At 48.4% G+C, this 67,500-nt stretch overlaps 1 protein-coding gene across 3 annotated transcripts; it reads left to right on the forward strand.

Moving 5' to 3' along the window:
* The first annotated feature begins 4,699 nt into the window (after positions 1–4,699).
* si:ch211-67e16.11 (uncharacterized) lies at positions 4,700–51,146 on the forward strand. 3 transcript variants are annotated; one of them, XR_008140407.1, is made up of 8 exons: positions 4,700–5,454; positions 26,154–26,387; positions 26,660–26,830; positions 30,335–30,466; positions 30,550–30,710; positions 44,634–44,852; positions 49,092–50,530; positions 50,571–51,146. XR_008140407.1 is itself a non-coding variant. In XM_052523162.1 (7 exons), exons 1-7 carry the CDS (start codon positions 4,944–4,946, stop codon positions 49,296–49,298), a joined length of 1,635 nt encoding a protein of 544 aa, XP_052379122.1. In that variant the 5' UTR covers positions 4,700–4,943; the 3' UTR covers positions 49,299–51,146. The 3 variants fall into 3 exon arrangements, 1 of the variants encoding a protein (XP_052379122.1); XR_008140408.1 differs by having other exon boundaries at positions 49,092–50,430; positions 50,531–51,146; XM_052523162.1 differs by having other exon boundaries at positions 49,092–51,146.
* The last annotated feature ends 16,354 nt before the right edge of the window (positions 51,147–67,500 follow it).

Below are 67,500 nucleotides of genomic sequence, written 5' to 3' on the forward strand. Positions count from 1 at the left end.
AACACTCACGTCTGTAGCCATGAAATGCTTTGAAAGGCTGGTAATGGTTCATATCAACACCATCATCCCAAAAACTCTAGACCCACTCCAATTTCCATACCGCAATCTCTATTGTACTCCACACTGCCCTTTCCCACCTGGACAAAAGGAACACCTATGTGAGAATGCTATTCATTGAGTACAGCTCAGCATTCAACACCATAGTGCCCTCAAAGCTCATCACTGAGCTAAGGACCCTGGGACTAAACACCTCCCTCTGCAACTGGATCCTGGACTTCCTGACGGGCCGCCCCCAGGTGGTGAGGGAAGGTAACAACACATCTGCCACGCTGATCCTCAACACGGGGGCCCCTCAGGGGTGCGTGCTCAGTCCCCTCCTGTACTCCCTGTTCACTTGTGACTGCATGGCCAGGCACGACTCTAACACCATCATTAAGTTTGCTGACGACACTGATCACCGACAACGATGAGACAGCCTATAGGGAGGAGGTCAGAGACCTGAGGTTGACAACAACCTCTCCCTCAACATGATCAAGACAAAGGAGATGATTGTGGACTACAGGAAAAGGAGGACCGAGCACACCCCCATTCTCATCGATGGGACTGTAGTGGAGCAGGTTTAGAGCTTCAAGTTCCTTGGCGTCCACATCACCAACAAACTAACATGGTCCAAGCACACCAAGACAGTCGTGAAGAGGGTACGACAAAAACCAATTCCCCCTCAGGTGACTGAAAATATGTGGCATTGGTCCTCAGATCCTCAAAAGGTTTTACAGCTGCACCATCGAGAGCATCCTGACGGGTTGCATCACTGCCTGGTATGGCGACTGCTCGGCCTCCGACCGTAAGCTACTACAGAGGGTAGTGCGTATGGCCCAGTACATCATGGCCAAGCTTCCTGCCATCCAGGACCTCTATACCAGGTGGTGTCAGAGGAAGGCCCTAAAAATTGTCTAAGGCTCCAGCCACCCTAGTCGTACACTGTTCTCTCTGCTACCGCACGGAAAGCGGTACCGGAGTGTCAAGTCTAGGTCCAATAGGCTTCTAAACAGCTTCTACCCGCAATCCATAAGACTGCTGAACATCTAATCAAATGACTACCTAAACTATTTGCATTGCCCCCCCATGCTCCTGCTACTCTCTGTGTTCATCTATGCATACCCACTTTAATAATTTGACCTACATGTACATAATTACCTCAATTACCTCGACACAGGTGCCCCCCGCACATTGACACATTGATTTTGTACCGGTACCCCCTGTATATAGCCTCCACATTGACACATTGACTCTGTACCGGTACCCCCTGTATATAGCCTCCACATTGACTCTGTACCAGTACCCCCTGTATATAGCCTCCACATTGACTCTGTACCAGTACCCCCTGTATATAGCCTCCACATTGACACATTGACTCTGTACCGGTACCCCCTGTATATAGCCTCCACATTGACTCTGTACCAGTACCCCCTGTATATAGCCTCCACATTGACACATTGACTCTGTACCAGTACCCCCTGTATATAGCCTCCACATTGACACATTGACTCTGTACCAGTACCCCCTGTATATAGCCTCCACATTGACACATTGACTCTGTACCGGTACCCCCTGTATATAGCCTCCACATTGACATTGACTCTGTACCAGTACCCCCTGTATATAGCCTCCACATTGACACATTGACTCTGTACCAGTACCCCCTGTATATAGCCTCCACATTGACTCTGTACCAGTACCCCCTGTATATAGCCTCCACATTGACACATTGACTCTGTACCGGTACCCCCTGTATATAGCCTCCACATTGACTCTGTACCAGTACATTGACTCTGTACCGGTACCCCCTGTATATAGCCTCCACATTGACACATTGACTCTGTACCGGTACCCCCTGTATATAGCCTCCACATTGACTCTTGACTCTGTACCGGTACTCCCTGTATATAGCCTCCACATTGACACATTGACTCTGTACCGGTACCCCCTGTATATAGCCTCCACATTGACACATTGACTCTGTACCGGTACCCCCTGTATATAGCCTCCACATTGACTCTGTACCGGTACCCCCTGTATATAGCCTCCACATTGACACATTGACTCTGTACCGGTACCCCCTGTATATAGCCTCCACATTGACTCTGTACCGGTACCCCCTGTATATAGCCTCCACATTGACACATTGACTCTGTACCGGTACCCCCTGTATATAGCCTCCACATTGACACATTGACTCTGTACCGGTACCCCCTGTATATAGCCTCCACATTGACACATTGACTCTGTACCGGTACCCCCTGTATATAGCCTCCACATTGACACATTGACTCTGTACCGGTACCCCCTGTATATAGCCTCCACATTGACTCTGTACCAGTACCCCCTGTATATAGCCTCCACATTGACACATTGACTCTGTACCGGTACCCCCTGTATATAGCCTCCACATTGACACATTGACTCTGTACCGGTACCCCCTGTATATAGCCTCCACATTGACACATTGACTCTGTACCGGTACCCCCTGTATATAGCCTCCACATTGACACATTGACTCTGTACCGGTACCCCTGTATATAGCCTCCACATTGACACATTGACTCTGTACCGGTACCCCCTGTATATAGCCTCCACATTGACACATTGACTCTGTACCGGTACCCCCTGTATATAGCCTCCACATTGACTCTGTACCAGTACCCCCTGTATATAGCCTCCACATTGACTCTGTACCGGTACCCCCTGTATATAGCCTCCACATTGACTCTGTACCAGTACCCCCTGTATATAGCCTCCACATTGACACATTGACTCTGTACCGGTACCCCCTGTATATAGCCTCCACATTGACACATTGACTCTGTACCGGTACCCCCTGTATATAGCCTCCACATTGACACATTGACTCTGTACCAGTACCCCCTGTATATAGCCTCCACATTGACACATTGACTCTGTACCAGTACCCCCTGTATATAGCCTCCACATTGACTCTGTACCAGTACCCCCTGTATATAGCCTCCACATTGACTCTGTACCGGTACCCCCTGTATATAGCCTCCACATTGACTCTGTACCAGTACCCCCTGTATATAGCCTCCACATTGACACATTGACTCTGTACCGGTACCCCCTGTATATAGCCTCCACATTGACTCTGTACCTGTATATAGCCTACCCCTGTATATAGCCTCCACATTGACTCTGTACCAGTACCCCCTGTATATAGCCTCCACATTGACTCTGTACCAGTACCCCCTGTATATAGCCTCCACATTGACTCTGTACTGTAATACCCTGTATATAGTCTCCACATTGACTCTGTACCGGTACCCCCTGTATATAGCCTCCACATTGCCTCTGTACCGGTACCCCCTGTATATAGTCTCCACATTGACTCTGTACCGGTACCCCCTGTATATAGCCTCCACATTGACTCTGTACCAGTACCCCTGTATATAGCCTCCACATTGACTCTGTACCGGTACCCCCTGTATATAGCCTCCACATTGACTCTGTACTGTAATACCCCCTGTATATAGTCTCCACATTGACTCTGTACCGGTACCCCCTGTATATAGCCTCCACATTGACTCTGTATCGGTACCCCCTGTATATAGCCTCCACATTGACACATTGACTCTGTATCGGTACCCCCTGTATATAGCCTCCACATTGACTCTGTACCAGTACCCCCTGTATATAGCCTCCACATTGACTCTGTACCAGTACCCCCTGTATATAGCCGCCCCTCACTTTAATTATTACTTATTCTTATCTCTTACTTTTTTAGGGATTTTCTTAAAACATTATTGGTTAAGGGCTTGTAAGTAACCATTTCACTGTAAGGTCTACCTACACCTGTTGTATTCAGCATTTCACTGTGAGGTCTACCTACACCTGTTGTATTCAGCATTTCACCGTAAGTTCTACTACACCTGTTGTATTCAGCATTTCACTGTGAGGTCTACTACACCTGTTGTATTCAGCATTTCACTGTAAGGTCTACTACACCTGTTGTATTCAGCATTTCACTGTGAGGTCTACTACACCTGTTGTATTCAGCATTTCACTGTAAGGTCTACTACACCTGTTGTATTCAGCATTTCACTGTAAGGTCTACTACACCTGTTGTATTCAGCATTTCACTGTGAGGTCTACTACACCTGTTGTATTCAGCATTTCACTGTGAGGTCTACTACACCTGTTGTATTCAGCATTTCACTGTGAGGTCTACTACACCTGTTGTATTCAGCATTTCACTGTGAGGTCTACTACACCTGATGTATTCAGCATTTCACTGTGAGGTCTACTACACCTGTTGTATTCGGGGCATGTGACTAATAACATGTTATTTGACGATGTCTTCCCAGTGAACAACCTGTGGAAAACATACAACGTTTTTTTTTAAGATAGAGTAGATATTGTTTAAAAGCATATTGGTTTATTTCATAATCAATAGGACTATATTTTTTATGCGAATCACCCTTTTCAGTATTGACTCCTGCTCAGCATTCTTTGGAACAAAAGTGGACGCGCCGTGCGTCTATGATGCGCTCTTCCTGCCGTTGACAGCCAGATAGCCTCTTATCCCCATCCTCATGCTGCACCGGGTTCCTTAAGAGCCCCCCACCCCTCTAACTCCCACTCTCCCCCTTTGTTTACCAGCGTGTCAGAGCCTGTGGGATGGAGTTACTGTTGCACAGTACTCTCCATCAGGCCGCCGCTCTGAGCCCTTTGATGTCCCCATTTAATGTAGAGAGCTGCATCTCTCACATTTGATAAGACAGTTGGGAGCCGTCGAGTAAGCGTCTACAGAGAGTTAATATTCCAAAATAAACATTACATTAAAGTTTTGGAAAGTGGTAGCCTATAATTGAGAGAGTTTATAAAAATATATATATAATAATAAGTGGAATAAATAAATAGGCACGCGCGTAATGGCAAATCTTTTTTCCAACAAAACCATGAGGCTCAAGTGGATGCGCCTGTCTCTTTTGATCTTGGTTCTATTCCTGGGTGACTCCCGCGGCTCCCAGGTGAAGTTTGGCCGCTTGGACCGGTGGGTTAAGACCGGGTTTCAGTACCTGAAGTTAAACCTGTGCCGCAGGGTATCTCTGTCTGAGGGCGAATGCAAGCGTCTGTCCCATCTTCAGCTCAGCGGGGTGGCCGTGTACGTTTCCGAGCCAAACTCCGAGAAAGTACTCGCCATTCTCCCAGATTCCTATTCTTCAGGGATGCTACCGCCGAAGCAGGGCGGTTACGGTATGAGTTCGGTACTGGAGGACAGTAGAAGACATCACGATTTCTTTCCGGGATCGACTGCGCATGATGCCGTATTGGTGTTGGATCCCAGTCCCGGAGAGAGTTTCGGACATCCCGTGGTTCTCTTTTATGTGGACCTAAACACGACCAAGAAAAAATGTGCACATATGGATGGAATTTATTTAGGTAAGAACAAATTAACATAAAATGTATACTTTGAAAAATACACTTTTAATATGATATCTCAATTTATAACTTATTTCTTCCCACTGGGCACAGACATCAATTCAATGTCTATTCCTCGTTGGGTGGAAACAACGTTGATTCAACCAGTGTCTACCCGGTCGGAGGGTAAAATGTCTTAATTTTATTCTACAATAACGGCTTGAAAAGCTATCCCATTTAAATATGAAGTAGCCTAAATGTCAAATGTCAAATGTCCCTTCTTGAAAAACATGTTTAATTTTTTTGTATAAATCGTATTACTAACAATGCAAATAAGAACCCCCCCTGAAAAAAAATGTTTAAACTTGATGTTTATTTAGGAAATAACAGAGCTCTACCACACAGTTAAGAATTCACAACAGGTTCATATCAGCACTGCCTTAGTCGATAGGCAATTTGTATCGGCCAAGCATTTTTTACTCCTCTCAAACATGTTTTCAGGTCTGCTTCAATGATTTATATAGGGTAGGTAAGTATTGGTACAAATAATCGTACTTTTGTATGTCCGAACATGAATATTCAATTCCATTGAAATGAATGCGTTTTCAGCTGATGTATATATAGTGCAATGTCCCTTGTTCTATGACTATTATAGGCATTATATTATAGGTGACTTTAAGTCGGGAATATTGATTAATTGATCCCGTGGGTCATGAAATGTGGTTAAACCACTTTTTATTGCACGTTGTCATAGTCACCCGACGGCATTTTATGTTTGTGTCACTGACATATCATAACAGCCCATAATGTTTACTTTTGAGCTATTTTCATATTCCTGAAATATGAGTCCCCCCAAAAAAGGACTCAAATTATGTTATTTGCTGCAGGAGGGGGCGGGGCGGGGGGGGGGTGACCAAGTAAATATTTATTTCATATCCACCTCTAAATCCATTGTGATAGTATGCTCCACCACCCGGTTGAGAATTTCATTAATAAAGGAGTTTTATTAGGTACTGATATTCCAGATTGGTTTGTTATAGAATATTTCTAAGGCTTTGGTTTGATTTTAAAATATGACTCGGGACAGTTGTACGGGAGACCTCTCTTTAAAAACAAATGGTTAGAAGTTACACAGCTTAACTCCTATAAGAGGGAGACCTTTTTCTAATGAGGCTGTAAGGGGAAATCATCAGAGTCTTCTCCTGCAGAGACAGGAAGCGGAAGGGTTGAGAGCACTGTGAGAGAATCGGAACAGGACAGTGTGTGTGTGTGTGTGTGTGTGTGTGTGTGTGTGTGTGTGTGTGTGTGTGTGTGTGTGTGTGTGTGTGTGTGTGTGTGTGTGTACCGTGTGTGTGTGTGTGTACCGTGTGTGTGTGTGTGTGTGTGTACCGTGTGTGTGTGTGTGTGTGTGTGTGTGTGTGTGTGTGTGTGTGTGTGTGTGTGTGTGTGTGTGTGTGTGTGTGTGTGTGTGTGTGTGTGTGTGTGTGTGTGTGTGTGTGTGTGTGTGTGTGTGTGTGTGTGTACCGTGTGTGTACCGTGTGTGTGTGTGTGTGTGTGTGTGTGTGTGTGTGTGTGTACCGTGTGTGTGTGTGTGTGTGTGTGTGTGTGTGTGTGTGTGTGTGTGTGTGTGTGTGTGTGTGTGTGTGTGTGTGTGTGTGTGTGTGTGTGTGTGTGTGTGTGTGTGTGTGTGTGTGTGTGTGTGTGTGTGTGTGTGTGTGTACCGTGTGTGTACCGTGTGTGTACCGTGTGTGCACCTGTGCCTGCGTGAGAGAGAGAGAGAGAGTTTGTAAGCAGTAAGCAACTTGAGAGAAGAGAGCTCTCAGGCGATGCCAGGTGGTAGACACCCTGCTGGGGTAGTAGAGGACCCAGATGCATGGCTGAACCCATCCACAGTCACCAGTCATGTATTCACAATAACATCTCTCCATTATTCATCTTGAGTGGATGCTGTCCTTAGCACCACCCACCACCCTCTGCCCAGACATTTCAGCCTCTCCACCCTGCTGCACTGGGACAGGAGGTAGGAGTTCCACAACTCTCAACTGTGTCTCTCTACTGACCCTTTTAACTTCTCAGCCCAGCCCTGCCCTGCCCCTCACACTCCAGTCTAGTACATGACAGCCCTGCCCCTCACACTCCAGTCTAGTACATGACAGCCCTGCCCCTCACACTCCAGTCTAGTACATGACAGCCCTGCCCCTCACACTCCAGTCTAGTACAGCCCAGCCCTGCCCCTCACACTCCAGTCTAGTACATGACAGCCCAGCCCTGCCCCTCACACTACAGTCTAGTACAGCCCTGCCCTGCCCCTCACACTACAGTCTAGTACAGCCCTGCCCTGCCCCTCACACTACAGTCTAGTACAGCCCTGCCCTGCCCCTCACACTACAGTCTAGTACATGACAGCCCTGCCCCTCACACTCCAGTCTAGTACATGACAGCCCTGCCCCTCACACTCCAGTCTAGTACATGACAGCCCTGCCCCTCACACTCCAGTCTAGTACATGACAGCCCTGCCCTGCCCCTCACACTCCAGTCTAGTACATGACAGCCCTGCCCTGCCCCTCACACTCCAGTCTAGTACATGACAGCCCTGCCCCTCACACTACAGTCTAGTACATGACAGCCCTGCCCCTCACACTCCAGTCTAGTACATGACAGCCCTGCCCCTCACACTCCAGTCTAGTACATGACAGCCCTGCCCTGCCCCTCACACTACAGTCTAGTACAGCCATGCCCTGCCCTGCCCTGCCCCTCACACTACAGTCTAGTACATGACAGCCCTGCCCCTCACACTCCAGTCTAGTACATGACAGCCCTGCCCCTCACACTCCAGTCTAGTACAGCCCTGCCCTGCCCCTCACACTCCAGTCTAGTACATGACAGCCCAGCCCTGCCCCTCACACTCCAGTCTAGTACATGACGGCCCTGCCCTGCCCCTCACACTACAGTCTAGTACAGCCCTGCCCTGCCCCTCACACTACAGTCTAGTACAGCCCTGCCCTGCCCCTCACACTACAGTCTAGTACATGACAGCCCTGCCCCTCACACTCCAGTCTAGTACATGACAGCCCTGCCCCTCACACTCCAGTCTAGTACATGACAGCCCTGCCCCTCACACTCCAGTCTAGTACATGACAGCCCTGCCCTGCCCCTCACACTCCAGTCTAGTACATGACAGCCCTGCCCTGCCCCTCACACTCCAGTCTAGTACATGACAGCCCTGCCCTGCCCCTCACACTCCAGTCTAGTACATGACAGCCCTGCCCCTCACACTACAGTCTAGTACATGACAGCCCTGCCCCTCACACTCCAGTCTAGTACATGACAGCCCTGCCCCTCACACTCCAGTCTAGTACATGACAGCCCTGCCCTGCCCCTCACACTACAGTCTAGTACAGCCCTGCCCTGCCCTGCCCCTCACACTACAGTCTAGTACAGCCCTGCCCTGCCCCTCACACTACAGTCCAGTACAGCCCTGCCCTGCCCTGCCCCTCACACTACAGTCTAGTACAGCCCTGCCCTGCCCCTCACACTACAGTCTAGTACAGCCCTGCCCTGCCCTGCCCCTCACACTACAGTCTAGTACAGCCCTGCCCTGCCCCTCACACTACAGTCTAGTACAGCCCTGCCCTGCCCTCACAATACAGTCTAGTACAGCCCTGCCCTGCCCCTCACACTACAGTCTAGTACAGCCCTGCCCTGCCCCTCACACTCCAGTCTAGTACATGACAGCCCTGCCCTGCCCCTCACACTCCAGTCTAGTACATGACAGCCCTGCCCTGCCCCTCACACTACAGTCTAGTACATGACAGCCCTGCCCTGCCCCTCACACTCCAGTCTAGTACATGACGGCCCTGCCCTGCCCCTCACACTCCAGTCTAGTACATGACAGCCCTGCCCTGCCCCTCACACTACAGTCTAGTACATGACAGCCCTGCCCTGCCCTGCCCCTCACACTACAGTCTAGTACAGCCCTGCCCTGCCCCTCACACTACAGTCTAGTACAGCCCTGCCCTGCCCTGCCCCTCACACTACAGTCTAGTACATGACGGCCCTGCCCTGCCCCTCACACTCCAGTCTAGTACAGCCCTGCCCTGCCCCTCACACTACAGTCTAGTACATGACGGCCCTGCCCTGCCCCTCACACTACAGTCTAGTACAGCCCTGCCCTGCCCCTCACACTACAGTCTAGTACAGCCCTGCCCTGCCCTGCCCCTCACACTACAGTCTAGTACATGACAGCCCTGCCCTGCCCCTCACACTACAGTCTAGTACATGACAGCCCTGCCCTGCCCTGCCCCTCACACTACAGTCTAGTACAGCCCTGCCCTGCCCCTCACACTACAGTCTAGTACATGACAGTGGACAGAGAGAGACCAACGGCAGGAAATGGGACTGTGAACACCGTTAACAACAGGAAATGGATTAGTCACCACCGTTAAACCTGGAAATGGGTTAGTCACCACAGTTAACAACAGGAAATGGATTAGTCACCACCGTTAACAACAGGAAATGGGTTAGTCACCACCGTTAACAACAGGAAATGGGTTAGTCACCACAGTTAACAACAGGAAATGGGTTAGTCACCACAGTTAACAACAGGAAATGGATTACTCACCACCGTTAACAACAGGAAATGGGTTAGTCACCACCGTTAACAACAGGAAATGGGTTAGTCACCACAGTTAACAACAGGAAATGGGTTAGTCACCACAGTTAACAACAGGAAATGGGTTAGTGAACACAGTGAGCAATATGAAATGGGTTAGTCACCACAGTTAACAACAGGAAATGGGTTAGTCACCACAGTTAACAACAGGAAATGGGTTAGTCACCACAGTTAACAACAGGAAATGGGTTAGTCACCACAGTTAACAACAGGAAATGGGTTAGTCACCACAGTTAACAACAGGAAATGGGTTAGTCACCACAGTTAACAACAGGAAATGGGTTAGTCACCACAGTTAACAACAGGAAATGGATTAGTCACCACAGTTAACAACAGGAAATGGGTTAGTCACCACCATTAACAACAGGAAATGGGTTAGTCACCACAGTTAACAACAGGAAATGGATTAGTGAACACAGTTAACAACAGGAAATGGATTAGTGAACACAGTGAGCAATATGAATTGGGTTGGTGACCATAGTTAAAACCTCTTAAGGCTAGGGGGCACTATTTTCATTTTTTGAAAAATTAAGTTCCCAAAGTAAAAGGGCTATTTCTCAGGACCAGATGCTAGAATATGCATATAATTGAGAGCTTAGGATAGAAAACAATCTAAAGTTTCCAAAACTGTAAAAATATTGTCTGTGAGTATAACAGAACTGATATTGCAGGCGAAAGCCTGAGAAAAATCCAATCAGGAAGTGACTCTTATTTTGAAACCCCTGTCTTTCTATGCATCCCTATTGACCCTTGAAAGGGATATCAACCCAATTCCTTTTTCTATGGCTTCCCCAATGTTCCACTAGACATAGTTTCAGGCTTTTATTTTGAAAAATGAGCGTGAACGACAACATTGCGTCAGTGGTCAGGTGGTGGCTCTCAGAGTGATTTGTGCATAATAGACAAAGGCGGCCATTGTTCCTCTCGCTCCTACTGAAAAACCAACTGTCCCGGTTGATATATTATCGAATAGATATTTGAAAAACACCTTGAGGATTGATTATAAAAAACATTTGCCATGTTTCTGTCGATATGGTGATGACACGTGTCATTCAGGTTGAGTGGAAATGTTGAGTTGTCTTGTCTGTTTGTCTATGTATGTTTTTATTGTCACACAAAAAAAAGTTATATATTAAAATGTGTGTTTATATATTTTAGACGAAAGTTGAGATAGAGCTCATTGGACCAGTCATGCAAGATGAACACTAACTAAGAGAGAAAGTGTGTTAACAGTGGTAACTAACCCATTCCATGTTGTTAACAGTGGTAACTAACCCATTCCATGTTGTTAACTGTGTTCACTAACCCATTCCATGTTGTTAACTGTGTTCACTAACCCGTTCCATGTTGTTAACAGTGGTAACTAACCCATTCCATGTTGTTAACAGTGGTAACTAACCCATTCCATGTTGTTAACTGTGTTCACTAACCCGTTCCATGTTGTTAACAGTGGTAACTAACCCATTCCATGTTGTTAATTCCATGTTGTTAACTGTGTTAACTAACCCATTCCATGTTGTTAACTGTGTTCACTAACCCATTCCATGTTGTTAACTGTGTTCACTAACCCGTTCCATGTTGTTAACTGTGGTAACTAACCCATTCCATGTTGTTAACAGTGGTAACTAACCCGTTCCATGTTGTTAACTGTGTTCACTAACCCATTCCATGTTGTTAACAGTGGTAACTAACCCATTCCATGTTGTTAACAGTGGTAACTAACCCGTTCCATGTTGTTAACTGTGTTCACTAACCCGTTCCATGTTGTTAACAGTGGTAACTAACCCATTCCATGTTGTTAACAGTGTTCACTAACCCGTTCCATGTTGTTAACTGTGTTCACTAACCCGTTCCATGTTGTTAACTGTGTTCACTAACCCATTCCATGTTGTTAACTGTGTTCACTAACCCGTTCCATGTTGTTAACTGTGGTAACTAACCCATTCCATGTTGTTAACAGTGGTAACTAACCCGTTCCATGTTGTTAACTGTGTTCACTAACCCGTTCCATGTTGTTAACTGTGGTAACTAACCCGTTCCATGTTGTTAACAGTGGTAACTAACCCATTCCATGTTGTTAACTGTGTTCACTAACCCGTTCCATGTTGTTAACAGTGGTAACTAACCCGTTCCATGTTGTTAACTGTGTTCACTAACCCATTCCATGTTGTTAACTGTGGTAACTAACCCGTTCCATGTTGTTAACTGTGGTAACTAACCCATTCCATGTTGTTAACAGTGGTAACTAACCCATTCCATGTTGTTAACTGTGTTCACTAACCCGTTCCATGTTGTTAACTGTGGTAACTAACCCGTTCCATGTTGTTAACTGTGTTCACTAACCCGTTCCATGTTGTTAACAGTGGTAACTAACCCATTCCATGTTGTTAACAGTGGTAACTAACCCATTCCATGTTGTTAACTGTGTTCACTAACCCGTTCCATGTTGTTAACTGTGGTAACTAACCCGTTCCATGTTGTTAACTGTGTTCACTAACCCATTCCATGTTGTTAACAGTGGTAACTAACCCATTCCATGTTGTTAACAGTGGTAACTAACCCGTTCCATGTTGTTAACTGTGTTCACTAACCCGTTCCATGTTGTTAACTGTGGTAACTAACCCGTTCCATGTTGTTAACTGTGTTCACTAACCCATTCCATGTTGTTAACAGTGGTAACTAACCCATTCCATGTTGTTAACTGTGTTCACTAACCCGTTCCATGTTGTTAACTGTGGTAACTAACCCGTTCCATGTTGTTAACTGTGTTCACTAACCCGTTCCATGTTGTTAACTGTGGTAACTAACCCGTTCCATGTTGTTAACTGTGTTCACTAACCCGTTCCATGTTGTTAACTGTGTTCACTAACCCATTCCATGTTGTTAACTGTGTTCACTAACCCATTCCATGTTGTTAACTGTGTTCACTAACCCATTCCATGTTGTTAACTGTGTTCACTAACCCGTTCCATGTTGTTAACAGTGGTCACTAACCCGTTCCATGTTGTTAACTGTGTTCACTAACCCATTCCATGTTGTTAACAGTGGTCACTAACCCATTCCATGTTGTTAACAGTGGTAACTAACCCATTCCATGTTGTTAACTGTGGTAACTAACCCATTCCATGTTGTTAACTGTGTTCACTAACCCATTCCATGTTGTTAACTGTGTTCACTAACCCATTCCATGTTGTTAACTGTGTTCACTAACCCATTCCATGTTGTTAACTGTGTTCACTAACCCATTCCATGTTGTTAACAGTGGTAACTAACCCGTTCCATGTTGTTAACAGTGGTAACTAACCCATTCCATGTTGTTAACTGTGTTCACTAACCCGTTCCATGTTGTTAACAGTGGTAACTAACCCATTCCATGTTGTTAACTGTGTTCACTAACCCGTTCCATGTTGTTAACTGTGGTAACTAACCCGTTCCATGTTGTTAACTGTGTTCACTAACCCATTCCATGTTGTTAACTGTGTTCACTAACCCATTCCATGTTGTTAACTGTGTTCACTAACCCATTCCATGTTGTTAACTGTGTTCACTAACCCATTCCATGTTGTTAACAGTGGTAACTAACCCGTTCCATGTTGTTAACTGTGGTAACTAACCCATTCCATGTTGTTAACTGTGTTCACTAACCCGTTCCATGTTGTTAACTGTGTTCACTAACCCATTCCATGTTGTTAACTGTGTTCACTAACCCGTTCCATGTTGTTAACAGTGGTAACTAACCCATTCCATGTTGTTAACTGTGTTCACTAACCCATTCCATGTTGTTAACTGTGGTAACTAACCCGTTCCATGTTGTTAACAGTGGTAACTAACCCATTCCATGTTGTTAACTGTGGTAACTAACCCGTTCCATGTTGTTAACAGTGGTAACTAACCCATTCCATGTTGTTAACTGTGTTCACTAACCCGTTCCATGTTGTTAACAGTGGTAACTAACCCTTTCCATGTTGTTAACTGTGTTCACTAACCCATTCCATGTTGTTAACTGTGTTCACTAACCCATTCCATGTTGTTAACTGTGTTCACTAACCCATTCCATGTTGTTAACTGTGTTCACTAACCCGTTCCATGTTGTTAACAGTGGTAACTAACCCATTCCATGTTGTTAACAGTGGTAACTAACCCATTCCATGTTGTTAACAGTGGTAACTAACCCATTCCATGTTGTTAACTGTGTTCACTAACCCATTCCATGTTGTTAACAGTGGTAACTAACCCATTCCATGTTGTTAACTGTGTTCACTAACCCATTCCATGTTGTTAACTGTGTTCACTAACCCGTTCCATGTTGTTAACAGTGGTAACTAACCCATTCCATGTTGTTAACAGTGGTAACTAACCCATTCCATGTTGTTAACTGTGTTCACTAACCCATTCCATGTTGTTAACTGTGTTCACTAACCCGTTCCATGTTGTTAACAGTGGTAACTAACCCGTTCCATGTTGTTAACTGTGTTCACTAACCCATTCCATGTTGTTAACTGTGTTCACTAACCCATTCCATGTTGTTAACTGTGGTAACTAACCCATTCCATGTTGTTAACTGTGTTCACTAACCCGTTCCATGTTGTTAACTGTGTTCACTAACCCGTTCCATGTTGTTAACAGTGGTAACTAACCCGTTCCATGTTGTTAACTGTGTTCACTAACCCATTCCATGTTGTTAACTGTGGTAACTAACCCATTCCATGTTGTTAACTGTGTTCACTAACCCATTCCATGTTGTTAACAGTGGTAACTAACCCATTCCATGTTGTTAACTGTGTTCACTAACCCATTCCATGTTGTTAACTGTGTTCACTAACCCATTCCATGTTGTTAACAGTGGTAACTAACCCGTTCCATGTTGTTAACAGTGGTAACTAACCCATTCCATGTTGTTAACTGTGTTCACTAACCCATTCCATGTTGTTAACAGTGTTCACTAACCCATTCCATGTTGTTAACTGTGGTAACTAACCCGTTCCATGTTGTTAACAGTGGTAACTAACCCGTTCCATGTTGTTAACAGTGGTAACTAACCCATTCCATGTTGTTAACTGTGTTCACTAACCCGTTCCATGTTGTTAACAGTGGTAACTAACCCGTTCCATGTTGTTAACTGTGTTCACTAACCCATTCCATGTTGTTAACAGTGGTAACTAACCCGTTCCATGTTGTTAACAGTGGTAACTAACCCATTCCATGTTGTTAACAGTGGTAACTAACCCGTTCCATGTTGTTAACAGTGGTAACTAACCCATTCCATGTTGTTAACTGTGGTAACTAACCCGTTCCATGTTGTTAACTGTGTTCACTAACCCGTTCCATGTTGTTAACAGTGGTAACTAACCCATTCCATGTTGTTAACTGTGTTCACTAACCCGTTCCATGTTGTTAACTGTGTTCACTAACCCATTCCATGTTGTTAACTGTGTTCACTAACCCGTTCCATGTTGTTAACTGTGTTCACTAACCCGTTCCATGTTGTTAACAGTGGTAACTAACCCATTCCATGTTGTTAACAGTGGTAACTAACCCATTCCATGTTGTTAACTGTGTTCACTAACCCATTCCATGTTGTTAACTGTGTTCACTAACCCGTTCCATGTTGTTAACTGTGTTCACTAACCCATTCCATGTTGTTAACTGTGGTCACTAACCCATTCCATGTTGTTAACTGTGTTCACTAACCCATTCCATGTTGTTAACTGTGTTCACTAACCCGTTCCATGTTGTTAACAGTGGTAACTAACCCATTCCATGTTGTTAACTGTGGTCACTAACCCATTCCATGTTGTTAACTGTGTTCACTAACCCATTCCATGTTGTTAACTGTGTTCACTAACCCGTTCCATGTTGTTAACAGTGGTAACTAACCCATTCCATGTTGTTAACTGTGTTCACTAACCCATTCCATGTTGTTAACTGTGTTCACTAACCCGTTCCATGTTGTTAACTGTGGTAACTAACCCGTTCCATGTTGTTAACTGTGTTCACTAACCCGTTCCATGTTGTTAACTGTGGTAACTAACCCGTTCCATGTTGTTAACAGTGGTAACTAACCCGTTCCATGTTGTTAACAGTGGTAACTAACCCGTTCCATGTTGTTAACTGTGTTCACTAACCCATTCCATGTTGTTAACAGTGGTAACTAACCCATTCCATGTTGTTAACAGTGGTAACTAACCCGTTCCATGTTGTTAACTGTGTTCACTAACCCATTCCATGTTGTTAACAGTGGTAACTAACCCGTTCCATGTTGTTAACTGTGTTCACTAACCCATTCCATGTTGTTAACTGTGTTAACTAACCCATTCCATGTTGTTAACTGTGGTAACTAACCCGTTCCATGTTGTTAACTGTAGACATGGGGGCCCTGGGCTGTGGACTTGGGGGCCCTGGGCTGTGGACTTGGGGGCCCTGGGCTGTGGACATGGGGGCTGTGGACATGGGGGCCCTGGGCTGTGGACACGGGGGCCCTGGGCTGTGGACACGGGGGCCCTGGGCTGTAGACATGAGGGGCTGTAGACATGGGGGCTGTAGACATGGGGGCTGTAGACATGGGGGCTGTAGACATGGGGGCTGTGGACATGGGGGCTGTGGACATGGGGGGCTGGACTGTGAACATGAGGGGCTGTAGACATGGGGGCTGTGAACATGGGGGCTGTGAACATGGGGGCTGTGAACATGAGGGCTGTAGACATGGGGGCTGTAGACATGGGGGCTGTAGACATGGGGGCTGTGAACATGAGGGCTGTAGACATGAGGGCTGTAGACATGGGGGCTGTAGACATGGGGGCTGTGGACATGGGGGCTGTGAACATGGGGGCTGTAGACATGGGTGGCTGTGAACATGAGGGGCTGTGAACATGAGGGGCTGTGGACATGGGGGCTGTGGACATGGGAGGCTGTAGACATGGGGGCTGACAGACATGGGGGCTGTAGACATGAGGGGCTGTAGACATGGGGGCTGTAGACATGGGGGGCTGTGGACATGGGGGCTGTGAACATGAGGGCTGTGAACATGGGGGCTGTAGACATGGGGGCTGTAGACATGGGGGCTGTGAACATGAGGGCTGTGAACATGAGGGGCTGTGGACATGGGGGCTGTAGACATGGGGGGCTGTAGAGGCATGGGGGCTGTAGACATGGGGGCTGTAGACATGGGAGGGGCTGTAGACATGGGAGGCTGTAGACATGGGGGCTGTAGACATGGGGGCTGTAGACATGGGGGCTGTGGACATGGGGGCTGTAGACATGGGGGCTGTGGACATGGGGGCTGTAGACATGGGAGGCTGTAGACATGGGGGCTGTAGACATGGGGGCTGTAGACATGGGGGCTGTAGACATGGGGGCTGTAGACATGGGGGCTGTGGACATGGGGGCTGTGGACATGGGAGGCTGTGAACATGAGGGGCTGTAGACATGGGAGGCTGTAGACATGGGGGCTGTAGACATGGGAGGCTGTAGACATCGGAGGCTGTAGACATGGGAGGCTGTAGACATGGGGGCTGTAGACATGGGGGCTGTGGACATGGGGGGCTGTAGACATGAGGGGCTGTAGACATGGGGGGCTGTAGACATGGGAGGCTGTAGACATGGGGGCTGTGGACATGGGGGCTGTGGACATGGGGGCTGTGGACATGGGGGCTGTGGACATGGGGGCTGTAGACATGGGGGGCTGTGGACATGGGGGCTGGGCTGTGAACATGGGGGGCTGTGGACATGGGGGCTGTGGACATGGGGGCTGTAGACATGGGGGCTGTAGACATGGGGGGCTGTAGACATGGGGGGCTGTGGACATGGGGGGCTGGGCTGTGAACATGAGGGGCTGTGGACATGGGAGGCTGTAGACATGGGGGGCTGTAGACATGGGGGGCTGTGGACATGGGGGGCTGTGGACATGGGAGGCTGTAGACATGGGGGCTGTAGACATGGGGGCTGTGGACATGGGGGCTGTAGACATGGGAGGCTGTGGACATGGGGGCTGGGCTGTGAACATGAGGGGCTGTGGACATGGGAGGCTGTAGACATGGGGGGCTGTGGACATGGGGGCTGTAGACATGGGGGCTATGGACATGGGAGGCTGTAGACATGGGGGCTGTAGACATGGGGGATGTGGACATGGGGGCTGTAGACATGAGGGCTGTAGACATGAGGGGCTGTGGACATGGGGGCTGTAGACATGGGGGCTGTGGACATGGGGGCTGTAGACATGAGGGGCTGTAGACATGAGGGGCTGTAGACATGGGGGGCTGTGGACATGGGAGGCTGTAGACATGGGAGGCTGTAGACATGGGAGGCTGTGGAAATGGGGGCTGTGGACATGGGGGCTGTAGACCTGGGGGCTGTAGACCTGTGGACATGGGGGGCTGTAGACATGGGGGCTGTAGACATGGGGGGCTGTGGACATGGGGGGCTGTGGACATGGGAGGCTGTAGACATGGGGGGCTGTAGACATGGGGGGCTGTGGACATGGGGGGCTGTAGACATGGGAGGCTGTGGACATGGGGGGCTGGGCTGTGAACATGAGGGGCTGTGGACATGGGAGGCTGTAGACATGGGGGGCTGTGGACATGGGGGCTGTAGACATGGGGGGCTATGGACATGGGAGGCTGTAGACATGGGGGGCTGTAGACATGGGGGCTGTGGACATGGGGGCTGTAGACATGGGGGGCTGTAGACATGGGGGGCTGTGGACATGGGGGCTGTAGACATGGGGGGCTGTGGACATGGGGGGCTGTAGACATGAGGGGCTGTAGACATGAGGGCTGTAGACATGGGGGCTGTGGACATGGGAGGCTGTAGACATGGGAGGCTGTGGAAATGGGGGCTGTGGACATGGGGGCTGTAGACCTGGGGGCTGTAGACATGGGGGCTGTAGACATGGGGGCTGTGGACATGGGGGCTGTAGTCCTGGGGGCTGTAGACATGAGGGGCTGTGGACATGGGGGCTGTGGACATGAGGGCTGTAGACTTGGGGGCTGTGGACATGGGGGCTGTAGACCTGGGGGCTGTAGACATGAGGGGCTGTGGACATGGGGGCTGTAGACATGAGGGGCTGTAGACATGGGGGCTGTGGACATGGGGGGCTGTGGACATGGGAGGCTGTAGACATGGGAGGCTGTGGAAATGGGGGCTGTGGACATGGGGGCTGTAGACATGGGAGGCTGTAGACATGGGGGCTGTGGACATGGGGGCTGTAGACATGGGGGCTGTAGACATGGGGGCTGTAGACATGGGGGCTGTAGACATGAGGGGCTGTGGACATGGGAGGCTGTAGACATGAGGGCTGTGGACATGGGGGCTGTAGACATGGGGGCTGTAGACATGGGAGGCTGTAGACATGGGAGGCTGTGGAAATGGGGGGCTGTAGACATGGGAGGCTGTGGACATGGGGGGCTGTAGACATGGGAGGCTGTAGACATGGGGGGCTGTGGACATGGGGGGCTGTAGACATGGGAGGCTGTAGACATGGGGGGCTGTGGACATGGGAGGCTGTAGACATGGGGGGCTGTGGACATGGGAGGCTGTAGACATGGGGGGCTGTAGACATGGGGGGCTGTAGACATGGGAGGCTGTAGACATGGGGGGCTGTAGACATGGGAGGCTGTAGACATGGGGGCTGTAGACATGGGGGGCTGTAGACATGGGAGGCTGTAGACATGGGGGCTGTGGACATGGGGGGCTGTAGACATGGGGGGCTGTGGACATGGGAGGCTGTAGACATGGGGGCTGTAGACATGGGAGGCTGTAGACATGGGGGGCTGTAGACATGGGAGGCTGTAGACATGGGAGGCTGTAGACATGGGGGCTGTGGACATGGGGGGCTGTAGACATGGGGGCTGTGGACATGGGAGGCTGTATACATGGGGGGCTGTAGACATGGGAGGCTGTAGACATGGGGGCTGTGGACATGGGGGGCTGTGGACATGGGGGGCTGTAGACATGGGGGCTGTAGACATGGGGGCTGTAGACATGGGGGCTGTGGACATGGGGGCTGTGGACATGGGGGCTGGGCTGTGAACATGGGGGCTGTAGACATGAGGGGCTGTAGACATGGGGGCTGTAGACATGGGGGCTGTGGACATGGGGGCTGTGGACATGGGAGGCTGTAGACATGGGGGCTGTAGACATGGGGGCTGTGGACATGGGGGCTGTAGACATGGGAGGCTGTGGACATGGGGGGCTGGGCTGTGAACATGAGGGCTGTGGACATGGGAGGCTGTAGACATGGGGGCTGTAGCATGGGGGCTGTGGACATGGGGGCTGTAGACATGGGGGCTATGGACATGGGAGGCTGTAGACATGGGGGCTGTAGACATGGGGGCTATGGACATGGGAGGCTGTAGACATGGGGGCTGTAGACATGGGGGCTGTGGACATGGGGGCTGTAGACATGAGGGGCTGTAGACATGAGGGCTGTGGACATGGGGGCTGTAGACATGGGGGCTGTGGACATGGGGGCTGTAGACATGAGGGGCTGTAGACATGAGGGCTGTAGACATGGGGGCTGTGGACATGGGAGGCTGTAGACATGGGAGGCTGTGGAAATGAGGGGCTGTGGACATGGGGGCTGTAGACCTGGGGGCTGTAGACATGGGGGCTGTAGACATGGGGGCTGTGGACATGGGGGCTGTAGACCTGGGGGCTGTAGACATGAGGGGCTGTGGACATGGGGGCTGTAGACATGAGGGCTGTAGACATGGGGGCTGTGGACATGGGGGCTGTAGACATGGGGGCTGTAGACATGGGAGGCTGTAGACATGGGGGCTGTGGACATGGGGGGCTGTAGACATGGGGGCTGTAGACATGGGGGCTGTAGACATGAGGGGCTGTGGACATGGGAGGCTGTAGACATGAGGGGCTGTGGACATGGGGGCTGTAGACATGGGGGCTGTAGACATGGGGGCTGTAGACATGGGGGCTGTGGACATGGGGGCTGTAGACATGGGAGGCTGTAGACATGGGGGCTATGGACATGGGAGGCTGTAGACATGGGGGCTATGGACATGGGAGGCTGTAGACATGGGGGCTGTAGACATGGGGGCTGTAGACATGGGAGGCTGTAGACATGGGGGGCTGTAGACATGGGGGCTGTAGACATGGGGGCTGTAGACATGAGGGGCTGTGGACATGGGAGGCTGTAGACCTGGGGGCTGTAGACATGGGGGCTGTAGACATGGGGGGCTGTAGACATGAGGGCTGTGGACATGGGAGGCTGTAGACATGAGGGGCTGTGGACATGGGGGCTGTAGACATGGGGGCTGTAGACATGGGAGGCTGTAGACATGGGAGGCTGTGGAAATGGGGGCTGTAGACATGGGAGGCTGTGGACATGGGGGCTGTAGACATGGGAGGCTGTAGACATGGGGGCTGTGGACATGGGGGCTGTAGACCTGGGGGGCTGTAGACATGAGGGGCTGTGGACATGGGGGCTGTAGACATGAGGGGCTGTAGACATGGGGGCTGTGGACATGGGGGCTGTAGACATGGGGGCTGTAGACATGGGGGGCTGTAGACATGGGAGGCTGTGGAAATGGGGGGCTGTGGACATGGGGGCTGTAGACATGGGAGGCTGTAGACATGGGGGCTGTGGACATGGGGGCTGTAGACATGGGGGCTGTAGACATGGGGGCTGTAGACATGGGGGCTGTAGACATGAGGGGCTGTGGACATGGGAGGCTGTAGACATGAGGGGCTGTGGACATGGGGGCTGTAGACATGGGGGCTGTAGACATGGGAGGCTGTAGACATGGGAGGCTGTGGAAATGGGGGGCTGTAGACATGGGAGGCTGTGGACATGGGGGCTGTAGACATGGGAGGCTGTAGACATGGGGGCTGTGGACATGGGGGCTGTAGACATGGGAGGCTGTAGACATGGGGGCTATGGACATGGGAGGCTGTAGACATGGGGGCTATGGACATGGGAGGCTGTAGACATGGGGGCTGTAGACATGGGGGGCTGTAGACATGGGGAGGCTGTAGACATGGGGGCTGTAGACATGGGGGGCTGTAGACATGGGAGGCTGTAGACATGGGAGGCTGTAGACATGGGGGCTGTGGACATGGGGGCTGTAGACATGGGGGCTGTGGACATGGGAGGCTGTAGACATGGGGGCTGTAGACATGGGAGGCTGTAGACATGGGGGCTGTAGACATGGGAGGCTGTAGACATGGGAGGCTGTAGACATGGGGGCTGTGGACATGGGGGCTGTAGACATGGGGGCTGTGGACATGGGAGGCTGTATACATGAGGGGCTGTAGACATGGGAGGCTGTAGACATGGGGGCTGTGGACATGGGGGCTGTGGACATGGGGGCTGTAGACATGGGGGCTGTAGACATGGGGGCTGTAGACATGGGGGCTGTGGACATGGGGGCTGTGGACATGGGGGGCTGGGCTGTGAACATGGGGGCTGTAGACATGAGGGGCTGTAGACATGGGGGCTGTAGACATGGGGGCTGTGGACATGGGGGCTGTGGACATGGGAGGCTGTAGACATGGGGGCTGTAGACATGGGGGCTGTGGACATGGGGGCTGTAGACATGGGAGGCTGTGGACATGGGGGCTGGGCTGTGAACATGAGGGCTGTGGACATGGGAGGCTGTAGACATGGGGGCTGTAGACATGGGGGCTGTGGACATGGGGGCTGTAGACATGGGGGCTATGGACATGGGAGGCTGTAGACATGGGGGCTGTAGACATGGGGGCTATGGACATGGGAGGCTGTAGACATGGGGGCTGTAGACATGGGGGCTGTGGACATGGGGGCTGTAGACATGAGGGGCTGTAGACATGAGGGGCTGTGGACATGGGGGCTGTAGACATGGGGGCTGTGGACATGGGGGCTGTAGACATGAGGGCTGTAGACATGAGGGGCTGTAGACATGGGGGCTGTGGACATGGGAGGCTGTAGACATGGGAGGCTGTGGAAATGAGGGGCTGTGGACATGGGGGCTGTAGACCTGGGGGCTGTAGACATGGGGGCTGTAGACATGGGGGCTGTGGACATGGGGGCTGTAGACCTGGGGGCTGTAGACATGAGGGCTGTAGACATGGGGGGCTGTGGACATGGGGGGCTGTAGACATGGGGGCTGTAGACATGAGGGGCTGTAGACATGGGGGGCTGTAGACATGGGAGGCTGTGGAAATGGGGGCTGTAGACATGGGAGGCTGTGGACATGGGGGGCTGTAGACATGGGAGGCTGTAGACATGGGGGCTGTGGACATGGGGGCTGTAGACATGGGGGCTGTAGACATGGGGGCTGTAGACATGAGGGGCTGTGGACATGGGGGGCTGTAGACATGGGGGGCTGTGGACATGGGGGGCTGTAGACATGGGGGGCTGTAGACATGGGGGCTGTAGACATGGGGGGCTGTGGACATGGGGGGCTGTAGACATGGGGGGCTGTAGACATGGGGGGCTATGGACATGGGGGGCTGTAGACATGGGGGCTATGGACATGGGAGGCTGTAGACATGGGGGCTGTAGACATGGGGGCTGTAGACATGGGAGGCTGTAGACATGGGGGCTGTAGACATGGGGGCTGTAGACATGGGGGGCTGTAGACATGAGGGGCTGTGGACATGGGAGGCTGTAGACATGAGGGGCTATGGACATGGGAGGCTGTAGACATGAGGGGCTGTGGTCATGGGGGGCTGTAGACATGGGAGGCTGTAGACATGGGAGGCTGTAGACATGGGGGGCTGTAGACATGAGGGGCTGTAGACATGGGGGGCTGTAGACATGGGGGCTGTAGACATGGGGGCTGTGGACATGGGGGCTGTAGACATGGGGGGCTGTAGACATGGGAGGCTGTAGACATGGGGGGCTGTAGACATGGGAGGCTGTAGACATGAGGGGCTGTAGACATGGGAGGCTGTAGACATGAGGGGCTGTGGTCATGAGGGGCTGTAGACATGGGGGGCTATGGACATGGGGGGCTGTAGACATGGGAGGCTGTAGACATGAGGGCTGTAGACATGGGGGCTGTAGACATGGGGGCTATGGACATGGGGGGCTGTAGACATGGGGGGCTGGGCTGTAGACATGAGGGGCTGTAGACATGAGGGGCTGTGGACATGGGGGGCTGTAGACATGGGGGGCTGTAGACATGGTGGGCTGTGGACATGAGGGGCTGTAGACATGGGGGGCTGTGGACATGAGGGGCTGTGGACATGGGAGGCTGTAGACATGGGGGCTGTAGACATGGGGGCTGTGGACATGGGAGGCTGTAGACATGGGGGGCTGTAGACATGGGAGGCTGTAGACATGGGAGGCTGTAGACATGGGGGGCTGTAGACATGGGAGGCTGTAGACATGGGGGGCTGTAGACATGGGAGGCTGTAGACATGGGAGGCTGTAGACATGGGGGGCTGTAGACATGGGAGGCTGTAGACATGGGAGGCTGTAGACATGGGGGCTGTAGACATGGGGGCTGTAGACATGTGGGGCTGTAGACATGGGAGGCTGTAGACATGGGGGCTGTAGACATGGGGGCTGTGGACATGGGGGCTGTAGACATGGGGGCTGTAGACATGGGAGGCTGTAGACATGGGGGCTGTAGACATGGGGGGCTGTAGACATGGGAGGCTGTAGACATGAGGGGCTGTAGACATGGGAGGCTGTAGACATGGGAGAATGTAGACATGGGGGCTGTAGACATGGGAGGCTGTAGACATGGGAGGCTGTAGACATGGGAGGCTGTAGACATGGGGGGGGGCTGTAGACATGGGAGGCTGTAGACATGGGGGGCTGTAGACATGGGGGGCTGTAGACATGGGGGGCTGTAGACATGGGAGGCTGTAGACATGGGAGGGGAGGCTGTAGACATGGGGGCTGTAGACATGGGAGGCTGTAGACATGGGAGGCTGGAGGCTGTAGACATGGGAGGCTGTAGACATGGGGGCTGTAGACATGGGGGCTGTAGACATGGGAGGCTGTAGACATGGGGGGCTGTAGACATGGGAGGCTGTAGACATGGGAGGCTGTAGACATGGGAGGCTGTAGACATGGGAGGCTGTGGACATGGGAGGCTGTAGACATGGGAGGCTGTAGACATGGGAGGCTGTAGACATGGGAGGCTGTGGACATGGGAGGCTGTGGACATGGGAGGCTGTAGACATGGGAGGCTGTAGACATGGGAGGCTGTGGACATGGGAGGCTGTAGACATGGGAGGCTGTGGACATGGGAGGCTGTAGACATGGGAGGCTGTAGACATGGGAGGCTGTGGACGTGGGAGGCTGTGGACATGGGAGGCTGTGGGGAGGCTGTAGACATGGGAGGCTGTAGACATGGGAGGCTGTGGACATGGGAGGCTGTGGACATGGGAGGCTGTGGACGTGGGAGGCTGTGGACGTGGGAGGCTGTGGACATGGGAGGCTGTGGACATGGGAGGCTGTAGACATGGGAGGCTGTGGACATGGGAGGCTGTAGACATGGGAGGCTGTAGACATGGGAGGCTGTAGACATGGGAGGCTGTGGACATGGGAGGCTGTAGACATGGGAGGCTGTAGACATGGGAGGCTGTAGACATGGGAGGCTGTAGACATGGGGGCTGTAGACATGGGAGGCTGTAGACATGGGGGCTGTAGACATGGGAGGCTGTAGACATGGGGGGCTGTAGACATGGGAGGCTGTAGACATGGGGGGCTGTAGACATGGGAGGCTGTAGACATGGGGGCTGTAGACATGGGAGGCTGTAGACATGGGGGCTGTAGACATGGGGGCTGTAGACATGGGGGCTGTAGACATGGGAGGCTGTAGACATGGGAGGCTGTAGACATGGGAGGCTGTAGACATGGGGGCTGTAGACATGGGGGGCTGTAGACATGGGAGGCTGTAGACATGGGAGGCTGTAGACATGGGAGGCTGTGGGAGGACATGGGGGCTGTAGACATGGGAGGCTGTGGACATGGGAGGCTGTAGACATGGGAGGCTGTGGACATGGGAGGCTGTAGACATGGGAGTGTGATGTGTTGTGTCTCAACTGACCTGTGTTGTTGTTGTTGTTGTTGTTGTTGTTGTTGTTGTTGTGTCTCCAGGAGAGGAGTGTCTGACCCTGGCCCTAAAGAGTCGCTGTCAGAACCAGCTGAAGCGCCGTCAGAGCGGCAGTGAGAGGCCGGTGGGGAGCGGCCGCGCCCGCAGGGCTACCGTGTCGAGGCCCAGGAGCAGCCCGGGGAGGATGGAGCGCAGCGGGGCTCTCTGTGAGATACATTTCCTTCCCATGGTGGTCGGGGTCAGGGACAACAACCGGACGCAGAGGCTACGATGCGTGGGTGAGTTGGTGCCCACCTACCAGGCTTACAAGTAGCCTGGTTGTCCGGTCTTTCGTGTTGACGAGACAGCACAAGCAGATCTGGGGACCAGGCTAGGAGTACACAATATTAGCCAACATGGAGACACAATGCTTTAGTGCTGTTAGCCTGATGCAGCTCTGCAGAGAAATCTGTCTGATCCATACACCACTAAGGCACCAAGAGAGTGACTACGTCAACTGCAGTCTCGACCTCTACACCATGTGATGTGATGATATTGTGTGAGTTTACAGACCACCCAGACTTTGCCCAGTGCCCCCAGCCTCTGCCCCTCACCAGCCCCAACATGCCCGTGTCCAGCTGTGAGCTCAACAAGAACACCAGGCGATGCCACCAGCAGCCCCTGGCTACACACCTGTCCTGTCGTCTCTACCAGACCTGTGACCACGCTATACTGCTCTCAGGTAGGCTACACCTGGCAGCTCAGACCTGTGATCATGCTATACTGCTCTCAGGTAGGTTACAACACAAAACAACACCTCCTCTTTACAGACCACCACCTCCTCTTTACAGACCAATACCTCCTCTTTACAGACCACCACCTCCTCTTTACAGACCTACACCACCACCTCCTCTTTACAGACCACCACCTCCTCTTTACAGACCAACACCTCCTCTTTACAGACCACCACCTCCTCTTTACAGACCTACACCACCACCTCCTCTTTACAGACCAACACCTCCTCTTTACAGACCACCACCTCCTCTTTACAGACCAACACCTCCTCTTTACAGACCACCACCTCCTCTTTACAGACCTACACCAACACCTCCTCTTTACAGACCTACACCACCACCTCCTCTTTACAGACCAATACCTCCTCTTTACAGACCACCACCTCCTCTTTACAGACCAACACCTCCTCTTTACAGACCAATACCTCCTCTTTGCAGACCTACACCTCCTCTTTGCAGACCTACACCTCCTCTTTACAGACCTACACCACCACCTCCTCTTTACAGACCACCACCTCCTCTTTACAGACCAACACCTCCTCTTTACAGACCAACACCTCCTCTTTACAGACCAATACCTCCTCTTTACAGACCAACACCTCCTCTTTACAGACCAACACCTCCTCTTTACAGACCAACACCTCCTCTTTACAGACAACACCTCCTCTTTACAGACAACACCTCCTCTTTACAGACAACACCTCCTCTTTACAGACCAACACCTCCTCTTTACAGACAACATCTCCTCTTTACAGACCAACACCTCCTCTTTACAGACAACACCTCCTCTTTACAGACAACACCTCTTTACAGACAACACCTCCTCTTTACAGACAACACCTCCTATTTACAGACAACACCTCCTCTTCACAGACAACACCTCCTCTTCACAGACAACACCTCCTCTTTACAGACAACACCTCCTCTTTACAGACAACACCTCTTTACAGACAACACCTCCTCTTTACAGACAACACCTCTTTACAGACAACACCTCCTCTTTACAGACAACACCTCCTCTTTACAGACAACACCTCCTCTTTACAGACAACACCTCCTATTTACAAACAACACCTCCTCTTCACAGACAACACCTCCTCTTTACAGACAACACCTCCTCTTTACAGACAACACCTCCTATTTACAAACAACACCTCCTCTTTACAGACCAACACCTCTTTACAGACAACACCTCCTCTTCACAGACAACACCTCCTCTTTACAGACAACACTTCCTTTTTACAGACAACACCTCTTTACAGACAACACCTCCTATTTACAAACAACACCTCCTCTTACAAACAACACCTCCTCTTTACAGACAACACCTCCTATTTACAAACAACACCTCCTCTTCACAGACAACACCTCCTCTTTACAGACAACACCTCCTCTTTACAGACAACACCTCCTATTTACAAACAACACCTCCTCTTTACAGACCAACACCTCTTCACAGACAACACCTCCTCTTTACAGACAACACCTCCTCTTTACAGACAACACCTCTTTACAGACAACACCTCCTCTTTACAGACAACACCTCCTCTTTACAGACAACACCTCCTCTTTACAGACAACACCTCCTATTTACAGACAACACCTCTTTACAGACAACACCTCTTTACAGACAACACCTCCTCTTTACAGACAACACCTCCTCTTTACAGACAACACCTCCTCTTTACAGACAACACCTCTTTACAGACAACACCTCCTCTTTACAGACAACACCTCCTCTTTACAGACAACACCTCCTCTTTACAGACAACACCTCTTTACAGACAACACCTCCTCTTTACAGACAACACCTCTTTACAGACAACACCTCTTTACAGACAACACCTCTTTACAGACCATCACAACAGCAGACACCCTTAATCAATATGTATGTGTGGGTGTGTGGTATGTGTGTGTGTGTGTTTGTGTGTGGGTGTGTGGTATGTGTGGGTGTGTGGTATGTGTGTGTGTGTGTGTGGGTGTGTGTTTGTGTGTGTGTGTGTGGTATGTGTGGGTGCGTGGTATGTGTGTGTGGTATGTGTGTGTTTGTGTGTGTGTGTGGTATGTGTGTGTTTGTGTGTGTGTGGTATGTTGTGTGTGTGTGTGGTATGTTTGTGTGTGTGTGTGTATGTGTGGGTGTGTGGTATGTGTGGGTGTGTGGTATGTGTGGGTGTGTGGTATGTGTGGGTGTGTGGTATGTGTGGGTGTGTGGTATGTGTGGGTGTGTGGTATGTGTGTGTGTGTGTGTGGTATGTGTGTGTGTGTGGTATGTGTGTGTGTGTGTGGTATGTGTGGGTGTGTGGTATGTGTGGGTGTGTGGTATGTGTGTGTGTGTGTGGGTGTGTGGGTGTGTGGGTGTGGTATGTGTGGGTGTGTGTGGTGTGTGTGTGTGTGTGTGTGTGTGTGTGTGTGTGTGGGTGTGGGTGTGGGTGTGTGGTATGTGTGGGTGTGTGGTATGTGTGGGTGTGTGTGGGTGTGTGGTATGTGTGTGCGTGTGTGGTATGTGTGGGTGTGTGGTATGTGTGGGTGTGTATGTGTGTGGTATGTGTGGTGTGTGTGTGTGTGTGGTATGTGTGGTATGTGTGGTATGTGTGGTATGTGTGGTATGTGTGGGTGTGTGGTATGTGTGGGTGTGTGGTGTGTGTGGGTGTGTGGTATGTGTGGGTGTGTGGTATGTGTGGGTGTGTGGTATGTGTGGGTGTGTGGTATGTGTGGGTGTGTGGTATGTGTGGGTGTGTGGTATGTGTCATGTGTGTGTGTGTGGTATGTGTGGGTGTGTGGTGTGTGTGTGTGTGTGTGTGTGGTATGTGTGGGTGTGTGGTATGTGTGGGTGTGTGGTGTGTGTGTGTGTGTGGTATGTGTGGGTGTGTGGTATGTGTGTGTGTGGTATGTGTGGGTGTGTGGTGTGTGTGTGTGTGGTATGTGTGGGTGTGTGGTGTGTGTGTGTGTGTGGTATGTGTGGGTGTGTGGTATGTGTGTGTGTGTGGTATGTGTGGGTGTGTGGTGTGTGTGTGTGTGTGGTATGTGTGGGTGTGTGGTGTGTGTGTGTGTGGTATGTGTGGGTGTGTGTGTGTGTGTGGTATGTGTGGGTGTGTGGTGTGTGTGTGTGTGGTATGTGTGGGTGTGTGGTGTGTGTGTGTGTGGTATGTGTGGGTGTGTGTGTGTGTGTGTGGTATGTGTGTGTGTGTGGTATGTGTGGGTGTGTGGTATGTGTGTGTGTGTGGTATGTGTGGGTGTGTGGTGTGTGTGTGTGTGTGGTATGTGTGGGTGTGTGTGTGTGTGTGTGTGGTATGTGTGGGTGTGTGTGTGTGTGTGTGTGTGTGTGTGTGTGTGTGTGTGTGTGTGTGTGTGTGTGTGTGTGTGTGTGTGTGTGTGTGTGTGTGTGTGTGTGTGTGTGTGTGTGTGTGTGTGTGTGTGTGTGTGTGTGTGTGTGTGTGTGTGTGTGTGTGCAGGCGGATGGCAGCAACAGATCACGTACCAGCGTCACGTTCAGAACCTGCAGCTCTTCTACAGGATGCTGAGGAACAATGGTTTCCACAGAGATCACATCAAGACCTTCTTCGCTGGGAACGGACAGCTCTCAGGTGGGAGAGGACGGAACCAGGACACAGACACACACAGAGCCTGATACACCCTCTCTAACCTCTCGATCCCTGTCTCTCTACAGAGGAGTGGGTATACCCAGCTACAGAGAAACGAGTGATAAGGAACCACATCTCTTATATCTGTGGGAAGCAGCACTGCGCCGACTCCCTGGTCCTCTACCTCAACAGCCCCACCAGGAACGACGGGACCATGCTGCTCTGGGACGGCAACTACAATGGCATAGTGAGTATAGATAGATTACTATAGATGGATAAATAGTTCATCCAATCAGTCCTTTACTTCCCTATGCATCAACACAATGGCATAGTGAGTATAGATAGATTACTATAGATGGATAAATAGTTCATCCAATCAGTCCTTTACTTCACTATGCATCAACACAATGGCATAGTGAGTATAGATAGATTACTATAGATGGATAAATAGTTCATCCAATCAGTCCTTTACTTCACTATGCATCAACACAATGGCATAGTGAGTATAGATAGATTACTATAGATGGATAAATAGTTCATCCAATCAGTCCTTTACTTCCCTATGCATCAACACAACGAGGGACTGGATTATGTTAGTTAGAAGTGTTGTTACCTATAAAGTCCAATACCTAATTCTATAGTACTATAACACATTAAGAGTAACTATGCCTCCTGTAGTCACTAACTGACTCCCATCCTGTAGTCACTAACTGACTCCCATCCTGTAGTCACTAACTGATTCCATCCTGTAGTCACTAACTGACTCCATCCTGTAGTCACTAACTGACTCCATCCTGTAGTCACTAACTGATTCCATCCTGTAGTCACTAACTGACTCCATCCTGTAGTCACTAACTGACTCCATCCTGTAGTCACTAACTGACTCCATCCTGTAGTCACTAACTGACTCCATCCTGTAGTCACTAACTGATCCCATCCTGTAGTCACTAACTGACTCCATCCTGTAGTCACTAACTGACTCCATCCTGTAGTCACTAACTGACTCCCATCCTGTAGTCACTAACTGATTCCATCCTGTAGTCACTAACTGATTCCATCCTGTAGTCACTAACTGATCCCATCCTGTAGTCACTAACTGATCCCATCCTGTAGTCACTAACTGATCCCATCCTGTAGTCACTAACTGATTCCATCCTGTAGTCACTAACTGATTCCATCCTGTAGTCACTAACTGATCCCATCCTGTAGTCACTAACTGATTCCATCCTGTAGTCACTAACTGATTCCATCCTGTAGTCACTAACTGATTCCATCCTGTAGTCACTAACTGACTCCATCCTGTAGTCACTAACTGATTCCATCCTGTAGTCACTAACTGATTCCATCCTGTAGTCACTAACTGACTCCATCCTGTAGTCACTAACTGATCCCATCCTGTAGTCACTAACTGATTCCATCCTGTAGTCACTTACTGACTCCTATCCTGTAGTCACTAACTGACTTCCATCCTGTAGTCACTGACTCCATCCTGTAGTCACTAACTGATCCCATCCTGTAGTCACTAACTGATCCTATCCTGTAGTCACTAACTGACTCCCATCCTGTAGTCACTAACTGATCCCATCCTGTAGTCACTAACTGATCCTATCCTGTAGTCACTAACTGACTCCCATCCTGTAGTCACTAACTGATTCCATCCTGTAGTCACTAACTGACTCCCATCCTGTAGTCACTAACTGACTCCATCCTGTAGTCTCTAACTGACTCCATCCTGTAGTCTCTAACTGATTCCATCCTGTAGTCTCTAACTGACTCCCATCCTGTAGTCACTAACTGACTCCATCCTGTAGTCTCTAACTGACTCCATCCTGTAGTCACTAACTGACTCCATCCTGTAGTCACTAACTGACTCCCATCCTGTAGTCACTAACTGACTCCATCCTGTAGTCTCTAACTGATTCCATCCTGTAGTCACTAACTGATTCCATCCTGTAGTCACTAACTGATTCCATCCTGTAGTCACTAACTGATTCCATCCTGTAGTCTCTAACTGATTCCATCCTGTAGTCACTAACTGATCCCATCCTGTAGTCACTAACTGATTCCATCCTGTAGTCTCTAACTGACTCCCATCCTGTAGTCACTAACTGATTCCATCCTGTAGTCACTAACTGATCCCATCCTGTAGTCTCTAACTGATTCCATCCTGTAGTCACTAACTGATCCCATCCTGTAGTCACTAACTGATCCCATCCTGTAGTCACTAACTGATTCCATCCTGTAGTCACTAACTGACTCCATCCTGTAGTCACTAACTGATTCCCATCCTGTAGTCACTGACTGACTCATATCCTGTAGTCACTAACTGACTCCATCCTGTAGTCACTGACTCCATCCTGTAGTCTCTAACTGATTCCATCCTGTAGTCACTAACTGATTCCCATCCTGTAGTCTCTAACTGATTCCATCCTGTAGTCACTAACTGATCCCATCCTGTAGTCACTAACTGACTCCATCCTGTAGTCACTAACTGATCCCATCCTGTAGTCACTAACTGACTCCATCCTGTAGTCACTAACTGATTCCATCCTGTAGTCACTAACTGATCCCATCCTGTAGTCACTAACTGACTCCATCCTGTAGTCTCTAACTGATCCCATCCTGTAGTCACTAACTGATCCCATCCTGTAGTCACTAACTGATTCCATCCTGTAGTCACTAACTGATCCCATCCTGTAGTCACTAACTGACTCCATCCTGTAGTCACTAACTGACTCCATCCTGTAGTCACTAACTGACTCCATCCTGTAGTCACTAACTGATCCAATCCTGTAGTCACTAACTGACTCCATCCTGTAGTCACTAACTGACTCCATCCTGTAGTCACTAACTGACTCCATCCTGTAGTCACTAACTGATCCCATCCTGTAGTCACTAACTGATCCCATCCTGTAGTCACTAACTGACTCCATCCTGTAGTCACTAACTGACTCCATCCTGTAGTCACTAACTGACTCCATCCTGTAGTCACTAACTGACTCCATCCTGTAGTCACTAACTGACTCCATCCTGTAGTCACTAACTGATTCCATCCTGTAGTCACTAACTGACTCCATCCTGTAGTCACTGACTCCATCCTGTAGTCACTAACTAATCCCATCCTGTAGTCACTAACTGACTCCCATCCTGTAGTCACTGACTCCATCCTGTAGTCACTAACTGATCCCATCCTGTAGTCACTAACTGATCCCATCCTGTAGTCACTGACTCCATCCTGTAGTCACTAACTGACTCCATCCTGTAGTCACTAACTGATTCCATCCTGTAGTCTCTAACTGATTCCATCCTGTAGTCACTAACTGACTCCATCCTGTAGTCACTAACTGATTCCATCCTGTAGTCTCTAACTGATCCCATCCTGTAGTCACTAACTGACTCCATCCTGTAGTCACTAACTGATTCCATCCTGTAGTCACTAACTGACTCCATCCTGTAGTCTCTAACTGATCCCATCCTGTAGTCACTAACTGATCCCATCCTGTAGTCACTAACTGATCCCATCCTGTAGTCACTAACTGACTCCATCCTGTAGTCACTAACTGATCCCATCCTGTAGTCACTAACTGACTCCATCCTGTAGTCACTAACTGATCCCATCCTGTAGTCACTAACTGACTCCATCCTGTAGTCACTAACTGATCCCATCCTGTAGTCACTAACTGACTCCATCCTGTAGTCACTAACTGACTCCATCCTGTAGTCTCTAACTGACTCCATCCTGTAGTCACTGACTCCATCCTGTAGTCACTAACTGACTCCATCCTGTAGTCACTAACTGATCCCATCCTGTAGTCACTAACTGACTCCATCCTGTAGTCACTAACTGACTCCATCCTGTAGTCACTAACTGACTCCATCCTGTAGTCACTAACTGACTCCATCCTGTAGTCACTAACTGACTCCATCCTGTAGTCACTAACTGACTCCATCCTGTAGTCACTAACTGACTCCATCCTGTAGTCACTAACTGACTCCATCCTGTAGTCACTAACTGATTCCATCCTGTAGTCACTAACTGACTCCATCCTGTAGTCACTAACTGACTCCATCCTGTAGTCACTAACTGACTCCATCCTGTAGTCACTAACTGACTCCATCCTGTAGTCACTAACTGACTCCATCCTGTAGTCACTAACTGACTCCATCCTGTAGTCACTAACTGATCCCATCCTGTAGTCACTAACTGACTCCATCCTGTAGTCACTAACTGACTCCATCCTGTAGTCACTAACTGACTCCATCCTGTAGTCACTAACTGACTCCATCCTGTAGTCACTAACTGACTCCATCCTGTAGTCTCTAACTGATTCCATCCTGTAGTCACTAACTGACTCCATCCTGTAGTCTCTAACTGACTCCATCCTGTAGTCTCTAACTGACTCCATCCTGTAGTCTCTAACTGACTCCATCCTGTAGTCTCTAACTAATCCCATCCTGTAGTCTCTAACTGATTCCATCCTGTAGTCTCTAACTGACTCCATCCTGTAGTCACTAACTAATCCCATCCTGTAGTCTCTAACTGATTCCATCCTGTAGTCTCTAACTGACTCCATCCTGTAGTCACTGACTCCATCCTGTAGTCTCTAACTGATTCCATCCTGTAGTCTCTAACTGACTCCATCCTGTAGTCTCTAACTGACTCCATCCTGTAGTCTCTAACTGACTCCATCCTGTAGTCTCTAACTGACTCCATCCTGTAGTCTCTAACTGATCCCATCCTGTAGTCACTAACTGATTCCATCCTGTAGTCACTAACTGATCCCATCCTGTAGTCTCTAACTGACTCCATCCTGTAGTCACTGACTCCATCCTGTAGTCTCTAACTGATTCCATCCTGTAGTCACTGACTCCATCCTGTAGTCACTGACTCCATCCTGTAGTCTCTAACTGACTCCATCCTGTAGTCTCTAACTGACTCCATCCTGTAGTCTCTAACTGACTCCATCCTGTAGTCACTAACTGATTCCATCCTGTAGTCACTAACTGATTCCATCCTGTAGTCACTAACTGACTCCATCCTGTAGTCACTAACTGACTGCCGAGGAGTTGTGGGACTTCTGCAAAATGCTATGACGTGTTTATGTCATAATTCCACTGTCATGAACTTCATCTCTCTCGGGAAAACACATTATTTTTCCATGCTACTATTTGATTTGCAACAGCTGGGGGGTTGTGTTAAGCTACCTGTCTACCTTTACGACATGTGCAACAATGTATCATGTTAAAAATGCAATCTCTCCCATGCCTGTAAACTAGAAACCCAAGAATGAATTTGAAACTAATTATTCACCATGGAAACCGTAAACACTCAGGATTCCATTCATTAATTGACCAGCACGGTGTGTTCAACATGAATTTAACATGCGTTTTAAAGAGTGGTGGGAACAGGAGATTGGAGGGGACAACAATCCCATAATATAACCAGTCGACACGAACGAGTGGAGGAAATCACCCTGGAAAAGAGCCGTATTGAAGCCAACACATCGAAGCAGACTGACTGGGCACTGAAATGTTACTGCGACTGGCTAAAAAACATTTTTATTTATTTTAGTAGGCAAGTCAGTTAAGAACAAATTCTTATTTACAATGACGGCCTACCCCGGCCAAACCCGGACGATGCTGGGCCAATTATTCACCACCCTATGGGACCCCCAATCACAGCCAGATATGATGCAGCCTGGACTCAAACCAGGGACTGTAGTGATGCCTCTTGCACTGAGATGCAGTGCCTTAGACCCATGTGCCACTCGGGAGCGAGAAAAGGGCATTGCTTTCTCTGTTGAATCTGAGACAACGACAAAAGACCGGTTAAACGATATCCTCCGGGAGTTTTATGGGAGTGTGAGGAATACTAAGAGTAAAGTGTCGAGTTGAATCGTAACATCAACGACACTCACGGGTCTCCTGCCGGGTTGAATCATTACATCAACGACCCTCACGGGTCTCCTGCCGGGTTGAACCATAATATCAACGACCCTCACGGGTCTCCTGCCGGGTTGAACCATAACATCAACGACCCTCACGGGTCTCCTGCCGGGTTGAACCATAACATCAACGACCCTCACGGGTCTCCTGCGGGGTTGAACCATAACATCAACGACCCTCAAGGGCCTCCTGCCGGGTTGAATCGTAACATCAACGACCCTCACGGGCCTCCTGCCGGGTTGAACCATAACATCAACGACCCTCACGGGTCTCCTGCCGGGTTGAACCATAACATCAACGACCCTCACGGGTCTCCTGCGGGGTTGAACCATAACATCAACGACCCTCAAGGGTCTCCTGCCGGGTTGAATCATAACATCAACGACCCTCAAGGGTCTCCTGCCGGGTTGAACCATAACATCAACGACCCTCAAGGGTCTCCTGCCGGGTTGAACCATAACATCAACGACCCTCACGGGTCTCCTGCGGGGTTGAACCATAACATCAACGACCCTCACGGGTCTCCTGCCGGGTTGAATCATAACATCAACGACCCTCACAGGTCTCCTGCCGGGTTGAATCATAACATCAACGACCCTCACGGGCCTCCTGCCGGGTTGAACCATACCCTCACGGGTCTCCCGGGTTGAATCATCATGACCCTCACGGGCCTCCTGCCGGGTTGAACCGGGTTGAACCATCATCAACGACCCTCACGGGTCTCCTGCCGGGTTGAATCATAACATCAACGACCCTCACGGGTCTCCTGCCGGGTTGAATCATAACATCAACGACCCTCACGGGTCTCCTGCCGGGTTGAATCATAACATCAACGACCCTCACGGGTCTCCTGCCGGGTTGAACCATAACATCAACGACCCTCACGGGTCTCCTGCCGGGTTGAATCATAACATCAACGACCCTCACGGGTCTCCTGCCGGGTTGAACCGTTACATCAACGACCCTCAAGGGTCTCCTGCCGGGTTGAATCATAACATCAACGACCCTCAAGGGTCTCCTGCCGGGTTGAATCATAACATCAACGACCCTCACGGGTCTCCTGCCGGGTTGAATCATAACATCAACGACCCTCACGGGTCTCCTGCCGGGTTGAATCATAACATCAACGACCCTCAAGGGTCTCCTGCCGGGTTGAATCATAACATCAACGACCCTCCTCAGAGTCTTTCATAAGACACACAAGGCTCAGATTGATCGCCCTCCAGAAGCGGCTACCAGTTGGCGTCACGTGAAAAGCTAGCTTTTCGCTGGCACAAGTGGGGACACTTCAGGCTGAGGAGTAAGGTTCACACATCCCCATGTGCTATACACGCTCACACAAACGTTAATTGATGCATGCCTGGAGGCAAGGAAATAATGTCTACGAGTGGCCAACGGTGTGAGAGTTCACTCAAGATTTATTGGCAGCCTAACATGGAGAGCAGACATTGCTGGAGTGCCATTGACAGTTCTTCCACTCTTGTCATCAACCAGGACCAGAACCACGAAGAGTTCTTCCACTCTTGTCATCAACCAGGACCAGAACCACGAAGAGTTCTTCTGTGCCATCAACAGAAACGTCACTGTTAACATCACCAACTAGCTTGGTTAGCTCGGACTCGCCCACCATACCAGGTGTTGCCTATATAAGGCCCGAGGCCTTATAGACAATTTACACTATAGAGACTGTAGAGACTGTAGAGACCGTAGAGACTATAGAGACCGTAGGGGCTATAGGCTCTCTAGACTATAGAGGCTATAGAGACCGTTTAGACTATAGAGACTATAGAGACCATTCATACTATAGAGACTATAGAGACCGTTTAGACTATAGAGACTATAGAGACCGTTTAGACTATAGAGACTATAGAGACTATAGAGACCATTCATACCATAGAGACTATAGAGACCGTTTAGACTATAAAATCAAAAATAAATAATAAAAATAATAAAAATCAATTTTATTTGTCACATACACATGGTTAGCAGATGTTAATGCGAGTGTAGCGAAATGCTTGTGCTTCTAGTTCCGACAATGCAGTGATAACCAACAAGTAATCTAACTAACAATTCCAAAACTACTGTCTTATACACAGTGTAAGGGGATAAAGAATATGTACATAAGAATATATGAATGAGTGATGGTACAGAGCAGCATACAGTAGATGGTATCGAGTACAGTATATACATATGAGATGAGTATGTAGACAAAGTAAACAAAGTGGCATAGTTAAAGTGGCTAGTGATACATGTATTACATAAGGATGCAGTCGATGATGTAGAGTACAGTATATACGTATGCATATGAGATGAATAATGTAGGGTAAGTAACATTATATAATGTAGCATTGTTTAAAGTGGCTAGTGATATGTTTACATCATTTCCCATCAATTCCCATTATTAAAGTGGCTGGAGTTGGGTCAGTGTCAATGACAGTGTGTTGGCAGCAGCCACTCAATGTTAGTGGTGGCTGTTTAACAGTCTGATGGCCTTGAGATAGAAGCTGTTTTTCAGTCTCTCGGTCCCAGCTTTGATGCACCTGTACTGACCTCGCCTTCTGGATAATAGCGGGGTGAACAGGCAGTGGTTCGGGTGGTTGATGTCCTTGATGATCTTTATGGCCTTCCTGTAACATCGAGTGGTGTAGGTGTCCTGGAGGGCAGGTAGTTTGCCCCCGGTGATGCGTTGTGCAGACCTCACTACCCTCTGGAGAGCCTTACGGTTGAGGGCGGAGCAGTTGCCGTACCAGGGGTGATACAGCCCGCCAGGATGCTCTCGATTATGCATCTGTAGAAGTTTGTGAGTGCTTTTGGTGACAAGCCGAATTTCTTCAGCCTCCTGAGGTTGAAGAGGCGTTGCTGCGCCTTCTTCACGATGCTGTCTGTGTGAGTGGACCAATTCAGTTTGTCTGTGATGTGTATGCCGAGGAACTTAAAACTAGCTACACTCTCCACTACTGTCCCATCGATGTGGATAGGGGGTGTTCCCTCTGCTGTTTCCTGAAGTCCACAATCATCTCCTTAGTTTTGTTGACGTTGAGTGTGAGGTTATTTTCCTGACACCACACTCCGAGGGCCCTCACCTCCTCCCTGTAGGCCGTCTCATTGTTGTTGGTAATCAAGCCTACCACTGTTGTGTCGTCCGCAAACTTGATGATTGAGTTGGAGGCGTGCGTGGCCACGCAGTCGTGGGTGAACAGGGAGTACAGGAGAGGGCTCAGAACGCACCCTTGTGGGGCCCCGTGTTGAGGATCAGCGGGGAGGAGATGTTGTTGCCTACCCTCAACACCTGGGGGCGGCCAGTTGCACAGGGCGAGCTTGGATGACGAGCTTGGAGGGCACTATGGTGTTAAATGCCGAGCTGTAGTCGATGAACAGCATTCTCACATAGGTATTCCTCTTGTCCAGGTGGGTTAGGGCAGTGTGCAGTGTGGTTGAGATTGCATCGTCTGTGGACCTATTTGGGCGGTAAGCAAATTGGAGTGGGTCTAGGGTGTCAGGTAGGGTGGAGGTGATATGGTCCTTGACTAGTCTCTCAAAGCACTTCATGATGACGGAAGTGAGTGCTACGGGCGGTAGTCGTTAGCTCAGTTACCTTAGCTTTCTTGGGAACAGGAACAATGGTCGCCCTCTTGAAGCATGTGGGAACAGCAGACTGGTATAGGGATTGATTGAATATGTCCGTAAACACACCGGCCAGCTGGTCTGCGCATGCTCTGAGGGCGCGGCTGGGGATGCCGTCTGGGCCTGCAGCCTTGCGTTGGTTAACACGTTTAAATGTCTTACTCACCTCGGCTGCAGTGAAGGAGAGACCGCATGTTTTCGTTGCAGGCCGTGTCAGTGGCACTGTATTGTCCTCAAAGCGGGCAAAAAGTTATTTAGTCTGCCTGGTCCGTGACTGGGCTGGGTTTCTTCTTGTAGTCCGTGATTGACTGTAGACCCTGTCACATGCCTCTTGTGTCTGAGCCATTGAATTGAGATTCCACTTTGTCTCTGTACTGACGCTTAGCTTGTTTAATAGCCTTGCGGAGGGAATAGCTGCATTGTTTATATTCGGACATGTTACCAGACACCTTGCCCTGATTAAAAGCAGTGGTTCGCGCTTTCAGTTTAACGCGAATGCTGCCATCAATCCACGGTTTCTGTTTAGGGAATGTTTTTATTGTTGCTATGGGAACGACATCTTCGACGCACGTTCTAATGAACTCGCACACCGAATCAGCGTATTCGTCAATATTTTTATCTGACGCAATACGAAACATGTCCCAGTCCACGTGATGGAAGCAGTCTTGGAGTGTGGAGTCAGCTTGGTCTGACCAGCGTTGGACAGGCCTCAGCGTGGGAGCCTCTTGTTTTAGTTTCTGCCTGTAGGCAGGGAACAGCAAAATGGAGTCGTGGTCAGCTTTTCCGAAAGGGGGCGGGGCAGGGCCTTATATGCGTCGCGGAAGTTAGAGTAACAATGATCCAAGGTTTTACCACCCCTGGTTGCGCAATCGATATGCTAATAAAATTTAGGGAGTCTTGTTTTCAGATTAGCTTTGTTAAAATCCCCAGCTACAATGAATGCAGCCTCCGGATAAATGGTTTCCAGTTTGCAAAGAGTTAAATAAAGTTCGTTCAGAGCCATCGATGTGTCTGCTTGGGGGATATATATACGGCTGTGATTATAATCAAAGAGAATTCTCTTGGAAGATAATGTGGTCTACATTTGATTGTGAGGAATTCTAAATCAGGTGAACAGAAGGATTTGAGTTCCTGTATGTTTCCTTCATCACACCATGTCTCGTTAGTCATGAGGCATACGCCCCCGCCACTCTTCTTACCAGAAAGATGTTTGTTTCTGTCGGCGCGATGCGTGGAGAAACCCGTTGGCTGCACCGCATCGGATAGCGTCTCTCCAGTGAGCCATGTTTCCGTGAAGCAGAGAACGTTGCAGTCTCTGATGTCCCTCTGGAATGCCACCCTTGCTCGGATTTCGTCAACCTAGTTGTCAAGAGACTGGACATTGGCAAGAAGAATGCTGGGGAGTGGTGCGCGATGTGCCCGTGTCCTGAGTCTGACCAGAAGACCGCCTCGTTTCCCTCTTTTTCGGAGTCGCTTTTGGGTCGCTCCATGCGATCCATTCCATTGTCCTGTTTGTAAGGCAGAACACAGGATCCGCGTTGCGGAAAACATATTCTTGGTCGTACTGATGGTGAGTTGACGCTGATCTTATATTCAGTAGTTCTTCTCGACTGTATGTAATGAAACCTAAGATGACCTGGGGTACTAATGTAAGAAATAACACGTAAAAAAACAAAAAACTGCATAGTTTCCTAGGAACGCGAAGCGAGGCGGCCATCTCTGTCGGCGCCGGAAGTACATAACTACATACCATGATGGTTTAGAGACTATAGAGACCGTTTGGACTATAGAGACTATAGAGACTATAGAGACCATTCATACCATAGAGACTGTTTAGCCTATAGAGACTATAGAGACCGTTTAGACTATAGAGACTATAGGGACCGTTTAGACTATAGAGACTATAGAGACTATAGAGCAGGGGTGTCAAACATACGGCCCGCGGGCCAGAACCGGCCCCCAAGGAGGTTCGATCAGGCCCGCAGGATAATTTGAAAGTGGAAAAATGCATAAAAGACATGGAATTAATATTTTTAATTCGCTGCAATTCATGGATTATCCGCTAAGGGGCGCACTCTTTCCATCAGAGTAGAAGACAAGCCGCATCACGGAGACAGACTGAAAACAGCAGACGGTATCAATGCGCCAACTGCTGCTTGTTACGACGTTGTTAATACCTTGGTCTCTACCTCTCCGCTACACCCTCATTAGCCAAAATGTCGTTATCCAAACGGATAAAAGTAGATAAGGAGTGTAGAATTTTCAAAGAAAAATGGACCACGTCCTATTTATTTACAGAGATGCACGGAAAACCTTTGTGCTTGGTGTGTTTGCAACAAGTTTCGGTATTGAAGGAATATAATATTCGACGCCACTACGAGACTCATCACAGCGAAAAATATGACGGCTTGCAAGGACAACTGAGAAGAGATAAGATTAACGAATTGCTGGCGGGTCTGAGGAAACAGCAGTCAACTTTCATCCAGAGCCGAGAAGTCAGTGAAGCAGCGGTAAAAGCCAGCTACCTAATTGCTAGCGAAATAGCATTAGCATCGAAGCCGTATTCCGACGGTGACTTTGTTAAACGATGCATGATGAAGGCGGCTGAACTTGTATGTCCCGAGAAGCGACAAGCTTTTGCCAATATTAGCCTGACGAGGAATACTATAGCAGAGAGGAGAACTATCGGCAGATTTAGACAGTCAATTGAAACAGAGAGTCAAGTCATTTATTGCATTTTCCGTGGCAATTTTAGCACTGACATCACAGACGTGGCCCAACTGGCCATATTTATTCGAGGAGTTGATGAGACATTGACTGTTACTGAAGAGTTTCTTGACAATGATGGACACCACAACAGCCGAGGACATTTTCGGCTCTGTCGTTGCTGCATTGGACAGAGTTGGAGTGGACTGGTCCCGCGCTGTCAGCCTGGCTACAGACGGCGCGCCATCCATGGTCGGAAAGAAAGCAGGTGTCGCGACAAAGTTCAAAGACAAAGTACAAGCCCTTAATGGAGGAGATCGTTTCTGGACATTTCACTGTATTTTGCACCAGGAGGCATTGTGTTGCAAGTCGCTGAAAATGGACCACGTCATGGAGGTGGTTGTTCGCACTGTAAATTTCATCCGGTCCAGAGGTCTGAACCATCGTCAGTTTGACAAACTTCTCAGACAGCAACATTACCCACAGCCTGCCATACCACACTGAAGTGAGATGGTTAAGCCGAGGCGCTGTGCTGAGGCATTTCTTTGATCTACGAGAGGAAATCGGACAGTTCATGGAGAAAAAGGAAAACCGGTGTTGGAATTATATAAATAAATATTTGTAAGGAAATATGAGGTGTTTCATGAAATGTTTTGTAAAAGGATAGTTCATTAAATTTCAATATTTTCCTAATGTTCTTGTGCTTCTTTACACCAAAACAAAGGAAAGACATGATATTTTGGTTATTTATAGCAGAGTATGGTATAATTTTAATGGTCCGGCCCACTTGACATCTCCCTAGGCCGTATGTGGCCCACGATGCGAAATGAGTTTGACACCCTATAGAGACTATTTAGACTATAGAGACTATAGAGACTATTTAGACTATAGAGACCGTTTAGACTATAGAGACTATAGAGACCGGTTTGACTATAGAGACTATAGAGACTATTTAGACTATAGAGACTATAGAGACTATAGAGACTATAGAGACCGTTTAGACTATAGAGACTATAGAGACTATAGAGACTATTTAGACTATAGAGACCGGTTAGACTATAGAGACTATAGAGACTATAGAGACTATTTATACTATAGAGACTATAGAGACTATAGAGACTATAGAGACTATTTAGAGACTATAGAGACCGTTTGGACTATAGAGACTATAGAGACCGTTTGGACTATATATACTATAGAGACTATAGAGACTATAGAGACCGTTTAGACTATAGAGACTATAGATACTATTTAGACTATAGAGACCGTTTGGACTATAGAGACCGTTTAGACTATAGAGACCGTTTAGACTATAGAGACTATAGAGACCGTTTAGACTATAGAGACTATAGACACCAGACAGGATCAGAGCAGAGCAGACAGTGAACGCCTGCATGGGTAAAGCTCCTTGGTTTGTATATGTATTCGTCACTCTAATGCTTGTCCCACTGGGCCTCAGATCAGCTCAGATCACCTCAAAACCTCAGAACGTTCCTGATCCACAACACCTTCTGACACATCGATCTAGCACCCCCTACGATTTGTTGCTAGTCGATATTTCATGCTCCATCCATTTGGATGTCAGTTTGAACAGGTTTGAAATAACCTCATGGCAGAATTGTTTTTTTTTGGGGGGTTCTGAGATTACGGCTAAAGCGTATATAGGTTAGCAACTTCTAGAACACCAGTGTGCTTCTCATGCTGGCATTGAACGTAAGCAATTACACGTAAGACTGTGACAGATCGGCGTTGTGTGACTGCTTGTCTCCCTCTCCCCAGGATTCCTCTGTGGGTGAGCTGATGGCTGAATATGAAACAGCAGGGTTGAACCTGTATGTTTAGATATAGACGGTGATGGGTGATCATTTGGTTTTTCCTCTTGCCCCTAATGCAGGCGGACCTTAAGGAGCGCTACAGTGTGGGAGAGCTGCTAGCGGACTTGGCAGGCTGCAGGGCGCGACGAGTACTAGTCTTCGTAGAGCAGAGTTACAGCGGGGCGCTCAGTAAGAGACTGAGAGCATCTCTGAAACACCTGAACGTGGTGCTGCTCAACATAGCCGACAGCTGGGCCTCGCTGCACCCAGCAACATGCCTTATAGACCACCTGAGTAAGGTATGCAACACGTACACACACCCTGCACAACATACACTCTACACAACACACACACACCCTCGACAACACACACCCACCCTAGACAACACACACACACCCTGCACAACATGCACCCTGCAACCAGAAGCCATGGATTACAGGCAACATCCGCAATGAGCTAAAGACTAGAGCTGCAGCTTTCAAGGAGCGGGACTCTGACCCGGACACTTATGAGAAATCCCGCTATGCCCTCAGACGAACCATCAAACAGGCAAAGCGTCAATACAGGACTAAGATGGAATCCTACTACACCGTCTCAGACGCTCGTCGGATGTGGCAGGGCTTGAAAACCATCATGGTGTTAGGACAATAATCTTTACCTCAACGTCAGCAAAACAAAGGAGCTGATCGTGGACTACGGGAAACAGAGGTCCGAGCAACACCCCCAACATCCACATTGACGGGGGGCTGTAAAGCGCAGCAGGTTTTCGAGAGCTTCAAGTTTCTCGGGGGCCACGGGACTATAGTCCAAACACACCAACCCAGTCGTGAAGACGGCACAACATCTCCCCTTCCACCAGTCAGATCCTTAAAAGGCTGTGCCACCAGAGACTCTGGGTTCGCGCCAAGGCTCTGTCGTTACCGGCCGCGACCGGGTTAGAGCGACCGGGAGGTCCGTGGGGCGACGCACAATTGGCATAGCGTCGTCCGGGTTCGGGAGGGATTGGGATATCCTTGTCTCATCGCGCACCAGCGACTCCTGTGGCGGGCCGGGCACAAGTGCACGCTAACCAAGGTTGCCAGGTGCACGGTGTTTCCTCCGACACATTGGTGCGGCTGGCTTCCGGGTTGGATGCTCGCTGTGTTAAGAAGCAGTGCGGCTTGGTTGGGTTGTGTATCGGAGAACGCATGACTTTCAACCTTCGTCTCTCCCGAGCCCGTACGGGAGTTGTAGCGATGAGACAAGATAGTAGCTACTAACAATTGGATTCCACGAAATTGGGGAGAAAAAGGGGGTAAAATTCAACAAAAAAACAACAATAACAACAACAAAATAGGTTCTACAGCTGCACCTTTGTCTAAAAGGTTCTACAGCTGCACCTTAAAAGGTTTGTCATGTGCCATCAGATCCTTAAAAGGTTCTACAGCTGCACCTTTGTCATGTGCCATCAGATCCTTAAAAGGTTCTACAGCTGCACCTTTGTCATGGGCCATCAGATCCTTAAAAGGTTCTACAGCTGCACCATTGAGAGTATTTCACTGGCTGCATCAAATGGCAACTGCTCTGCATCCAACCGCAAGGCACTACAGGGGGTTGTGCGTACGGCCCAGGACAACACTGGGGCCAAGCTTCCTGCCATACAGGACTTCTATATCAGGCGGTGTCAGAGGAAGGCCCTAAAAAATGGTCAAAGACTCCAGCCACCCAAGTCATAGACTGTTCTCACTGATACCGCACGGCAAGTAGTACCGATGGAACCAACAGGACCCTGAACAGCTTCCACCACCAAGCCATAAGGCTCAATGACTGCTGAATAGTTAATTAAATAGTTAACCAATAGCTGCCCGGACTATCTGCATCAACAATTTTGGCCCACCTACAGTATACTACTGTTACTGTCTATCTATCCTTTACCCCTAACTACAGTATACTGCTGTTACTGTCTATTATCTATCCTTTACCCCTACCTACAGTATACTGCTGTTACTGTCTATTATCTATCCTTTACCCCTACCTACAGTATACTGCTGTTACTGTCTATTATCTATCCTTTACCTCTACCTACAGTATACTACTGTTACTGTCTATCTATCCTTTACCCCTAACTACAGTATACTGCTGTTACAGTCTATTATCTATCCTTTACCCCTACCTACAGTATACTGCTGTTACTGTCTATTATCTATCCTTTACCCCTACCTACACTATACTGCTGTTACTGTCTATTATCTATCCTTTACCCCTAACTACAGTATACTGCTGTTACTGTCTATTATCTATCCTTTACCCCTAACTACAGTATACTGCTGTTACTGTCTATTATCTATCCTTTACCCCTACCTACAGTATACTGCTGTTACTGTCTATTATCTATCCTGCTGCCTAGTTACTTTACCTCTACCTTTATGTACATACAGTCCCAGTCAATAGTTTGTCATCATTCAAGGGTTTTTCTTTACTTTTACTATTTTCTACATTGTAGAATGACAGTGAAGACATAAAAACTATGAAATAACACATATGGAATTATGTAGTAAAGAATTCCAGGTGACTACCTCATGAAGCTGGTTGAGAGAATGCCAGGAGTGTGTAAAGCTGTCATTAAGGCAAAAGGGCAGCTGCTTTGAAGAATATCAAATAAAGAAAATAACTATTTTTGGGGGTTAGTAGTCATCTGCATTTCAATTAACAGGTGTGCCTTGTTAAAAGTTAGAAGTATTTCCTTCTTCGTGTGTTTGAGCCAATCAGTTGAAGTTTTTGTTTTTGTTTGGTAAAAGACCAAGTCAACATTACGGCAGGAACAGCTCAAATAAGCAAAGAGAAACGACAGTCCATCATTACTTTAAGACATGAAGGTCAGTCAATATGGAACATTTCAAGAACTTTGAAAGTTTCTTCAAGTGCAGTCGCAAAAACCATCTATGATGAAACTGGCTCTCATGAGGAATGGAAGACCCAGAGTTACCTCTGCTGCAGAGGATAAGATCATTAGAGTTACCTGTCTCTCATGAGGGCCGCCACAGGAAAGGAAGACCCAGAGTTACCTCTGCTGCAGAGGATAAGATCATTACGAGTTACCTGTCTCTCATGAGGACCACCACAGGAAAGGAAAACCCAGAGTTACCTCTGCTGCAGAGGATACGTTCATTAGAGTTACTAGCCTCAGATTGCATCCCAAATAAATTACACAGAGTTCACTTTCTTGTTTATTTAACCTTTATTCAAGTAACAGACCCATCTCAACATCAACTGTTCAGAGGAGACTGCGTGAATCAGGCCTTCATGGTCGAATTTCTGCAAAGAAACCACTACTAATGGACACCAATAAGAAGAGACTTGCTTGGGGCAAGAAACACGAGCAATGGACATTAGACAGGTGTAAATCTGTCCTTTGGTCTGATGAGTCCAAATCTTAGATTTTTGGTTCCAACCACCGTGTCTTTTTGAGACAGAGTAGGTAAACGGATAATCTCCGCATGTGTGGTTCCCACCGTGAAGCATGGAGGAGGCGGTGTGATGGTGCTTTACTGGTGACACTGTCAGTGATTTATTTAGAATTCAAGGCACACTTAACCAGCACGGCTACCACAGCATTCTGCAGCGATACGCCATCCCATCTGGTTTGCGTTTAGTGGGACTATTGTTTGTTTTTCAACAGGACAATGACACAACACACCTCCAGGCTGTGTAAGGGCTATTTGACCAAGAAGGAGAGTTATGGAGTGTTGCATCAGATGACCTGGCCTCCACAATCACCCGACCTCAACCCAGTTGAGATGGTTTGGGAGGAGTTGGACCGCAGAGTGAAGGATAAGCAGCCAACAAGTGCTCAGCATACGTGGGAACTCCTTCAAGACTGTTGGAAAAGCATTCCAGGTTAAACTGGTTGAGAGAATCCCAAGCATGTGCAAGGCAAAAGGAGGCTACTTTGAAGAATCTAAAATCTAAAACATATTTAGATTTGTTGAACACTTTTTGGGGGCTACTACATGATTCCATGTGTGTTATTTCATAGTTTTGATGTCTTCACTATTATTCTACAATGTAGAAAATAGTAAAAATAAAGAAAAACCCTTGAATGAGTAGGTGTGTCCAAACTATTGACTGGTACTGTAGCTACCTCAATTACCTCGTGCCCCTACACATCCAATCGGTACAGGTACCCTGTGTATTTAGCCAAGTTACCATTACTCATTGTGGATTTATTTATTGTTCTTTTTCTATTAATTTCTTAAAATGGATTAAAACGATGTCTTTACAGCCAGCGCTACCCACTGAGAAGAGATAACAAAATGATCTATAAAATTTACTGGGGTAAAACGTTATACTGCTGTGTTACTGACTGGGTTTACTTAAAATGGATTAAAACGATGTCTTTACAGCCAGCGCTACCCACTGAGAAGAGATAACAAAATGGTCTATAAAATTGTTATGAGGCTTCCAGAAATGATGTTCTCGCAATAATGTATAAAGTGGAGATCACACCACCACCATCAATCATTTGACCTGACCCTCTTCTTCCTCCCATCTCTTCTCAGGATTCAGGGATGTCCCGCCTCCTCGACCCCAAATCCAGCCTTTTGGATGTCAACTTATCTGGTGCGCCCTGTAACACAACTCCACCTCTGAGCGAAGCAGAGATGAGGAAGGAGTACATGGGCTGTCAGAACCTACCCACCGCCCTGTGGTACCAGAACCAGAACCAGAACCTCCCCCCTGCTCTGTGGTACCAGAACCACAACTAGATCCTCCCGATCACCCTGTGATACCAGAATCAGAACCTTCCCATCGCCATGTGATGTCAGAACCTCTGCACCGACCTGTGGTACCAGAACCATAAACCACAACTAGAACCTACCCACTATCCTGTGGTACAAGAACTACAACCAGAACCTCCCCACTGCCCTATGGTACCAGAACCCCCCCACCACCCTGTGGTACCAGAACCACAACCAGAACCAGAATCTCCACACCGCCCTGTGGTACCAGAACCAGAACCTCCCCACTCTCCTGTGGTACCAGAACCACAACTAGAACCAGTACCTCCCCACCGCCCTATGGTACCAGAATCACAACCAGAACCTCCCCACCACCCTGTGGTACCAGAACCACAACCAGAACCTTCCCATCATACTGTGGCATTAGAACCACACCAGAATCTCCCCACCGCCCTATGGTCCCAGAATCACAACCAGAACCTCCCCCCCGGTCTGTGGTACCAGAATCACAACCAGAACCTCCGCACCGCTCTGTGATACCAGAATCACAACCAGAACCTCCCCACCGGTCTGTGGTACCAGGGCAACAACGAGAACCTCCCCACCGGTCTGTGGTACCAGAACCACAACAAGAACCTTCACAGCACCTTGTGGTACCAGAACCACATCCAGAACTGACACAGACCCCTGGACAGAATTTTATTTTGAAAGAACACTCAGACTCATACACACACACACAGACAGACATACCTAACAAAACAAGAGAAGACCACACACAGACAGACACAAATAACAACACAGACAGACACAAATAACAACACAGACAGACACAAATAACAAGACAATAGACAACACACAGACCGAATCACAGAGAAGGCTAGTTGCTTTGTCAATCACACACCAGATGATGGCTTGTCATCGGGAGTCGTTTCTGTTACAACACATTCTTATTTAAGTGTATCTTTTGAGCCCACATACATATAGTACCGCAGGATTTGTGCTCGTGATGGAGGAAAAAAGTCCCGTTACATTTCGCAATATTATTTTTGACGATATTATAATTGATACTTTGACTTCAAGTATCGATTTAAAAAAATTAAAATGAAATAAAAAAACAACCTGCCTTTTTTTTTTGCTCGGTAGTGTTAGCTAGAGGTAGGTAGTGTTAGCTAGAGGTAGGTAGTGTTAGCTAGAGGTAGGTAGTGTTAGCTAGAGGTAGGTAGTGTTAGCTAGAGGTAGGTAGTGTTAGCTAGAGCTAGGTAGTGTTAGCTAGAGGTAGGTCGTGTTAGCTAGAGGTAGGTAGTGTTAGCTAGAGGTAGGTAGTGTTAGCTAGAGGTAGGTAGTGTTAGCTAGAGCTAGGTCGTGTTAGCTAGGTTGTGTTAGCTAGAGCTAGGTAGTGTTAGCTGGAGCTAGGTAGTGTTAGCTAGAGCTAGGTCGTGTTAGCTAGAGCTAGGTAGTGTTAGCTGGAGCTAGGTAGTGTTAGCTAGAGCTAGGTCGTGTTAGCTAGAGCTAGGTAGTGTTAGCTAGAGCTAGGTAGGTGTTAGCTAGCTCTTGTCGGCTGTACTAGCTTGTTCTCTTTCTTTTTAAATAGTGAGCCAACATACAGTGTTTTCAGCACTTTTATTTCAATGACTGATCAAATCTAACTAACATATAGTGAGCTATATGTATACAGCTTCAAATCACAATCAAGTATCGAATCACAAAATATATAGAATCGTGAGAATAGCAATACATATTGAATCGTGAGAGTAGCAATACATATAGAATCGTGAGAGTAGCAATACATATAGAATCGTGAGAATAGCAATAATACATATTGAATCGTGAGAATAGCAATACATATAGAATCGTGAGAGTAGCAATACATATTGAATCGTGAGAGTAGCAATACATATAGAATCGTGAGAGTAGCAATACATATAGAATCGTGAGAATACATATAGAATCGTGAGAGTAGCAATACATATAGAATCGTGAGTAGCAATACATATTGAATCGTGAGAGTAGCAATACATATAGAATCGTGAGAGTAGCAATACATATAGAATCGTGAGAGTAGCAATACATATAGAATCGTGAGAATAGCAATACATATAGAATCGTGAGAATAGCAATACATATAGAATCGTGAGAATAGCAATACATATTGAATCGTGAGAGTAGCAATACATATAGAATCGTGAGAATAGCAATACATATAGAATCGTGAGAATAGCAATACATATTGAATCGTGAGAGTAGCAATACATATAGAATCGTGAGAGTAGCAATACATATAGAATCGTGAGAATAGCAATAATACATATTGAATCGTGAGAATAGCAATACATATAGAATCGTGAGAGTAGCAATACATATTGAATCGTGAGAATAGCAATACATTTCGTATCGGCACCTAAGTATCGTGATAATTATCGTATCGTGAGTTCCCTGGCGATTCCCAGCCCTAATTTGCACCAGGAAAGGACACTTTCAGATCTGTACCAAGGACCGGAGAGAGAGGGACTCTGACAGTTAAATGTGTATCAGGGAGGGAAGAGGAGCGGACGGTGTGTTTGATTGTCCTCACTCTGAACCCCGGCATCATCACCACGGACGCTTGGTGACGGACAGGGAGTAGAGGAGTGGGAAACGTCCCAAGAGGACCATCCTGTCCTGTGCCAGCTAGCGGCAGCTCCTGACGGTTGGGTACAGACTGTGAAGAGGTTCAGATAGAGGACACCAGAGCCTCTGGACGACTTACCTCCCTCTCTAGGTCCCTGAACAACATGACAAATTATGAGTCCCCAGGGCCATCCTATTCCCTACACAGTGCACTACTTTAGACCAGAGCCCTATGGCACCCTATTCCCTATATAGTACACTACTTTAGACCAGAGCGTATTCTCTATATAGTGCACTACTTTAGGCCAGAGCCCTATGGCACCCTATTCCCTATATAGTACACTACTTTAGACCAGAGCGTATTCTCTATATAGTGCACTACTTTAGACCAGACCCCTATGGCACCCTATTCCCTATATAGTACACTACTTTAGACCAGAGCGTATTCTCTATATAGTGCACTACTTTAGACCAGAGCCCTATGGCACCCTATTCCCTATATAGTACACTACTTTAGACCAGAGCGTATTCTCTATATAGTGCACTACTTTAGACCAGAGCCCTATGGCACCCTATTCCCTATATAGTACACTACTTTAGACCAGAGCGTATTCCCTACACAGTGCACTACTTTAGACCAGAGCGTATTCCCTACACAGTGCACTACTTTAGACCAGAGCGTATTCCCTACACAGTGCACTACTTTAGACCAGAGCCCTGTGGCACCCTATTCCCTATATAGTACACTACTTTAGACCAGAGTGTATTCCCTACACAGTGCACTACTTTAGACCAGAGCCTATTCCCTACACAGTGCACTACTTTAGATATTTAAATAATGTCACTCTGCAACACATCATGACCGCTTTAACATTTCTCCCAGAGAAACCAAGCCCAGACAGCCCTCAGCCTAGACAGCCCTCAGCCCAGACAGCCCTCAGCCCAGCACAGCCCTCAGCCCAGCACAGCCCTCAGCCCAGCACAGCCCTCAGCCCAGACAGCCCTCAGCCCAGACAGCCCTCAGCCCAGCACAGCCCTCAGCCCAGACAGCCCTCAGCCCAGACAGCCCTCAGCCCAGCACAGCCCTCAGCCCAGACAGCCCTCAGCCCAGACAGCCCTCAGCCCAGACAGCCCTCAGCCCAGACAGCCCTCAGCCCAGCACAGCCCTCAGCCCAGCCCAGACAGCCCTCAGCCCAGCACACAGCCCCACAGCCCAGCACAGCCCTCAGCCCAGACAGCCCTCAGCCCAGACAGCCCTCAGCCCCAGACAGACCCTCAGCCCAGACAGCCCTCAGCCCAGCACAGCCCTCAAGCCCAGCACAGCCCTCAGCCCAGACAGCAGACACCTCAGTAAGACAGCTGTGTCCAGCATTGGCTTACTGCTCTATGATTTAAGGATGAGAACACGGCCTGCTCCAGTCCTGTCCTCAGAGCAGACGGTCTCCAGTCCTGTCGTCAGAGCAGACGGTCTCCAGTCCTGTCCTCAGAGCAGACGGTCTCCAGTCCTGTCCTCAGAGCAGACTGTCTCCAGTCCTGTCCTCAGAGCAGACGGTCTCCAGTCCTGTCCTCAGAGCAGACGGTCTCCAGTCCTGTCCTCAGAGCAGACGGTCTCCAGTCCTGTCCTCAGAGCAGACGGTCTCCAGTCCTGTCCTCAGAGCAGACTGTCTCCAGTCCTGTCCTCAGAGCAGACGGTCTCCAGTCCTGTCCTCAGAGCAGACGGTCTCCAGTCCTGTCCTCAGAGCAGACGGTCTCCAGTCCTGTCCTCAGAGCAGACGGTCTCCAGTCCTGACCTCAGAGCAGACGGTCTCCAGCCCTGTCCTCAGAGCAGACCGTCTCCATTGCAGTCACACTCTAATATCTGTCCTCTGCTCCTGGTACCGCTAGGTGTCTTCCTTCTCTTATCTCTGTCCCCTACCTTCTCTTCTCTCTGTGCCCTACCTTCTCTCTGTCCCCTACCTTCTCTTCTCTCTGTCCCCTACCTTCTCTTCTCTCTGTCCCCTTACCTTCTCTTCTCTCTGTCCCCTTACCTTCTCTTCTCTCTGTCCCCTTACCTTCTCTTCTCTCTGTCCCCTACCTTCTCTCTGTCCCCTACCTTATCTCTGTCCCCTACCTTCTCTCTGTCCCCTACCTTCTCTTCTCTCTGTTTTCTACCTTCTCTTCTCTCTGTCCCCTACCTTCTCTTCTCTCTGTCCCCTTACCTTCTCTTCTCTCTGTCCCCTACCTTCTCTCTGTCCCCTACCTTCTCTCTGTCCCCTTACCTTCTCTTCTCTCTGTCTTCTACCTTCTCTTCTCTCTCTCCCCTACCTTCTCTCTGTCCCCTATCTTCTCTCTGTCTTCTACCTTCTCTTCTCTCTGTCCCCTACCTTCTCTCTGTCCCCTACCTTATCTCTGTCCCCTTACCTTCTCTTCTCTCTGTCCCCTACCTTCTCTTCTCTCTGTCCCCTACCTTCTCTCTGTCCCCTACCTTCTCTTCTCTCTGTCTTCTACCTTCTCTTCTCTCTGTCCCCTACCTTCTCTTCTCTCTGTGCCCTACCTTCTCTCTGTCCCCTACCTTCTCTCTGCCCCCTACCTTCTCTCTGCCCCCTACCTTCTCTCTGTCCCCTACCTTCTCTCTGTCCCCTACCTTCTCTCTGCCCCCTACCTTCTCTTCTCAAGTACAGCTGACTATGAAAACATGGGCCGAGGCTGAAGATACTGTACTGTGCCAGTCTAACTCTAAACCTACAACATTCCCTCACCCTGTCTGCTGCACACAGGACAGTCACATCCATCTAGAGTACAGTACAGACAGACACGACCACATGGACAGTACAGACAGACACGACCACATGGACAGTACAGACAGACACGACCACATGGACAATACAGACAGACACGACCACATGGACAACACAGACAGACCACATGGACAACACAGACAGACCACATGGACAATACAGACAGACCCGACCACATGGACAACACAGACAGCCCCGACCACATGGACAATACAGACAGACACGACCACATGGACAACAGACAGACATGGACCCAGACAGACCACATGGACAACACAGACAGACCACATGGACAATACAGACAGACCACATGGACAACACAGACAGCCCCGACCACATGGACAATACAGACAGCCCCGACCACATGGATAACACAGACAGACCACATGGACAACACAGACAGCCCCGACCACATGGACAACACAGACAGACCCGACCACATGGACAATACAGACAGCCCCGACCACATGGACAATACAGACAGACCCGACCACATGGACAATACAGACAGCCCCGACCACATGGACAACACAGACAGACCCGACCACATGGACAACACAGACAGACCCGACCACATGGACAACACAGACAGCCCCGACCACATGGACAATACAGACAGACCTCATGGACAATACAGACAGACCCGACCTCATGGACAACACAGACAGACCCGACCACATGGACAATACAGACAGACCACATGGACAACACAGACAGCCCCGACCACATGGACAACACAGACAGCCCCGACCACATGGACAATACAGACAGACCCGACCACATGGACAATACAGACAGACCACATGGACAACACAGACAGCCCCGACCACATGGACAACACAGACAGCCCCGACCACATGGACAATACAGACAGCCCCGACCACATGGACAATACAGACAGCCCCGACCACATGGACAATACAGACAGCCCCGACCACATGGACAATACAGACAGCCCCGACCACATGGACAACACAGACAGCCCCGACCACATGGACAACACAGACAGCCCCGACCACATGGACAATACAGACAGCCCCGACCACATGGACAATACAGACAGCCCCGACCACATGGACAATACAGACAGCACCGACCACATGGACAATACAGACAGACCACATGGACAACACAGACAGACCCGACCACATGGACAACACAGACAGACCACATGGACAACACAGACAGCCCCGACCACATGGACAACACAGACAGACCACATGGACAACACAGACAGACCACATGGACAACACAGACAGACCACATGGACAACACAGACAGACCACATGGACAACACAGACAGACCACATGGACAACACAGACAGACCACATGGACAACACAGACAGACCACATGGACAACACAGACAGACCACATGGACAACACAGACAGACCACATGGACAACACTGACAGACCACATGGACAATACAGACAGACCAGACCACATGGACAACACTCATGCACTTTGGCATGCTTTGCTTTTTCTGCATCACAACCCCAATCACACACGTTACAATGTTGATATCCTGTGTTCTTTGTTTCATTTCATTTCATAAACAGTATGAATGTTGCGTCTATGAGTTAATAATGCTCGTTATAAACAGTATGAATGTTGCGTCTACGATGGTTCATTGAGTTGATAATGCTCGTTATAAACAGTATGAATGTTGCGTCTACGATGGTTCATTGAGTTGATAATGCTCGTTATAAACAGTATGAATGTTGTGTCTACGATGGTTCATTGAGTTGATAATGCTCGTTATAAACAGTATGAATGTTGTGTCTACGATGGTTCATTGAGTTGATAATGCTCGTTATAAACAGTATGAATGTTGTGTCTACGATGGTTCATTGAGTTGATAATGCTCGTTATAAACAGTATGAATGTTGTGTCTACGATGGTTCATTGAGTTGATAATGCTCGTTATAAACAGTATGAATGTTGTGTCTACGATGGTTCATTGAGTTGATAATGCTCGTTATAAACAGTATGAATGTTGTGTCTACATGCCTTCGGAAAGTATTCAGACCCCTTGACTGTTTTTGTTACGTTACAGCCTTATTCTAAAATTGATTAGATCGTTTTTTCCCCTCAATCAATCTACACACAATACCCCACAATGACATCACGATACCCCATAATGACATCACAATACCCCATAATGACATCACAATACCCCATAATGATATCACAATACCCCATAATGACATCACAATACCCCATAATGACATCACAATACCCCATAATGATATCACAATACCCCATAATGACATCACAATACCCCATAATGACACCACAATACCCCATAATGACAAAGCTAATACCCCATTAGACATTTTTGCTAATTTATTAAAAATACAACTCTGAAATAATACATTATTAACATAAGTATTCAGGCACCTTTGGCAGCGATTACAGCCTTGAGTCTTCTTGGGTATGACTCTACAAGCTTGGCACACCTGTATTTGGGGAGTTTCTCCCATTCTTCTCTGCAGATCCTCTCAAGCTCTGTCAGGTTGGATGGGGAGCCTCGCTGCACAGTTATTTTCAAGTCTCCAGAGATGTTCGATCGGGTTCAAGTCCGGGCTCTGACTGGGCCACTCAAGGACATTCAGAGACTCGTCCCGAACCCACTCCTGCGTTGTCTTGGCTGTGTGCTTAGGGTCGTTGTCCTGTTGGAAGGTGAACCTTTGCACCAGTCAGAGGTCCTTAGTGCTCTGAAGCAGATTTTCACCAAGGATCTCTCTGTACTTTGCTCCATTCATCTTTGCCTCGATCCTGACTTGTCTCCCAGTCCCTAAAAATCTGTTTTCACTTCGTCATTATGGAGTGTAGATTGCTGAGATTATATATATATATATATATATATATATATAAAACACATGTAGAACAAGGCGGTAACCTAACAAAATGTGTAAAAAGTCAAGGGGTCCGAATACTTTCTGAAGGCACTGTACGTAGTTTCATTGTGTTGATAATGCTTGGCATATGAATGTGAGACCACAATCAGTCCTAGCAATTCTGCCGCCCCTCAATCTTCTCTCACTCCTCCCTATTGGGTTTGATAGCCCATGAGATTGAAATGTAAGCTTGTTTATATATAGGCCAGATACATGTAACTGTATGTCCTATGTCCTATGTCCTATGTCCTTTGTCCTATTCTATAAATGCTGTTTGTTAATCTTGTAAGTTAACGATTGAAGTTTAATGGATATTTGATGGAATTTCAAATCCGACATGTTCTGTGTATTTTACAACCATAGCTTGTGCAGATGTACATATTCAAAATAAATTACCTTTTTGTACACGAGTAGATATGTTTTGTATTTATTGTACTTTGTTTACGATTGATTGTTTAACTTTGTTCAAGTGTTTCATAAATGGATGCCGTCGTTAATTTAATAAAACAACAGTAGCTTCACAGATCACGTTGCAGTGCATTGGAGTTTCCTCTATCGTACAGATTCCTAATTCCTTAATAATAATAAAGAATTGACAAACAAACAGAGGTCAGAGGCTATCTGACGCAGTTTATTATAAACAGTTGAAGCTGTGTGTAAGAAACTAGGTAAATGTTTTGGTTCCTGGGAAGCATAACATTTAAGTAAAAAGCTTTGTTTCTGCTTAGGTTAGTGTATCAGATATAACATTCATTTTCATTGAATATATTGTCACAAGCTTAGTTGTTTGGAGCTGCAGAAATGTATCTCACTCTGAAAATCAGGATCACAGGTTCGAATCTGGCCTAGGAACCGAGACCAACTCACCTGAATCTGGCCTAGGAACCGAGACCAAATCACCTGAATCTGGCCTAGGAACCTAGACCAACTCACCTGAATCTGGCCTAGGAACCTAGACCAACTCACCTGAATCTGGCCTAGGAACCGAAACCAACTCACCTGAATCTGGCCTAGGAACCTAGACAAACTCACCTGAATCTGGCCTAGGAACATAGACCAACTCACCTGAATCTGGCCTAGGAACCTAGACCAACTCACCTGAATCTGGCCTAGGAACCTAGACCAACTCACCTGAATCTGGCCTAGGAACCGAAACCAACTCACCTGAATCTGGCCTAGGAACCTAGACAAACTCACCTGAATCTGGCCTAGGAACATAGACCAACTCACCTGAATCTGGCCTAGGAACCTAGACCAACTCACCTGAATCTGGCCTAGGAACCTAGACCAACTCACCTGAATCTGGCCTAGGAACCGAAACCAACTCACCTGAATCTGGCCTAGGAACCTAGACAAACTCACCTGAATCTGGCCTAGGAACATAGACCAACTCACCTGAATCTGGCCTAGGAACCGAGACCAAATCACCTGAATCTGGCCTAGGAACCTAGACCAACTCACCTGAATCTGGCCTAGGAACCTAGACCAACTCACCTGAATCTGGCCTAGGAACCTAGACCAACTCACCTGAATCTGGCCTAGGAACCGAAACCAACTCACCTGAATCTGGCCTAGGAACCTAGACAAACTCACCTGAATCTGGCCTAGGAACATAGACCAACTCACCTGAATCTGGCCTAGGAACCTAGACCAACTCACCTGAATCTGGCCTAGGAACCTAGACCAACTCACCTGAATCTGGCCTAGGAACCGAAACCAACTCACCTGAATCTGGCCTAGGAACCTAGACAAACTCACCTGAATCTGGCCTAGGAACATATACCAACTCACCTGAATCTGGCCTAGGAACCTAGACCAACTCACCTGAATCTGGCCTAGGAACCTAGACCAACTCACCTGAATCTGGCCTAGGAACCTAGACCAACTCACCTGAATCTGGCCTAGGAACCTAGACCAACTCACCTGAATCTGGCCTAGGAACCTAGACAAACTCACCTGAATCTGGCCTAGGAACCTAGACCAACTCACCTGAATCTGGCCTAGGAACCTAGACCAACTCACCTGAATATGGCCTAGGAACCTAGACCAACTCACCTGAATCTGGCCTAGGAACCTAGACCAACTCACCTGAATCTGGCCTAGGAACCTAGACCAACTCACCTGAATCTGGCCTTGGAACCTAGACCAACTCACCTGAATCTGGCCTAGGAACCTAGACCAACTCACCTGAATCTGGCCTCGGAACCTAGACCAACTCACCTGAATCTGGCCTAGGAACCGAGACCAACTCACCTGAATCTGGCCTAGGAACCTAGACCAACTCACCTGAATCTGGCCTAGGAACCTAGACCAACTCACCTGAATCTGGCCTTGGAACCTAGACCAACTCACCTGAATCTGGCCTAGGAACCGAAACCAACTCACCTGAATCTGGCCTAGGAACCTAGACAAACTCACCTGAATATGGCCTAGGAACCTAGACCAACTCACCTGAATCTGGCCTAGGAACCTAGACCAACTCACCTGAATCTGGCCTAGGAACCTAGACCAACTCACCTGAATCTGGCCTAGGAACCTAGACCAACTCACCTGAATCTGGCCTAGGAACCGAAACCTGGCCTAGGAACCTAGACCAACTCACCTGAATCTGGCCTAGGAACCTAGACCAACTCACCTGAATCTGGCCTAGGAACCGAAACCAACTCACCTGAATCTGGCCTAGGAACCAAGACAAACTCACCTGAATATTGCCTAGGAACCTAGACCAACTCACCTGAATCTGGCCTAGGAACCTAGACCAACTCACCTGAATCTGGCCTTGGAACCTAGACCAACTCACCTGAATCTGGCCTAGGAACCTAGACCAACTCACCTGAATCTGGCCTTGGAACCTAGAAAAACTCACCTGAATCTGGCCTAGGAACCGAAACCAACTCACCTGAATCTGGCCTAGGAACCTAGACCAACTCACCTGAATATGGCCTAGGAACCTAGACCAACTCACCTGAATCTGGCCTAGGAACCTAGACCAACTCACCTGAATCTGGCCTAGGAACCTAGACAAACTCACCTGAATCTGGCCTAGGAACCTAGACCAACTCACCTGAATCTGGCCTAGGAACCTAGACCAACTCACCTGAATATGGCCTAGGAACCTAGACCAACTCACCTGAATCTGGCCTAGGAACCTAGACCAACTCACCTGAATCTGGCCTAGGAACCTAGACCAACTCACCTGAATCTGGCCTTGGAACCTAGACCAACTCACCTGAATCTGGCCTAGGAACCTAGACCAACTCACCTGAATCTGGCCTTGGAACCTAGACCAACTCACCTGAATCTGGCCTAGGAACCTAGACCAACTCACCTGAATCTGGCCTAGGAACCTAGACCAACTCACCTGAATCTGGCCTAGGAACCTAGACCAACTCACCTGAATCTGGCCTAGGAACCGAGACCAACTCACCTGAATCTGGCCTAGGAACCTAGACCAACTCACCTGAATCTGGCCTAGGAACCTAGACCAACTCACCTGAATCTGGCCTAGGAAAGGAAAAGCCATATCTCTATCCAGTGTCTGTGTTCTTTTGCTCATCTTAATCTGAATTTTTATTGGCCCGTCTGAGATATGGCGTTTTGCAACTCTGCCTAGAAGGCCAGCATTCCGGAGTCGCCTCTTCACTGTTGACGTTGAGACTGGTGTTTTGCGGGTACTTCAGTTGAAGTCGGAAGTTTACATGCACTTAGGTTGGAGTCATTAAAACTCGTTTTTTTCAACCACTCCACAAATGTCTTGTTAACAATCTAGAATTTTTGAAAGTCGGTTAGGACATCTACTTTGTGCATGACACAAGTCATTTTTCCAACAATTGTTTACAGACAGATTATTTCACTTATAATTCACTATATCACAATTGCAGTACGTCAGAAGTTTACATACAATAAGTTGACTGTGCCTTTAAACAGTTTGGAAAATTCCAGAAAATGATTGATGTGGCTTTAGAAGCTTCTGATAGGCTAATTGACATCATTTGAGTCAATTGGAGGTGTACCTGTGCCTCTTTGCTTGACATCATAGGAAAATCAAAAGAAATCAGCCAAGACCTCAGAAAAAATATTGTAGACCTCCACAAGTCTGGTTCATCCTTTGGAGCAATTTACAAACGCCTGAAGGTACCACGTTCATCTGTACAAACAATAGTACACAAGTATAAACACCATGGGACCACGCAGCCGTCATACTGCTCAGGAAGGAGACACGTTCTGTATCCTAGAGATGAACGTACTTTGGTGCGAAAAGTGCAAATCACTCCCAGAACAACAGCAAAGGACCTTGTGAAGATGCTGGAGGAAACAGGTACAAAAGTATCTATATCCACAGTAAAACAAGTCCTATATCGACATAACCTGAAAGGCTGCTCAGCAAGGAAGAAGCCACTGCTCCAAAACCGCCATAAAAAAGCCAGGGGGACAAAGATCATACTTTTTGTGTGTATGTAAACTTCTGACCCACTGGGAATGTGATGAAAGAAATAAAATCTGAAATAAATCCTTCTCTCTACTATTATTCTGACATTTCACATTCTTAAAATAAAGTGGTGATCCTAACTGACCTGACAGGGAATTATTACTGGAATTAAATGTCAGGAATGGTGAAAAACTGAGTTTAAATGTATTTGGCTAAGGTGTATGTAATCTTCTGACTTCAGCTGTATATAATATCATTGCAAAAAGGTTTTCTAATGATCAATTAGCCTTTTAGAATGATAAACTTGGATTAGCTAACACAACGTGCCATTGGAACACAGGAGTGATGGTTGCTGATAATGTTCTTCTGTACAGCTATGTAGATATTCCATTCAAAATCTGCCGTTTCCAGCCACAATAGTCATTCACAACATTAACAATGTCTACACTGTATTTTTGATCAATTTGATGTTATTTTCATGGACACATTCTTTTGTTGCTTTTCTTTCAAAAACAAGGACATTTCTTAGTGACCCCAAACTTTTGAACAGTAGTGTAGATATAAATATATGGATGAGCAATGGCCGAGCGGCATAGATGCAATAGATGGTATAAAATACAATATATACAGTACGTATGAGATGAGTAATGCAAGATATATAAACATTATTAAAGTGGAATTACTAAAGTGACTAGTGATCCATTTATTAAAGTGGCCAATGATTTCAAGTCCTATGTAGGCAGCAGCCACTCTGTTAGTGGTGGCTGTTTAACAGTCTGGTGGCTTTGAAAAATAAGCTGTTTTTCAGTCTCTCGGTCCCAGCTTTGATGCACCTGTGCTGGCCTCGCCTTCTGGATGGTAGCGGGGTGAACAGGCAGTGGCTCGGGTGGTTGTTGTCCTTGATGATCTTTTTGGCCTTCCTGTGACATTGGGTGCTGTAGGTGTCCTGGAGGGCAGGTAGTTTGCCCCCGATGATGTGTAATGCAGAACGCACCACCCTCTGGAGAGCCGTGCGGTTGTGGGCGGTGCAGTTGCTGCACCAGGCGGTGATACAGCCCGCCAGGATAATCTCAACTGCTCTCAGTCCTCTATTCTGTGTACTGAGCTGCTCTCCTCCATTCATCCATCCATCCAGCCATCCGTTAATCCATCCATCCAGCCCTCCATTCATCCCTCCATTCATCCATCCATCCAGCCATCTGTTCATCCATCCATCCCTCCATCCATCCCTCTATTCCTTCATTCATCCATCCATCCAGCCATCTGTCATTCCATCCATCCATCCCTCCATTCATCCATCCATCCATCCCTCCATTCCTCCATTCATCCATCCATCCCTCCATTCATCCATCCATCCCTCCATTCTTCCATCCAGCCATCTGTTAATCCATCCATCCATTCATCCATCCACCCATCCATCTTCCATGACTAGAGTCCACACTCCCGGCCTCTTCCTGTGTGTATCCTTAGTTTGTCTCCAGTGTCCAGTTCAGTCCATGCAGGTTAAAAGCCTAGGGTATACGTTGTGTTTACATCGCAGTGTCAGTCAGAGTTGAATGGTGCTGTCTGTTGGTGGTGTGTGGTTACATCCCCCCCGGGGCCTGCAGGGGGACAGGAGGTGTGGAGGGTCTTAGCCCTTAACGCCATCAGCTCCTATATCAAAGGCCCAAAAGGTTTGGGAACCAAATTACACCCTAGTCCCTTTACAGCCCTATGGGCCCTGGACAGAAGCTGCACATTACCTAGTTCCTTTACAGCCCTATGGGCCCTGGACAGAAGCATCACATTACCTAGTTCCTTTACAGCCCTATGGGCCCTGGACAGAAGCTACACATTACCTAGTCCCTTTACAGCCCTATGGGCCCTGGACAGAAGGTGGTGTTACGTCTCTCGTTTGTGGAATGACCGGACCAAGGTGCAGCGTGACCGGACCAAGGTGCAGCATGACCAGACCAAGGTGCAGGGTGGTAGGACCAAGGTGCAGTGTGGTAGGACCAAGGTGCAGTGTGGTAGGACCAAGGTGCAGTGTGACTGGACCAAGGTGCAGCGTGGTAGGACACTCGGTGAATCGTGACTGGACCAAGAGAGGCGTCATGGAGAGAGATGAGGACAGAGAAGGGTTATGGAGAGAGATGAGGACAGAGAAGGGTTATGTAGAGAGATGAGGACAGAGAAGGGTTATGTAGAGAGATGGGACAGAGAGGGCAGGAGAGAGATGAGGACAGAGAAGGGTTATGTAGAGAGATGAGGACAGAGAAGGGTCATGGAGAGAGATGAGGACAGAGAAGGGTTATGTAGAGAGATGAGGACAGATGAGGGTTATGTAGAGAGATGGGACAGAGAGGGCAGGAGAGAGATGAGGACAGAGAAGGGTTATGTAGAGAGATGGGACAGAGAAGGGTTATGTAGAGAGATGAGGACAGAGAAGGGTTATGTAGAGAGATGGGACAGAGAGGGCAGGAGAGAGATGAGGACAGAGAAGGGTTATGTAGAGAGATGAGGACAGAGAATGGTTATGTAGAGAGATGAGGACAGAGAGGGCAGGAGAGAGATGAGGACAGAGAGGGGTTATGTAGAGAGATGAGGACAGAGAAGGGTTATGTAGAGAGATGGGACAGAGAGGGCAGGAGAGAGATGAGGACAGAGAAGGGTTATGTAGAGAGATGAGGACAGAGAAGGGTTATGTAGAGAGATGAGGACAGAGAGGGCAGGAGAGAGATGAGGACAGAGAGGGGTTATGTAGAGAGATGAGGACAGAGAAGGGTTATGTAGAGAGATGAGGACAGAGAAGGGTTATGTAGAGAGATGAGACAGAGAGGGCAGGAGAGAGATGAGGACAGAGAAGGGTTATGTAGAGAGATGAGGACAGAGAAGGGTTATGTAGAGAGATGAGGACAGAGAAGGGTCATGGAGAGAGATGAGGACAGAGAAGGGTCATGGAGAGAGATGAGGACAGAGAAGGGTCATGGAGAGAGATGAGGACAGAGAAGGGTTATGGAGAGAGATGAGGACAGAGAAGGGTTATGGAGAGAGATGAGGACAGAGAAGGGTCATGGAGAGAGATGGGGACAGAGAAGGGTTATGGAGAGAGATGAGGACAGAGAGGGGTTATGGAGAGAGATGAGGACAGAGAGGGGTCATGTAGAGAGATGAGGACAGAGAAGATTATGGAGAGAGATGAGGACAGAGAGGGGTCATGGAGAGAGATGAGGACAGAGAAGGGTCATGGAGAGAGATGAGGACAGAGAGGGGTCATGGAGAGAGATGGGGACAGAGAAGGGTTATGGAGAGAGATGAGGACAGAGAAGGGTTATGGAGAGAGATGAGGACAGAGAGGGGTCATGGAGAGAGATGAGGACAGAGAAGGGTTATGGAGAGAGATGAGGACAGAGAAGGGTTATGGAGAGAGATGAGGACAGAGAGGGGTCATGGAGAGAGAAGAGGACAGAGAGGGGTCATGGAGAGAGATGAGGACAGAGAAGGGTCATGGAGAGAGATGAGGACAGAGAGGAGTCATGGAGAGAGATGAGGACAGAGAAGGGTTATGGAGAGAGAGGAGGACAGAGAAGGGTCATGGAGAGAGATGAGGACAGAGAGGGGTCATGGAGAGAGATGAGGACAGAGAAGTGTTATGGAGAGAGATGAGGACAGAGAAGGGTCATGGAGAGAGATGAGGACAGAGAGGGGTAATGGAGAGAGATGAGGACAGAGAGGGGTAATGGAGAGAGATGAGGACAGAGAGGGGTCATGTAGAGAGATGAGGACAGAGAAGATTATGGAGAGAGATGAGGACAGAGAGGGGTAATGGAGAGAGATGAGGACAGAGAGGGGTAATGGAGAGAGATGAGGACAGAGAGGGGTAATGGAGAGAGATGAGGACAGAGAGGGGTAATGGAGAGAGATGAGGACAGAGAAGGGTAATGGAGAGAGATGAGGACAGAGAGGGGTCATGGAGAGAGATGAGGACAGAGAAGGGTTATGGAGAGAGATGAGGACAGAGAAGGGTTATGGAGAGAGATGAGGACAGAGAGGGGTCATGGAGAGAGAAGAGGACAGAGAGGGGTCATGGAGAGAGATGAGGACAGAGAAGGGTCATGGAGAGAGATGAGGACAGAGAGGAGTCATGGAGAGAGATGAGGACAGAGAAGGGTTATGGAGAGAGAGGAGGACAGAGAAGGGTCATGGAGAGAGATGAGGACAGAGAGGGGTCATGGAGAGAGATGAGGACAGAGAAGTGTTATGGGAGAGATGAGGACAGAGAGGGGTCATGGAGAGAGATGAGGTCAGAGAGGGCAGGAGAGAGATGAGAATCAAATAGCAGGAAGGAAGGAAGGAAGGAAGGAAGGAAGGAAGGAAGGAAGGAAGGAAGGAAGGAAGGAAATGAAGGACCTCTATGTCGATGTTAGATGTGGTGTTGTTCTCCCGTCTCGTAAAAATAAAAATACAATAATTCCTGAGTAATAACTAACAGACCAAGGAACACATGTTTCCTGTCGGTGTGGCTTCGAGCAGCTTGCTAGCAGACCAGGCCTTGGACTACCACAGGAACACACTCTGGGGGAACCAGGACGAATTAGTGTCAAATATTAATGCACTACTTTCTCTTCATGAGTGGTGCTGATTAAGTCTCACATTGGAAGACTTAACGGCTATTAGACCGTAGTGGTGCTGTCTCTGAGGCATCAGATGTTCAATATTTCATAAGGACCTGGGTCAAAGAAAGGAGTTATCTATGTTTGCCCTTGAGTTGGGCAGCAAACACCTGCACACTGAAATGCCCCCTCTACTATATACTGCTCCTACTTTTGACCGGAAAGTGCATTTCATAGGGCACTACTTTTGTCCAGGGCCCATAGGGTTTTGGTTAAAAGTAGGGCACTATATAGGGAATATATATGCGAGGAATTTGGGATGCACTTTTCACTACCAGTACTCACCCAACAACAGAGACACTACTTTGAGGATGTTGGATTTTGGTTAAGGACAAAGGCACTGGATCAATTTAATTAATGATGGTCTCATCCCGATCTTTCCCCAGATGGCCCTATTGAAGTCCTCATCAATAGAATGGTTATCTAAGGGATGAGGCTCAGGGGATGAGCGACTGACCAAAGGATATAAAGGCTGGCATGTTTTACGTTTTCATACCCTTGAGGCAGAGGATACATCCCAAATGGAATCCTATTCCCTGTATAGTGCACTACCTCTACCCAGGGCCCAGATGAAGTAGTGCACTACCTCTAACCAGGGCCCAGATGAAGTAGTGCACTATCTACAAAAGGGTGCCATTTGGGACTCAGATTGATCCCTTCTCTCCCAGACAGACGTCCGACCAACAACACAGAGCTAATTAATTAACAGGGTTAATTGTATTCTCTGAAAGCAGGTATTACGCCACTCCAAATACATGTCTAGCAGCTGGGCAGACGTTAAGACAGACGTTAAGACAGACGTTAAGGCAGACGTTATGACAGACGTTAAGACAGACGTTAAGCGAAACACAACACACTCCTTC

The sequence above is a fragment of the Oncorhynchus keta genome, chromosome 7, assembly GCF_023373465.1.
Source record: "Oncorhynchus keta strain PuntledgeMale-10-30-2019 chromosome 7, Oket_V2, whole genome shotgun sequence".
Classification (NCBI taxonomy): domain Eukaryota; kingdom Metazoa; phylum Chordata; class Actinopteri; order Salmoniformes; family Salmonidae; genus Oncorhynchus; species Oncorhynchus keta.

Excerpts from the sequence above, each read along its gene's own strand:
- si:ch211-67e16.11 (XM_052523162.1), top strand. The coding sequence starts at position 4,944 with ATGGCAAATCTTTTTTCCAACAAAACCATGAGGCTCAAGTGGATGCGC. Across the intron at positions 26,831-30,334 it reads CCACGCTATACTGCTCTCAG|GCGGATGGCAGCAACAGATC; the intron begins GTAGGCTACACC and ends GTGTGTGTGCAG. Across the intron at positions 30,467-30,549 it reads TGGGAACGGACAGCTCTCAG|AGGAGTGGGTATACCCAGCT; the intron begins GTGGGAGAGGAC and ends GTCTCTCTACAG.